The sequence below is a fragment of the Thermobia domestica genome, chromosome 18 (genome assembly GCF_964235325.1).
Source record: "Thermobia domestica chromosome 18, izTheDome1.hap1.1, whole genome shotgun sequence".
NCBI lineage: Eukaryota > Metazoa > Arthropoda > Insecta > Zygentoma > Lepismatidae > Thermobia > Thermobia domestica.
Window position 1 is genome coordinate 171,175,733 of NC_137471.1, and position 72,089 is coordinate 171,247,821.

The 72,089-nt window shown below is 35.6% G+C and overlaps 3 protein-coding genes and 1 long non-coding RNA gene across 4 annotated transcripts; 3 read left to right on the forward strand and 1 right to left on the reverse strand.

The window, feature by feature from the left end:
• Positions 1 to 2,418: 2,418 nt before the first annotated feature.
• On the forward strand, positions 2,419 to 3,483 carry LOC145675383 (uncharacterized). The gene has a single exon (XM_081745785.1). The coding sequence runs from the start codon at positions 2,419 to 2,421 to the stop codon at positions 3,481 to 3,483; it is 1,065 nt and encodes a 354-aa protein (XP_081601911.1).
• Positions 3,484 to 14,281: 10,798 nt separating this feature from the next.
• LOC145676042 (uncharacterized) lies at positions 14,282 to 19,591 on the reverse strand. The gene is made up of 2 exons (XR_014129268.1): positions 19,332 to 19,591; positions 14,282 to 14,643 (listed from the first exon to the last, which is right to left on the reverse strand). It is a non-coding gene; the product is annotated as an uncharacterized LOC145676042 (long non-coding RNA).
• Positions 19,592 to 20,134: 543 nt separating this feature from the next.
• On the forward strand, positions 20,135 to 36,479 carry LOC145676040 (uncharacterized). Its single transcript, XM_081746895.1, has 2 exons — positions 20,135 to 20,670; positions 33,516 to 36,479. Exons 1-2 carry the CDS (start codon positions 20,306 to 20,308, stop codon positions 34,639 to 34,641), a joined length of 1,491 nt encoding a protein of 496 aa, XP_081603021.1. The 5' UTR covers positions 20,135 to 20,305; the 3' UTR covers positions 34,642 to 36,479.
• Positions 35,401 to 44,209, forward strand: LOC145676041 (uncharacterized). The gene is made up of 2 exons (XM_081746896.1): positions 35,401 to 35,533; positions 41,710 to 44,209. Exons 1-2 carry the CDS (start codon positions 35,496 to 35,498, stop codon positions 41,996 to 41,998), a joined length of 327 nt encoding a protein of 108 aa, XP_081603022.1. The 5' UTR covers positions 35,401 to 35,495; the 3' UTR covers positions 41,999 to 44,209.
• The last annotated feature ends 27,880 nt before the right edge of the window (positions 44,210 to 72,089 follow it).

Genomic DNA, 72,089 nt, shown 5'->3' on the forward strand with positions numbered 1-72,089 from the left:
TTAATATAGTTTGAATCTGTCTGTTAACAGTGTTACCAGCTACAGAAAAATTGAATTCCAGATTTTAGGGGGAAATTTTGGGAAATTATCGGTTTTTTCTCTATTATTTCCCTCTTGTTGGCTACATCGGAACAAACGTACCAGTATCTGAAAGTCTCGTTTTTGCCCTACACGGGCACTATAGAAAGTTTCAATAGGATAATTAGGGGAATTACAGTTGAGGTTTATAGTAGACCTGGTTCTCTAAGTGGAAAGATAACTGTTTTTTTTTTTTTTAGGTAGAATGAGATATTTTTTATTGACGTGCTTAGTTTATTAAATATCGTCACAATACTTGTAGGATTATTACAGGGATAACAAAGCTTATTTTAAGATAGTTTCTGTTTGTCTGCTAGCAGTGTGGCCAACTACAGAAAATTTTAATTCCAGATTTTAAGCGAAAATTTAGAAGAAATTCTCTTTTTTCCCTATTATTCCCCTAATGTTTGCTACTTTCGAACAAATGTACCAGTGTCTAAAGGTATCATCCTTAGCCTACACAGTGCATCATAAAAGTTTCACTAGAATAATTAGGGGAAGTACAGTTGATGTTTATAATAAACCATGTTCTGTAAATTGTAAGAAAATAGTGAATTTCTGAGGTAGAATGAGATTTTTTTAAAAATTTCATGCTTGCTTTGTTAGATATCGCGATGATACTCGTAGGATATATCCTTGGCGTATCCAGTACCGGCGGAAGGGCCGGGCGAGCCGGGCAACCGCCCGGGGCGCCAAATTTTAGGGGAGTTTGGGGGGCGCCAAAATCCTTGCTAAACTTATATTATTGTAAACTGTGAACTAAAAATTAACTTTTTCATAAATTGTGTAGCAACATTGGTTACTACCTCATGCCATAGGCCTCACTCTTTATAACAACCCCGGTTTCTTCTTGAATCTCCTATAAAGGAAATCCCTTCATCCCTTCAACTTATTTGTCTATAAAAAAAATCTCCGCTGATAAACCTAAAGGCTATTGTTGAGAGTTTTGAGGAACAATAACACGCTCTGACACTTACAACCGCCGCGGTGCCGACAATTGCACTCCTTGCGACAAAGCTATGTCGGCCGCTCTAACAATACACACAAACAATATTGAGTTATCGGCAACCAAAAAGAAATTAGTCCTGTTTGTACTGTCAAATTCTCGTGAAAGAAAATTATAAATCAGAAGTCATGTACATGTAGTGCAGGCTTCATGGTGTGCGTGTTCTTCTTTTGTCTCCTGAATTTCGACTCTTAGTAGAATAATCGTTGCGTTAATGTGTTCTTTATCAACATGTCGGAAAAAAGAAGCCTTCTGGAAATGTATACAGAAAAAGAAGAGAACAATTAGCGGCTGAAAATGAGAAACAGGCAGCAGCATTAAAGAAATTCTTTCGTACTCCTGAAACAGACAATAATGGAAATGAAAACGTAGAACCAGAGAATGAGGAAACCAGCAAGAAATCAACAAATATTCCAGAAGATAACAACACAGTACAGGTAAGTAGGCCTACATTACGTAACGTATTTTCGTTTTATTGCGTTTAATAAAGAAGAGGTGTTTACACACGTAGCGTCTTAGCAGGCTGGGGTGGGTAGGGTGGCGGCCTCTCAGATAGGCGGCGAACTTCAGGCTCAAAGAAAGTTCTTTCCCCATTGATATAAGTAGCAATAATTACATTCTATACCAACACTGATGCTTGATACATGTACCAAAGCGATAAGACTTTTACTCGTTAGATGTGCATTAACCAACTTTAGCTGTATTTCAAGCATTCATCTATTAATTAAGTAGAGGGCCTCCATAGTCTAGAGGTTAAAGCGTTGGACTCATGTCTACGTGCTCCTGGGTTCAATCCCCGGACTTTCCGCTTTTCAACGGCAGGAAAACTGGGGAGTCACATAAATAAAGATATGACGGTCACTTGGCCTGCAAAGCTCCTAATACGCCTGTTGGCGGGTAGACACGACCGGCTGACCCGCGTTCTGTTACCCAGGTGGATGAATTTTTACCACTCGCTATCAGATGGCGTTGGAGCAGGCCCAGGATCTATTGGTCTGCCGTGCCAGTGATTATTATTATTACTATTATTATTATTATTATTAGTATTGTGGTAGTAATAGTAGTATTATCGTCTACTAACTAGAATTCTGAAGAGTTAAAATGTATGATTGTTATCGTTAACAGATCCCCGTGGACTAACTACCACTATTTTGGAAGAATTAGAAAAACTGAAAATTCCTCTCTCAAACATGCGTGGCCAAGGGTATGATAATGGTGCCAATATGAAAGGAAAGCACTCAGGCGTTCAAAAATGAATATTAGATCTAAGTAGTCGAGCATTTTTTGTCCCTTGTAGCTCCCATTCATTGAATTTGGTTGTAAATGATTCTGCAATGTGCTGTAGTGAGACTGTAATTTTTTTTGCTTTATTGCAAGAAGTATACAATTATTTTTCTAGTTCCACATATCGTTGGTCTGTTCTGCAAAAACATATATCCTATTTCACTTTGAAACCTCTTAGTGATACTAGATGGGAGAGTTATATTGGTGCTGTCAAATCGTTTCGCTACCAGTTTGGAGAAATTTACGATGCTCTTTTCGAAGCATCAAAGGACTCAAAGATAGACGTCATGGGCAAAAATAAGGTTTGTTCCCTGGCTAGGAAGCTCCTGAATTTTAAGTTCGTTTGTGTTGTGGTGTTTTGGTATGAAGTTCTTTCTTGTGTTAATGTGGTTAGCCATGTTTTCCAACAAGAATCAGTGGACATTCAGCAAGCAGTTGATCTGCTTAAGAAAACCAAGTGTCGCCTTGAGAACATGCGAAGTGATGAAGGTTTCCAGAATATTTTGGTTGATGCCAAAGTAATTGCTGAAGAGCTCGACATTCAACCACAATTTGAGAATGAACCAAAACTCCGACCTAGAAAAGTCAATCGACAATTTTTGTATGAATCTGAAGACGAACCGATTAATGATCCATACAGTGCGTTTAAATGTAACTTCTATTTTTGCACATTAGACACAATTATCTGTTCCCTGAATGAAAGATTTCAACAACTGAAGCAGCACAGCGAAATATTTGGGTTTTTGTATGACATCCATCCAATAAAGGACAAAGAGTATTTACTAAAGTGTTGCAAGGACTTACAACTATCTTTAACAGACAAAGATCACTGTGATATTGACGGATTTCAGTTATATCAAGAGCTCTTACTTTTACGTTCATTTCTCGGTTCTGAAAGTAGGAGCAAACCGTTGCAAGTACTTACATATATTTGCAACAACTCCCTTATTGGGTTATTTCCAAATGCAACTATTGCTCTAAGAATCTTACTAACTATTCCTGTAAGTGTAGCTTCAGCAGAAAGAAGTTTTCTCCAAGTTGCAACTTATAAAAAACTACCTACGATCAACGATGACGCAAGAGCGTCTTGTAGGCCTTTCTATGATGTCTATTGAATGTGATGTTCTGTGTGAGCTTGACACTGGTACTTTAATTAAAGACTTTGCAGAGAAAAAGGCACGACAAGTTAACTTTACTTAGCATTGTAAACAAGTCAAAGGACAATTTGCATTAAAACTGTATAAACATATAAAATTATATTACTGGTTGTATTATTTGTATTACGAAATCTTTGTACAATGCTGTTACAAAATATATTTGTATGTTCTTTTGTTCATATGTGTTCTCTTTCGCAGTTAACAAGGTTACTTATGTATATATGTGTAAATAAATGCTGTATCGCATCATCAATCTTAATTTTATATAAATCGTTGTTTCTTGAATCGTTCTGTAAATTTCTAATCAGTGACGTAGAATATTTTGCATGCTCATGTGTAAATAACTGTTTCGTATATCGTTAACCAAAACTTACTCTGTGTATGTAACTGACAAAAGTTAAGATCTTACTCAATTTGATAATTGATTCTTATAGTTATAGTTATAGAGTTCAAGGAGTTATCCTTTAAAAGCAGCTATCTGTAAGGTAGCATAGCAAATTTAAACTCAGTAATACCAATGGGTTGTAGGGGGCGCCATATGGATTCTTTGCCCGGGTGATATTTTCCCCTTCCGCCGGCCCTGGGCGTATCAGGATTTATTTCCAGACAGTTTTCTTCTGTCTGACGGGAGTGTTATCAGCCAAAACAATTAATTCTCGATTTTAGGTGAAAAATTAAAAAAAAAATCCCTTTCCCCTCTATTATTTCCCTCTTTTTGCCTACATTGAAACAAACGTACCATTACCTGAAAGCTTTCTCTTTGGCCTACAGAACACAACATAAAAAGTTTCAATAGGATAATTAGAGATGCTGTAGCCCCGGCATATCTGTTGATTTTTATTTCTGATTCGTAAAAAGTGTAAAAATTTCATGTGTATGATGACAGAGAATTTTTTCTTTCCCTCCTTGAATGGAAGCCAGCTACTTCAGGATTTCGCTGTACTTTGTAAATACACCAGATTAATTTTTTCTGTGACTTGAACCCATATGGCACCAGTAGTGCTAGATACAAAAGATTTTGAAATTCGGTTATGGAATTTTTGTATAACTTTCACCCCTACACCTCCCTCAATAATTTCCTACCCGTTTGCAACAGTACAATGTAATTACACAAAAAAATAGCTAGATCCATTTTCTAGAAAACAAGGCCTTAACTATATCGATCAAATAAATGTTTTTTGAGCAATAAGTCACAAGCTGAAAATGTAGGGAAACGCCAAAAATGACCTGGGTCCGAAAGTAATAATCACACAAGTTTACTCGTATAGGTACAAAGAAACAAAGGATTTGTAAGTTACGAGGGCTTCAACTCAAATTCTGTTGATTATTTCAATAATCTGCAACATGAATCAGTAAATAATAGTTGCCAGAAAAAAAACATGAAAAAGAACGAAGTTTTTGATTAAAAAGATCTCACAGAAAAAAAAAAACGTTGTTTTAAACACTACTTGAGGCCATGAAATCTGAAATGTTCTCAGAATATTGAAATTCAGTTCCATTTGTAAATGCTAGTAAGAATTTAAATGTTCAGCTTAAAACCTCCATTACTGAATAAAAGAATGCAAATTAAAAACACCTAAATGTTAAATCACGCAGTGGAAAATGATACTGAAAGAAACTACTTATTCCTGTCTACCTGTTATGCGACTGTACAATTCGCTAATTCAACATAATGAAGATTCGGAATATCAGGCAATCAATACTCATTGCATTTCTCAACGCATACCACCTTCTATGATTTCTCCATCTGAACTCAAACTAGACCTCAATAAACCTCAAAATAGATTATGTCAAAATTCTTATTTATTGGCTATACCCGTTTCTGATTTATTTTAATATTATTCAGTTCCCATTGCAAGATATTCTTATTTCGTGGATGACGTGAGCATTGTTTTAAAAATGCTGATAAATAAGGATAATGGTCCAGCCGAAGTATATGAATTGGTAAGTGCATCATACAGATATCAGAATACCACCTGCATCATTTCTCATCAACCTTCAATTCTTGCGAAACGTGATCAGGGCATTTCAATTTCAGCTATATATAAATTACAGACGTGGACAAATTATTAGCAATTTAAGGATTTTCAGGTGAAAATTGAAGGAAGTCACAAATTAAAGTAAGCATACGTATGTAAATGTTTTAATATCTCAATAGTTTTGGATCGTTATTAATGACCAATGGCTTCTAATGATATCACCAAATACTTTGTTCAATGTTTGCATAGCAAATAATTACAATTCTTTAATACTGTCTTAGGTTCCCATATGTAAAACTATGTCACACTCATACTACCGCTAATTTCATACAAAGGTAAACGTTTAGATATATTAGGTTATTTATAATTCAAAAGAAGATATCAATAACTACATTTTTCACAGTTTTTATTACTATTAATGAGAGAAAAGGAAGAAAAACAAAAAGATTTTCATTTACAAACGATAATAATAATAATATTATTGTCAGATATTTCATTATATTATATATATAGTTATTTACATTAACAGTTCAAGTCGTCTAAACATATTTCAATTGTCAGAAATGACGCATTGGAATTTCTGTTTTCGAGTTGGCTAACGCCAAATATAGGTATGACATGTAGAAATATGGTACCGAAGGTAACTAAAGATTTAATTTTATGTAACGCATAAAAGAAAACTAATTCTCCTTTGTTCCTCATACATTTAGTGTCTTTATGTGGTCGCATCTCCATTTAAGGAAGGAAAGATTTATCAGTCCCTTACGCTCAGAAATTAATAATTTCAATTAGAGTATATATATATTTCAATTTACACGTTTTAGCATCCATTTCTTATTCATATTCAATAATGCATTTGCACACTTGTTTCGTTTTTCAAGTTGAAGAAAAAATATTACAAAGTTTAGTACGATGCTTAGACACAAATAAAATAGCATAACAGCTTATAGTATAACAAATTAGTTGTTATTTTCTACCTTCCGGGGTTCCAGTTCCGGAATCTTTACATTACTTATTTGATTAAATTACTGATTGATACTTGATGTGTATGCAGTATTTAATCAAGTAATTGTCGAATAATAATCTTGAAGATTATAGTGTATTTTGAAACAAACAATTAATCAATAAAATGCTAGTAGAAACGACTATTATTTAAAGGTGCCTCCAACGGATTAGATAGTCGTGTTTTGTAAAGGAAAAAAATCACTGAAATTTTCCGATGCATTCTTTTTTACCTATAATTCTGTACTCACGAGAATCACAATTTGCAGTTTTACTATTCAGTAAAGAAACGATCGGGTTAAGTTGAATAATTCTTAGAATCAGGATTTTACTGTATGATTCACAAATATATCATGGTAACATGCTAATCTACTTTCTTCCCGTCCATGCTGTTTAATAGTTGTTAGTATGACAGGGTTAAGACACACATTTTTTACACCCAAAAGACACATTCATTAAAATCGACTTTATATATTTTTATGCATGAGACAAAATTTAAGAAATATAAATATGGCTTCAAGTACTTAAGTTAGAGTAGATACTAGAGAAAAATTCATAGCGAAGGACGTCGTTTCGTTGACCGATATGTTGAACAAGAACATCTTAATCATACATAATCACATGTACACCAGTAAAAATATCATCACATTGACAAGTATAATTATATTTAATTGACTTACAGACGAATGCCGAGTTTACACATTTTTTAAAACTACTAACACAATATTAATAACGTAACTCCGGACCAGAAGACAAATAAGCGCGTTAGATCAATACAATGCATGCTTAAAAAACTCTCATATACCAGGTAGTGAATAGCAGAACAACGAATGTAGAGGAAACAAAAAAAGTAAAATTTATTTTTAAAAATTAACACACCTAATAATATATTAGAGTTTTCCAGATCAATTATTATACATTAATACTAAAGTTTGTGCACCCACAATTCACAACAAAAGGAAAGAAAAGAAAGAAAGAAAACATTTCACCTCTGAGTTAAGCTGTCAGAATTAAAGGTTACAAACAATACTATCAGTGAGACGAGAATAACAAAAACTAAAAGTTATTACTTCCAACAAGGGAGACTGTAATCTAGATGTGTCAAGGCTATGGATCCAAATGAAAAGAGGCATGAAACTATCAATTCGGTTATATGTACGCGAATGCTATCGATCGAGAAAGGGAAAAATCACTGACTATGAAAATGAACGTCCCCTAGATATATTGCGAAGGTGTCCGAACCACAGAAATATTAATCTCTATATACAGTATAGAAAAATGATTTTTAATACTTTTCTGAAAATCTAAATAAAAAATGATGAATCTAATTAATCATTTAAAGACTTCAAAAGGAGAAGGATAAGGTAATGACTTAAAAATATTTGAATGAAGTAAGGGTAGAAAAAGGAGGTAGAAAAAAACAAATAGGCACTGAAGAACAAGATAAACGTAAGAAAGATGCTACCGGAAATGGTATTCCGACCTAACAAACAGCTACGACAAGCGTCGATTTTAAGGCCAAAATTTATCTCCATCGGTTGAAACGTTTGGGCATCAAAATATGCGGCCACACAGGGGTCCCTTGGAGCTGAGGATCAAATCTGTGCCCTTAGGTGGGGACCTCACAAAGACAAAGTGCTTCACGAAATTCCCATCATTCACCGTATCTTACCCACTTCGCAAAGATCACAGCCAGTCTTTGTTGCGAGATAGAGAACAGTGCCTTATTTTTGAAATTTCTACAACAAAAAATGTCCAATGCCACACAGCAGTGAGAAAAGAACTCATGTTGAGATAAAACAATAGTTTAAAAAGGGGGAAGAGAGAAAACGATGAAAATGTTGATTGCGGTAGCGAAAATTAATAATGTATATAACTGATAAATTTTGAACTAGTAAGTTGTTATAGACCGGAACCTTGCTAGCACTACTAAACCACAGGAGCGTGACCTTGTGCGCCAGATTCCAGATAATACTACGTTTAGAAACGGAAATAATAACACAAGGGTGACGGCGCCTTGGCACAGAAATGGACTACCAAAATAAAGAAAAGTATGTGTACACTAGTGTCTGTCTTACGCCAATCCCTACCAAACTCAATCTAATCATATATGATTAAACAGAAACGCAAATACTTATTTTTAAAAAATCAGAAGAGATAACGACCGAAAATTCAGGTTTCGTAAATCATTCGTTTCTCGTGCGCAAGTATCCGAAATATGTAACTAATCAACAAGTACAATATTCAAAATTTAATTCATCGAGATCAGAACAACATGTGTCATATCGCTATACATTGTATGCCGTCACACCCTGAAAGTGTTACTGCATGTTCACATTCGAACGCGTAACTTATCTAAACTACATACACACATGCTCAGGACAAAGGAAAGAAAACACTCGGTATTTCTTCAACATAGTCATCACTTCATCTGTATACTTGCCTAATAATTTCATTCGCGAAACTATTTAGTTTTATGCAAGTTCGAAGTATCACCTTTCGGTCTATCAATGTATCCTACTATAAACACTGAATGACAACAAGCTGTCGAGATTTACGAAAAAGTAATGGACAAGTCAGGGAAAATGGAACTGCGAATCAAGGAAAATTTTCAGAAAGTGAAACATTCTTTTAGATTTTGTCTATTTGTTAAGAAAAGCCGATAACTGAAACACGAGAGGGATATTATTAAGAGCTGTGAATCACACGTTAGTTAAAGGTGAGAACTCTGGTTGCTATTTTTCAGTTACTGCACGTTTTTCTCAACTGGCCTTGTGGAGGGGATATTAACAGTAACAACTTTTCTTTGCTTAAAAAAAAAAAAAAAAAAAACTGGAAAATAATATAAATAGACCTGGAGAAAGCCTCGAATTTAAAAACAAACATCTAGTAGACACCCTCTAATATCATACCGAAGGTAAGTAAATGATTCCTATTGTGGGATGTGTGCTAGTAGCTCTCTCCATGGACTACTAAAATGTTGTTGCTTATTTGCATCCCTGCTCTAGTCCCTTATATACAGCCAAGGAAATACCTACCTGCTTTGCTTATTACGTAACAGTCTCCTATTATAATTCAGCTGGGATTGCTCCTCAGAGGAAAATGTTAGCAGTTACGATTAAAATAAATTGTAGGTTTCGTGTCATAGTGAGAATGCCTATCTGTTGCGAGTTCGAATCCAGTTCAACCTTGACCATAATACATTCAGGCCAGGCCAAGATGGCGTCAAGCTCGAAGTCGATGCAAAGTGGTGCTCTTATTGTTTACCTTTTTTTCGTGGTTGTGTGTAGTGTTTATGTGCGTGCTCTACTGTCTTCATGTAGTATCGGTGCTGTGACTTTCCCAAGTGAAGCATTGCCAATGAAACATGGACTGAAGTGTAGTGGAAGATCATTTCATTTTATTGCTGCTGCCTTCATACCAAGAGGACCGCCATGTGCGCTCTCTGGTACTGCTAACAGTGACGGAGGAACTACCAGTGATTTTGTGCCAAGGTATGAGTCAAAAGCAAAAAAACAGTGCCTCATTCTCGTTTGTTTTCTCCTCCTTTGTGGTGATATTCACGTAAACCCTGGCCCACCCTGGCCATATTACACCAGTGCTTTCAATATATATTATCAAAATGTTCGTAGTATTAAAAACAAATTACTTGAGTGCTCATTGAACCTAGTTGAGAAAAGGGAACTGGATTGTTTCGCAGTGACCGAATCGTGGCTGAATGAATCAGTGAACGACAGTGAAATGAGCTTTTCAAATAATTTCACCATTTATCGTAAAGACCGCATAACTCGTGGAGGTGGAGTGATGATTTGTGTAAATAATAAGTGGAAGAGCAAGAGAAGACTGGATCTCGAACGGGATTGTGAACTCATTTGGGTGGAAGTATTTATTCCAAAGCGTCGTTCTGTGTTTATTGGGTGCTTCTATAGGCCGCACAAGAACACCCCCCAGCACATCTTAGAAGCTTGCCATGACTCACTGTTACATGCGTTGTCACACGGTGACGTCATCCTATTGGGTGATTTCAACCTTTCCATCACGTGGCAGGACAGCAAGCATGGCGTCACTAAAGATGGAAACGACAGTTATTTCATGGACAATTTTATTCATGGACTTGGTCTAGGTCAACATAATATGCATAATACCCGCAATAATAGCAATCTTGACTATATTCTCTCTAACTTAGAACCTCGTTGTGTTGTACCATGCAGAAATCTTTTTCCATCGGATCACGATTCCTTGGATGTTTCTTTCGATTTCCTCCCCTCCACTACTACAAACCAGCCCCTCAAAAGTAGGTCACAACTTCTTTGGAAGAAAGCCCCCTGGGGTGACATCTGCCGGGCTATTGAACTGTTTCCTTGGTGTTTGTTAGAGGTAGGAACTGTTGACGACGCTGTGGACTTATTTACATCTGTTGTCCACTCAGCCATAAAGGACTTTGTGCCAGTGAAAGCATCAAAATCGAACAGGTTTCCGGTCTGGTACGACAATGAACTTCGTGAACTTTTTAAAAACAAAAAGCTTGCCTGGACTCTATGGAAATCACATCCGAGTGACTACACATACAAAAACTTTGCTAGAATTAGAAGTCTTGCCAAAAAGGTACAGCGGCGTAAATACTTTGAATACATGGACTCAATTGGTAATTTTACTGTTAGTAACCCTAAAGTCTTTTGGTCTGTAATTAAATCTAGAACAAAATCTCCGGGCATACCGGCAACAGTTCAAGATGAAAATACTGAAGCGAGTGATGATCAAAGACCCGACCTCTTCAATAACTACTTCTGCAAAACATTTACTTCCCTTCCCTCTACAGCCCATCTTCCCCCTCTCCGCTCCATCTGTTCGGACACCTTATCCAATCTCTCTACCACCCCGGGCGAAGTTCTGACTCTCTTGCTATCGTTATCTCCACACAGATCACTTGGACCTGATAAAATTAGTCCTCTCTTTCTCAACAAAACTGCTTCAGTTATTACGGTTCCTCTATCTATCTTATTCAATAGATGCTTCAAGGAAGGGTATTATCCCACCAGTTGGAAACTAGCTCACGTGACCCCAATATATAAATCAGGACTTAAAGATCATGTATCCTCCTATAGGCCAATATCTCTTCTTTCTGTAATATCAATTATCTGCGAAAAAATAATCAAAGACAGGCTACTTAAATTCACCTCACCTTACATCCATAGTTCTCAGCACGGCTTTCTACCGAAAAGCTCAAGTCTCTCAAACTTAAGTACTCTTCTTTCCTGTGCAGTCAAATGTATGAATAACAATACTCAATTAGATGTTATCTATTTTGATCTCTCGAAGGCCTTTGATTCTGTCAGTCACATTCATCTTCTTCATAAACTCTCCAATAGATTTAATGTACATGGCAAATTTCTCTCTCTAATCACAAGCTACTTGAAGGACCGTAAACAGAGAGTTGTTCTTTCAGGGGCGACTTCTAACCCCCAACCCATGATCTCAGGGGTGCCTCAGGGGAGTGTACTTGGGCCTCTGCTGTTTGTCCTGTATATGGATGATCTCTACACGCACTTATCAGCTCAACCTAGTGGCCTTCTGCTTTTTGCTGACGATTGTAAGTTATACAGAGAAATATCGTGTCTCCATGACACAACTGCTCTACAGGAAGACATAAATTACCTTACAGGCTGGTGTGAAATGTGGCACTTGAAACTCAACAGTAAAAAATGTGACAGTATTACTATTACTTTGAAAAAGTCTCCTGTTCCCTCCACATACCATATCAACGATTCCCCTATCACACATTCTGCTAGTCATAATGATCTTGGTGTCATCTTTGATTCAAAACTCACATTCTCTGACCACATCTCCTCAATACTAAAGAATTCAATGCGCATGTTGGGACTTCTTTATCGATTCACCGAACTACGCACTGTTTCTTCACTAGCAACTTTTTATAAGACATTAATAGCGCCCAAGATCGAATACTGCTCTCCCATATGGGCCATGGCAGCACCTACACATCTCTCCAGACTTGATTCCGTTCTCAATTTCTTCATCGCTATAGTCCGTTTTCGTGTTCCTGCACTTCGAATATTATCTAAGAAGGAACTCTTGCGACATCTTAATATTCAGACTCCTGAAGTACGCAGAACTATCTCTGACCTGAAATATCTACATAAAATAGTTAATGGAAACTTAAGATCGGAAATATTACTTCAGGAACTATCCTTACGTGTCCCTTCCCGCATCACCCGGAATACCCACCTATTCCATCTTGCCCGTCCTAGATTGGCTGTTATACAGAGGTCTCTTTTTTATAGAATACCAAACTGTTATAATCAAGTATCAACTGATGTGGACATATTTTCGAGCTACCCAGTGTTTGAAAGAGCAATTAAGCGAGCTTTGACGGAATAGTTTTACTCTTACACTCTTTTTTCTATGTTGTTGTTATTGTTATCTTGTTTTTTTTTTCTTTTGTTAGCATGTCCCTGTGTAAAATGGCAAAGTTATGCTGTATCTGGGAATTTGTTCAATAAATAAATAAATAAATCTCTTGTCTGCTTTGGCCTAATAACTTCACCAATAATAATAATAATGTGCTTTCAACTAATGAATCCAAGTTGTATCACAAACTTCAACTTTGTAGAAAGGCTTCAAAACAATTTACCGATTTGATAAATATACATTTGACGTAGCTTGTATTTATTTATAGAATCTTCATATCATACACGAATGGATCAGTCAAGTAATTTTGTTACTTCTGCTGTCAACAAAACTGCAAGAATTTGGCCTATGATAGATTGTCTTTACTTTCATGCAGATAGATTTCTTTCCCTTCCTTATTTTTGACCCTGTTATCTTTCGAAGACCGCTCTTTTGGATTTTTTCTTTTAACTGATGTAGATATTCTCCCCTTTTGTCATATTGTATGAAGATCAGCGCAAAACTATGCCATTATATCGTTTGCAGTAAATTCCTCTTGAACGTACCGAAAACAAATTAATCTGAATGAAATGGCGGAAATACGTCATACTTGACCCATCCATTAGTCCTGTTTGAGTAATTGTCAAAACAGAACTTTAATTCTGATTCCACGGTTGTTGAATATATGAGTATATTTAGTTAAATCCTTCAACAATACCTGGAACATACACACTTGATCTAGAAATCAATTAGATAATACAGCGCGTTCAGTGCACAAGCGAATCAAATCCATTTTGAAAGTATCTCTTCTTCAGGATCCCCATCGAAACTCCTTATAGAGCGTAAAAGATTCATAGCTTTGTCTCCTTTTGTGTTAACTTTGGTAATTGAACTTGTTTCCCTTGTGCTCTAATCGCCCCGCACTCATGCCTTTGGCGCACTAGGTTCCAGGTTCGATTCGCGGTGAAGAACTTTCGAAGGTTCTATCGCATTACTGTTGTTTATATTCCACGTAAAACTATTGGTTCACGTCTCATATAATCTTGGTAGTGAAAGGGATGCTAAACTCTAATGCAATCAGCAAATAAATAAAGACATTAATAATTGCCACTATTTTTTCCTATAATTACACACAGATATCATAGTTGAAAAACACAAATACGTAATTTCACACTTATGGTAGCAAACGAAACAAATGATCAGCAACAGAAATAATTAGGTTTGAATTTTATTTAGACATTATTAATTAAGAGCTCTTTAGCGCGAGAAATGTTGCATTTAACCAACAATAGAAACGTATGCTACCATAATTGTGCATAAGCTAAAGATTACCCTAAACCAAGACAAGGAAAGAAAATAAAACAATAAAATACAGTAATAATAATTTTATAAGGTCCATTAAGAAAGTACATGGAAATTGCCTACTGATTGCTACTGATAAAATGTGTGTTAATTCCTGTACCTCATTTCTCCTATTTAGAACTTAAACTATTCAAAATGCAGGCTCATGGACAGTAACGAAAGAAAGTTTTTTTTTTTTTTGGTGTGTCTTTTTGGTCTTTTAAGTCATACGAGAGGGACTACATTTCCAATCCTGTTCACGTGAATTAACTCCATTGACAGACATGCTGCTTTCCCATGAAGTCTGCAAACAGACTGCTCTCCTCAGATATACGTCGGAGTTCTCGCCAAAAGATCCGTTCTTGAAATGGCTGTAAGCCACTGCTTGCATCTGTAATACAAATTAATATAATGAACCCAACAAACAAATAAAATAAAAAAAAACTGAACATACAGTACATTTTACTATCGCTACGTATTTCGAAGTTTGAAATATTCTACTTACGAAAATAAGCTTTAAATTTATTATGTGTAGTAAAAATTAGCTTTCCTTCGGAATTAAAACACTACAATACCCTATATAGAAAAAAATATATTTTGAGACCATTAACTCCAAATAAAGCAATGCAGTACATTTTCAAGAAAGTATCTTATACTTCTGAACGTCAAAAACTGAGAATTTATAGGCGAGATAGTACCGTAATATTTCTGCACAAATACACGTGGCTGAAATTTAAATTGTCACTCAAAACTTACAGTAGTTCCCAGAAAGTACTTTGTGACAACTACTACCAAACAAAAGAAATTGAGGTGAATTTTTCTAGTAGTAGTTTGAAGAAATGCCCGTGACAGAAAATTTCCCTTTTTCCTGGAATCACCCATATATATATATATATAGGGATAAAAGTGCATGTCTATAGGGAGCAGACGCGTAAGTGATGGTGAGTATTTGCGTACGCGATGGTAGTGAAATCGTGGGTTTTCGCAGTGATGTGATTACCTATAGCACTTGTAATGATTTTTGAGAAAAGAACAATAGAAAGAAATGCACAGGTCTTATTAAAAGCTAGCAGTGAATTGGGTTCGGAAGTAAACACAAAGAAAAAAAAACTAAATACATGGAAGTGCGTCGGGGCCATAACACGGCAAATCGTGGATGCGTTTATACTTTTGATAAAGTGGATAGTTTCAGATATCTGGGATCAATATTAACAGACGAAAAACATATTCATGAGCAAATTAAGTGTCGACTAAAAGCAGGAAATTCGTGTTATTATTCAGTTCATCCCTGAAACATCCCTATTTATCTTAGGATCATGCTTCGTACGTCACTCTCTTCAGAATAGAACAGCCTTTCAAATGATACCATTCATGTCTCCATCTGAATCGCGGAAAAAGCTATTTTGTTAAAAATATCCTTTTTTTTTTACATTTTCCCCTCTGGACCCCCCTTCCCGGTTTTCACGCAGAGATCTGAAAAATAATAAGGGGTGCAGTGAACGAGTGTGCCAAATTTCAGTCTTTTGAATGCAAAATGTAAGCCTACCAAAAAATAATAATAATAGGCATAACAAAAAATATATTTTTAAATTTATGATGTCATCACACACTATGTCTCGACGCAAAAAGAGGGGGGCGCGGTGGCTCAGTGGTAGAGCGTTCACCTCCGGTGCTTGGGGTCCCTGGTTCGATCCCAGCTCGCGCCGTGTGAACTTTGTGGTGGACAAACACCGTGCTCGTGGGTTTTCTCGGGGTTCTCCCGTTTCCTTCCACTTTCTTCATTCCACCATTTCACTCATTTCTCATTATCACCGTCTCCTTTAGCCTAACCGGCATAACCGTGGGACGTTAAACTTAAAGATTTCATTTCATTTTTTTTTTTCGACGCAAAAAGGCGTGCAAGCGTATGTAGCATGTTCTACAATGCCTTCAGTCTTGGAAAAAAAACGAAGTAAAAAAGTTTATTGGTACTTTTTTAATCGAATAATGAAGATTCGATTTTTAATAGAATGAAAATAGGTAATATAATTTAAAAGGTTAAGCATTAAGGAAAAAGTATAGCAACGTTTATCAAAATGTCACTTTTTTCACAAAAGTTACTGATATTTGGTAGGGGCATATTTTTTTAAAAAATGGAACTAGCTTGAGGCACGAAATACATAAATTTCGCCTAAAGTTATAAATCTTAAAAAAAAAGAAATCGGAGAGGGGATAAGGCCCCCTCTAAATACGCCCTATTATCTGGGAACAAACAAGCAGAGACGCACGCAAAAGAATTTTCGTTTTAAATGTCGATGGTGATTTCCCCGTTGGAACAGTTAATGATTTAAAAACCCAAACCCATTGTTACGAAGAGAAGAAAGCAGTATTGCTCCGTTACCCGTTCAAAACGGAATTTTCCCTAATCACCCTCCACACGACACTTGTTTTCATACTATGCTGTACATACTGTACATTTGAGTCTCATTGTATTATGATTATTATCATTTTAAATTAATTCATTTCGGAATTTGATTTAAATCAAGGATTTTCATTATTAAAAAATCAAGTGATTTAAATCTTGATAAGAATACAAAGTAGAAACTGGATCCAGTTGGCCAAGGACAGAAGTCAATGGAGAGCTTTTGTGAACGCGGCATTGAACCTCCGGGTTCCATAGGCAATGGTGTTAGTTAATCTAAGTAAACATGCAGACTAAGAAAAGTTCTATCAAATTATTGTTTTGACATTTCTTTCTTTAAGTGATTTCACAAGACTTTCTACAGTCTTATTACCCTGACGCATGACCGACATTTGGGTATACATTGATCAAATGCGTGCAACCTGATGTGCCCTGGGAATGAACACGTCCTATTCTATTATATGCAATTACAAAATCATTATTACATGAAGTTCGCTACTAGTTTCCTAGAAATTGTTTCTTAGACCAAGAGTTGCATTTATTGGTGCCTATTTATTTCATTAGGACTCCCCCACATGATATAAATATGCTTTCGGACGTATGCTATAAAAACGACTGTGCGAAAACACAAACCAACCTGTGCTATGTGCCCACTTAAGGACGAAAATGCTGTCTATCTATTCAGAGTAGCAACAAGGAGGTTTGCGCGGAAGCGCGTAGGTAACGAGCAGGCGTATCTGCGAAGGAGGGTATACACATAAATGAAGATATCGAAAAAGCATTTCATATCGCAATCACTCACTTTAACACCACTGTGGCCCTTGTAATGGTTTGACACTAATAACATTATATTTGTAAACATCACCCTGGTTTCCAACATTGTGGATATATGCTTCGATAATAGGAACTAATATTCTACGCAATTCTCTTTGATACGCACTAACTCACTTTCACCATAAAATTACGATACTCTTAGCCAATACCAAATAAGCACTAGAACGTATAACACGCTGGGTCTAGACGCAAAACTCAAATCAAAGTTTATCTAAAGCTTTTCATAGCCATTATTCTGTTAATCCCCGCAAGATTTTCAACATCCTAATGACGACTTATGAATAGGTTAAGTTTTATTTCGTTCACTAAGTACATAGCTTTGGCGCGGCGGAGCGTATCGAAACTTAAACAGCTTCTTCCTTGGAGGAAGTTGAAATTCTGAAGAAACAAAAGAAAATACTCTCCAGTACACCTACAGAATAGTCTGTTAAAAAAAAAAAAAATCTACATATTATTCACTAAGACGGTCTAGACTGGTACCAAGCTGGCACGCCTATTACAATTATTTCGGCATAAGCCAGCTTAGCACCAATCTACAAGTATGCAGATTGATAATAGGCGTGCAAACTCATGTCTTTCCCTTACAAGTACGAACTTGCGTCCTTACGCACGAAAAAAAAAACACTGCGTAAAAACACTAACTTACGTTAGATGGCTAGTAAATGCGAAAATGCTAGCTTTCTGAATCAGAGCAGAAGTACAGTGCACGAGCGCAGGGGTTCGACATGCAAAGACGCGTCAGCGACGGTGGGCATGCCCATAAACGGATAGTAAAAAAACTCTAGGTTAGGTGGCGAAAAAAAGCTAGGCATTTATTCCGAAGTTGGGCGTCCGCTTTGGCCACGTTTTTTCGCTGTTATCTCCTTTCCACACTTTCTGCAATTTGTCAGGCCTATTAGGTTCATTAATCCGTGCTCTTCACAAACTTTTAAAAGATTTTGCTCGTTATCAACGTATTGCTTCACAAATGTTAAAACTGTTTGTTAGTTCATTGCCCTTGTACATTCGCCATGTTGATAACATAAATGCACGTTTCTTTCCCACAATGCAACTGTTCGGTTACCTTGCGCCAAGTAGTTCCTTCCGCTCGCCGTATAGTCCCATGTTTATAACCGCTTATATATAACAAATAAACAGATTTTTCGAGACTCTTGTACATTATCAAGCACACAAACGATCAAATTATCCATATCTTTCCTGTAAATTTTAACAATTTTGCTGGAAACGGACGCCCAACTTTGGAATTTAACCCAAAAGCTATAATGGTATCTAACCGAGTCAGAGCAAAAACACAGCAGGGGCCCTGTACGGCTGTACGTTTGTAAGGAGCAGGACAAACAGGGAATTCGCAATATGGAGAATAGTGAAAAAATTTACATGCGATAAAGTAACAATTTTGAGCACGCAGTGATTTCACCTTAGTAACTCCTTACTTATAACCATAAAATGTATCATGCGGAAATAGTTCACTAGTGGAAAGTAGCATGTTACAGCCATAACATATTCTCGTCTGTTTTATCCCTAGTAAGTAAGCACAAAATACTTGTTCCCTACATTGTACACAAATGCTCCAACAATGGAAATTAGTATTTTATACAATCCGTTTTCATATGCATTCAGTCATATGCCGTAAAATTATAAAAATTAAAATTATAAACTTCCATTACAGACTATTCTGCGGCATGCCCAATCTTTAACAAGTTACAAGTAAGCATTATTTACGTTATGGAAACCTAACATTAGCCTCCAAAGTAAGAAGCTGTAATTTCACTCCTAATCTTATTTGGAAAATGAGTTTTGGCTCCACTTTCCATATATGAAGTGTGTAGTTAAAAGCTACTTACCTTTCGTTGTCTGTAGGAAATCTAAAATACGATACATCGGAGTCCCTTTCATATTTTGCACACACAACGCACTTGCTAGCATTCGGCATTATGAAACTATAAAATGTTACACTTTATATACACAAGAATATATATACAATATATGTATATATATACACAAAGAACCACTTTTTATTTTCGAGAAGAACCACTTTTTATATAACCGACGCTACTCATCTTCGCGTAACGATCTGCACATTGGAGTGATAACAATAGATTTGAAATTTCCGCTTTCACTGGCCGCTTCCGCTCTGAACGGTCAAATAACATAAACGATTAGTTTTTGTTTTCAGTAGTTCATAATTCCCGAACTCCTTTTAGTGGCGGTGCTAGTTGTCTAACCAATTTCAGCGGGAAAGGGGAGTGGAATCGCTTACAATAATCACTCTACGACTATGTACATCTTCGCACAGTAAGCACTATGCACTCGCACACTTGTGAACTTGAACACTAGGTGACGTCACTTCCGGAAGTGAGCGTACTTCGAATGCGAACTTGTATCTTTTGGACACGGCCTGAAATTTGACTTTTTCCTGATTGCGACACTTCTTTTTTTCACGTATTTTCGCTTTATCATACTTAGTACTTTCTATCTGTTTTATGACTTTGTACACATCTTGTTACTTTTTATCATTTTTCAACTATTCTAATTTTTACATTTTACACGTATAATTACCTTTCTAAATTGTCGAGATTCTTGTTCGATAGAGTGATAATACTATGCAAAACTTTTGTGATTCTTACTTCAAACAAACAATCAATTGCCGAGAGAGCAATTGTGGCCGATGAATAAGAATAAGAGGAAGAAGAAGAAGATTGGAAATATAAAGTTGCTTTTGTGAACGTACTTGTAAATGATTTCATTAACACTGGCAACGTAAAATATAAGGGGAGTATAAGAACAGTGTTAAATTCTTATTATATTTCAATTCACAATGGCTGGTAAGGCGTCTGTTAAGTTGGAATTGATGTGCAAAGAAGAAATTGCTTATGACTTACCTCTTGAAGATCCGCTCGAAGGGAAAGGGTGTACATATGAACTAATGAATGACAACAAAGAGATAATATTATCTACAACGGAAGAAGAGGTATCAGTGGACAAGGATACAGCTATATGCTCTTTGGACTTGAAACTAAACGTTGATAGGGTGAAACCAGAATTAGCACTAGAAGAAGATCCTGCATTTGAAAGTAATATAGAAACGCTAAGAAAAATAGTGGTTCAGGAGACTTGCGCGTCGTATTCTAATGACTCCCAACAATTAACAATAAAAAGTTTAAATTCAGTTCGGCCAGAAAGGTAATGTTCAATTTTTCATTAACTAATTGGCTCAGATTGACAATACGGTTATATGGTTTCGGAAATTTTGTTGGTTAAAAGCAATACTTCACGATAAATATTTAGGTATGAGAGATATCATGAACGTGAGTTAGTAGCCTACAATTTGGAAATGACATGGCACACATAGACTAGCTGTATACCAAATAAAAATAATAATAAGATTGATACCATCCATGCCATTCTTATGTAGTTCATATCTTGATAAAATAATTGTTTCTTTATTATTGGTTACACATTTCTCACTAATTGTTGCATATATTTAAAATATGGGTGCTCGACGATATTGTTTTATTTATATAGAGACTTATGTGAAATAACAAATAATGAGAATTTTAATTATCCTAAAATTAAACCTGTAATGTATTATATTCGAACATAAACTATGGACGTTTGTGATTTTATTTAGGATTTAGCTCAAATGGGTCTAGCGTGATTTTTCCGGCGGGCTTCGAAAGACATAAGTAAAATACAAGATAAAGAATATTTTAACCAACAATAGATGTTCATTATTTGTAAAGGTTCATACATCAGTCCATTTCATAGTTGCACTCATTTTTTCAAGGAAGTCGACTTTTCACATTCCAAGGAATCTTTTCTAGTGTATGGGCCTGCATTTCTCAATATGGGATCACTTTAGGGGCTTGTCGAACGTACATGATATATGAATTATTGTAAAAACTACGCTAACCAGCATGTGCTAGATGGCCGGTAAAAATAAGATTGCTATGCAGATTAGGGCATTACGCAAAATGTGGGTAAACAAGGATAGCGCAAAATTCTGTATTTAGGATGTCTTACGTGTTGAATGTGTTCTTGTACGTTCCTAAGTATTTTATAGGTAACATCCTGAAAGGTAAGTATTTTATAGGTAATGCTTTCTTTGCTTGTATATTAGTGTTCCAATGTAACACAAGACATTAGGGACGTAACCTCTTAATTATATGGATCCCTTCATTCCCAATCATTTTCATAGTTCCGTGTTATGATTTGCCACACTGAATTTTGATACTTCATGTCGCTTATAGTGGTTACTAGCTACTTTAACAAGGGGTTACTTTGGACATCGGGCATTTCTTCCCACAAAATATGAAAAGAGTTTCACAGTCATCTGTAGGTAAAACCATGAACTGTATACACGAAGTTTTAACTACACTCTACGATAGAACATGTAACTTTATTTTGGCGTTAATGTTGGGGGTCAGCATCAGTTCTAATTACAGGGATGGTTTGTTGTAGCCGTATAGAAAGCAGTCACTGTAGAGACCGCCAAATTTGAAAAGAATTTCCGTCAATGTTAAGTCAGTTTCGTTTATTATACAACGTAACTTGCATTATACAACTTAACTAATAACCGCTTGAACAATTTAATACAAATAAATGAGTTTAACGGCGGTGAAGCCTTACGGAGCGCCATTCTGTGCGTCATTAGTTGACAACACAGGTTGTAAGTCATTCATCAAAAATACAGATTAATGAATTGGTTCCTAAAACCAACGGTGGTGACGATCTCTTACAGTTGAAGCTTGCAGGGTCGCTTCTACCCTAAGACATTACATTCCAACCCGGTTGCATGCCTTCGTCATTCAAGTCATGACACATAAGGGTTAATTTCCCAACCGCAATTGGGCTGTCAACATTCAGGCCTTGAGGAGGCATTTTAAGAAAATAAATATAATGAAAAGGACGACAAGAAATACACCCTGGGAGGAGACTTAATGCTACAGCCCCGCATTTCATCAATTTTTTAATCATTAGTATTACTTCAGGCCCGCTCGTACCTACAAAATTGGTAGGTTTACAAATGTAACGTTTTAAAGAGTTCTACCTAATACTTATGTGTGGCTTACTAGCAATTGCACTTATCTTTATCGAGAATAAAGTCACATCCGAGAGCATTTGTCACATTACTGAAACACAAGATAACAGTAATATTAACTTGTTCATTAAACATTAATGTTGTTCAGGGCTTACTCGTACGTAGCAATCTTAATATGTTCTCATAACATAAACCTGAATTTTACCATATACTGTCTAACTAACGTAGACACTCCGTACTATCGATACATCGTAGTATCCTGTGTTTATCGTAGTAAAGGGTACCGTGGAATCTTAAACGGTCTTCCCTTTTTCTTTTCCTCGAGACCGGTTTATGTTTCCCGGCACAACAAAACAAAAGTTATTTTCAAACATCAAAAAGAATAACATTTAATTTACTTTCTCTAAATCCAAATCAAAACTCTAATTATTTTCTATAAATCCAAATCAAAACTAAGTATTATATCAAAATCTAATATCCGAACATCAATTTTATTACCGTCAAATGGGGCGACTTGAGACGATTTTTGAATATTTGTATGTGTCACGACACATTGTATGGTTGGAAAGATTCGGTTTGCTACGGAATTGTGGAGGTATTTACCACACTTGTCATTCATGGTATTGCCAAGCCTTCACCTCTTCTTAATTATCTATTTTTAAATATAGACTGTCTCATGTCACCCCATGCAGTTAAGTGACATGAGACATACGTAATTGTCTTTGTACGTCTCAAGTAATTCTAACATCAGGATAAGGTGAGATTTAGTTTTCGTTTTTAAAATTATATTTTTAACACTACAATACAACATTACGGGTAGGACAAAAAAAAAAAAAAAAAAGACTACAGCCTGAAATGCAACAAATAAAAATACACTTTCTTAGAAATACACTTGATAAACTATTTGCTAAAAGAGAGAGACATCAAACAGACGCGTCTACGTCTCATAACTTTAACAGGTTCTATTTTACATACAATATCTTGTACATTAAACGATTATGTATCTTTTTTTTGTGGATAAATGAAAACTCCTCTTTCTTTTGTGCTCTCCTTCAGAAAAGTGGCTGTAATAGTTTCTCCGTCTATAGTACAAATTATTCCGATGAATTTTAAACATCGACCCCTTTCAGACTGAAATGTAACAATTACAAAATCTCCAATTTTAACATTCCCTTTCGTACCAGAAGCTGAAAAATTTTCTTCCTTGCTATTAAGCTGGTTGGGCATATTTTCGCTTTCCTTGTCTCTTCCATCTTCAACTGCCTCCATACAGACATCAACACGTAAGTCATTATAGTTCTTTCCTGTGTCATTGGTTTCTTTATCCATCGAGCCCAAAGTAACACTTTTTCCAGGTTGAATATCAATACGCCTTTTACGTTCCCTTTTAGTTTTATCTTCAAATCTGGCTGATTGCGGTGCATCTATAAAAGCACCAGATCAATTAGTGGAAGAAGGGCCGACCTCTGGTTTTATCTGGAATTCGCTTTAAAACCTGATTTCTGTCCAAAGCAAAAATGCCTGTAGCTCCAAATCCGGCCTGAAGGTTTTGAGCAGAATTTTCTTCTATTTTCATTAAAGTACTATTCATAAGGGAAGGAAAGAAGTCTTTGGTCAGATAACCGCGATGTTTTTTCTTCCACGCAGAAAGAATCCCACGCCAAGTTCTCTTGAGAGGTCCAAAAAACGCTACGTCTAAAATGGTTGGCACAAATGCGTACTGTTCGGAATCAGCAACACAAATTATATTCCCTCTTTGGGAAGCTCTTGAATCACAAGATCGGAGAGATGGCTGGAGACATTATCACCTATCAGTACTTTTCTAAGGTTGGAGTTTTGCCTTTTGAAGTACGGGAGTGCAGTAGTCATAAACCAGTCTTCAAACACATGCTGATCGAACCAACCAGATTTTGTTCGATTATAACGTGTTCCTGTTGGTCCATTTTGACACCATGATTCCCAAAGATGATCGGCTTTGTAGCACACATAGGCGGTAGTAGTGTGCCATCGGCAGTACCAGCAAACATCACAGATTTAGATGCCTTTGATGAATTTACAATTTGTTCAGGATGTTTTCCTCCCCGCTTGGTTATAATTTTAGATTTACCAGGATCGTCAACAAAGTTCGTTTCGTCAAAGTTAACAATATTTTAAGGTGGAACGTCTTTCAAAGTTTCTTGTAAGTTGTTAAAGTATGCACTGATTGTTTCCACACTAACTCCTGCCCTGGCACGAGTAATGTTTTGGCTTAATCTCTGTGTTACAACAGCCGAGTGCCGACGAAGAAAAAAAATTGTCCACTCCAATCCAGGCAGTTTATTGTTGAATCTTCTTTCTCTTCTTTCTGATCGGTCAAGATATCCTTTAACTATCAAACGTACTTCCATTTTAGTGAATTTAAACCCCCATTCTGCTGCGTGAACATTACCATTTACTAATTTGTATTCTTCGTCAACGGTTAGAACAGGTTGACGACCTGGGGTTCCTGAGTATGTACCTCTTAGTCGGCGGTGTAACGCAAACTTATTAACACTAAACTTGCTCGAAACAGTCTTTAGTGATTGGCAGGGATGTTTTTCCGAATACTCTGCTGCTTCTTGTAGTTGAGTTGCATTGTAGTTGCGATAGGACCTACTTCCCGCCTTTTTCTTATATACTCTTGGCATGTCTCAGTCACCACAGCAACACACCTTTCGTCAGAAAACGCCCTCTACAAGGCAAAATATGACCAACAGAAACGGAAAAGTGTTAAGAAGCTTCCACAACTTGTAATAGTAAAACACAAGTCGATTAGATATTCAACCATAATATTTGAAGTATGCACACATGGAAGTTGAAACGCCGTCAGAAAATGCATACGTTTATACTCTAAGCTTAAGCTTCCCGCCACTTATTCATGCACATGATCTTTACACGACACACACGTACAAGTCTACTAGATCTCCAAGAACAAAATATCGTACACTGCGCCCGAAAAATCTTTACAGTGTAGCAAACTCCGAATACAGAAGATACGCAACTGTCTCAGTCTCAATTAACCCCATCTGACGGTACTATGACACTTTTCTCTAATTATGCCAAACATTAAAAGTTAGAACAAAATTTTGAAATTTTAGAAAATAAGGAATCTGCACATTAGCTGGGACCCAACCAGGCCTCGCACTGGTTTCATCACTTTAATTTTATAACGAAAGTAGTGATGTCCCTAGGGGATGAATTATATTTTAACTTTCAACTCTTCTTAACTTATAATATCGCTTTCTCTGAAGTCAATTAACTTCAGGTATCATTAGTCACATTGAATGCACATTGACTTTTCATAGTAGACAGCATATATATATATATATATATATATATATATATATATCGAACGACGAACAAATCAACGAACAACTTTATAAAATTCAAGGTTATTGTCAATTACTTTCAATATTATACTAAATTGTGTTTAATTTACAGTATTTTTACAGCGACTTAATCTTACATTACAAATTTCGCATATTTTCTTATTATACAATCACAACGTTAGATGAAAAAATCACTATCTGAAGAGCACATTTTTTAATTACCCAAAATTTTAATTTTATGATTTATTGTAGTTATTACTAGTACTTCTCTAATTATGTTCGTAATTATGTCTAGTTACCTAACATGTCTCTAAATGCTTGATTGTATGAGAACAGCTAAATGTTAATTTAAACATAAAGAAGAATGAATAAAAACTCAAAACAAGATTTGATAATAAAATTTTATTATGAAGTATGGTTCCCAAAACTGGAAACACCTGAAAAGAAAAAAAAAATACAAAACTTAAACTTCCTAACAGGAATTCGGTACTGGAAGTCCGCATCCAAAACGGGATAGCCATACTTTTCAAAAGTAGTGTGGTATTATTACAATTTCAAAGTCCGAAATAGCGTTCTAAATCAATTACCTGTTTAAAATTTCCAATGCTGTACTTCCTCTCCTTTCAACATTCATCTTTCATCTCCAAAAGCTGTAAGGAAACCATAAAACATGACATTTGGGTGAATGTACCTGATTGTAGAGCGATATTGATGGTTTTCTGGGCTCGTGCGTCAGTGGCGGTGGGCACACACTTTGATTATGAAAAGTAACCTTCGAAATTTGGGAGAATAAACAGTAATCCTTTTTTACTCTTTAAAAGTTTAAAAGGTCAAATTCGGTATTTCCGATTTCTCATCTCTTCCGGGGTTTATTCCGAGTTTGGTTGAAGTTCACGGGCTAAGATTTTAATTTTCCATCTGTGCCGGTTACTCTTGTAAGCTGTAATTTAGCACGTTTACGTGTACTTTTCCAGTTAGTTTGATTAATTTGCGTAACTTTTCACCTTTATACAGCGCATTTACTAAATTTCCACGTAATGACACGCCTTCCTTTACGACAATTGAATTTACATTGCATTGCGATGCGTGTCATAAATTTCTTTTTATGTTTGCGCATATTGTTACTATATTTTGCCATGTAGTTTACTATATTTGGTCTAGGAATTAATTCGTGCGGGTGGACAAGAAATGGCGCAACGAACGGAGCGTCCCACAGTTCCGTGTATCCACACATATGTTGCAAACCCCTGTCATCGCGTATCGTTTGTAGTATAGGGCAGTGGATTAAAGCGTCAACAACACCAGTTTGTAGTTAAGTGAACATGGCGCAATTTGTGCCTGATAAAGTGTTTTTGCGGGGTGTCCTGCTGCATTACTTTAACATGCAGAAAAGTGCGACTGAAAGTCATCGTATTTTTGTGGAAGTGTATGGTGACCATGCTCTAGCTGAGCGAACGTGTCAGAAGTGGTTTGCACGGTTTACAAGTGGTGATTTCGGCTTGGCAGACCAAGAGCGAGCTGGACAGCCAAAAAATTTCAAGACAAAGAATTGACAGCATTGCTCGAGCAGGATTCGTGTCAAACGCAGGAACAACTTGCAGCAGCATTAGGCGTTGATCAAACAACAGTCTCCAAACGCTTGAAAGCCATGGGAATGATTCAAAAGATGTCACATTGGGTTCCACATGAATTGAAAGACAGAGACGTTGAAAGACGAAAAACCATTTGCGAATTGCTGCTTCAACGACAGAGCAGAAAGCGGTTTCTGCATCGAATTATTACGGGTGATGAGAAGTGGATCCATTACGAGAACCCTAAACGAAAAAAGGCCTGGGTGAAACCAGGTGAACCAGGTCCATCACAACCAAAACGAGATATTCACTGTGCAAAGGTTATGCTGTGCATATGGTGGGATATGAAAGGTGTGGTGTACTATGAGCTGCTGCAACCGGGTGAAACTATGAATGGAGAACGTTATCGACGACAAGTAATGCGTTTGAAGCAAGCTCTGGCCAGAACACGACCAGAATTGGGAGAACAGACATGATAAACTTATTGTTCAACATGATAACGCTCGCCCACATGTCGCAAAACCGGTCAAAACCTATTTAGAAAATGTCGGATGGGAAGTTTTACCCCACCCGCCGTATTCACCAGACGTTGCTCCTTCGGACTACTACTTGTTCGATTGCATGAACAACGATTTGATTGGACAGTGGTTTACTTCTTCAGAAGATATCGAAACATGGGTCTCTGACTGGATCGCTTCCAAGGATGAGGACTTCTTTCGCCACGGAATCCGTACATTGCCTGACAGATGGGCGAAAGTGGTGGCTAGCGATGGACAAGATTTTTCTTAAGGTATTTATGTATTTTGTGTTTGTACTACAGCTTCAATGTGTGCGTACCAACCGCACGAATTAATTCCTAGACCAAATACAATGTTTGTACGTGATTTCGCTTAAGCTATTTAGTATTCTTCGAGGTCGTTGTATACTTCTTCCGCATGTTTGACTCGAAATAACCTCGCCTACAGCTCGACTTTAATTTCCATGTAGTTCGTCTTTGACCGAGTTTAATTTGTTCCGAATTACGCTTACCAAAGCACTTTCCTTTTATTCTCAACTTATTTCCTACTGCACGCCTAATTCGTGGTTGTGCGCGCTGAGAATACGCTGTACGTGGAGGTCGACGGACATTGTTATCGTTACGAGCAATCAACTGGTCTACATTTTGAGTAGCACTACACTTAAATTTTCGCTCTTAAAATTTCGCAAAAGTGAAGTACTAGATTGAAAATTCAAACATTTCGGCAACTGAAATCTATAAATGTTGCATCTGATGTACTGATATTATGATCACGATTGCTCATTTTAACTCTGCTGATTATGCTCCTCGAAATCGAGTTTACGTTAATAATTTATTACGAAAACTCAACTGGGTATCATTTGCCATCTTATTTTTCTTCTTAAACTTAGTGTTACATTTGGGTTCTATAACGGAAATATACTTTCAACTGCGTGTGGTTTTTTGGAAGTGTTACTTTTACGCTTGTTTACGGTAAACATTTCCGACCGATATATTATGTACGAGACGTTCACTACGTAAAACACAATTCGCTTTGCCGGTCTACACTCTAAACTGTGAATTTGAAATCGTTTCCTTCTACAATATTCAAGGCTGATAAAGTTGGAATGGATTTACAGCACTAAAATCCAACTTACGTTAGATATACACGGTTACAAAGACAAATTTGAATTTGTGAAATCGCGCAAAACCATTTGCCTGCGACACAAAAGCGACAAAACTGTAACTTCTTTATCACACAAAATCATCAATTGAACTCTCAAGCCTTCCCTGGCTTCTTCAAGAGGGCGGATACGCGCAACCTCAACGCTCCCGCTTATCATGTGTGAAACATCGGTATCCCTTGCCGGCAAAATAATTACATTAGAAACAATTGTCTACAGGTACACGTAACGATTCTTCCTTTTTCGCTATCTCTACACTGCATATTTCCTTTTCCTGATTGTAATCGACTTTTCGGTTTATTTGGCACATATCTTTCACAACGTGGGCCGGCTTGAATTCAAGAGTATTTACGGTTTCTTTTCCGCCTTGCACTTCTCTGCAGTGTTGTATTTTGTTGGTTTGCCTACACTCAACCTATGCCGTTCGCATGTATTCATAGAACACAGTGATACCTTTCTTTCATTCCGCTTCACTATTTTTAAACTCAGCAGTAACTGAATCAACATGATTGGCTGCATTAACTAATTCGGAGCGTACCTCAGTTAAGGAGTTCTTGGCTACTTTGATATTATTACGTAAACTGTCTGCTTTGGCATTCAATTTGTTCTTTTCTACGCTCCCAAATCGCTTCTGTTATAGACTTTTGGAGTTCACCTACTTACTGATTCATCTATCTTTTGCCCTAGACGTCCAATATTCATTACCATTTTTGAGCAATGGTTTCTAATTGTTTCTCTAATTCGTCTGTCGACATTGCTTGAAATTGTTCTAAAACACTATCCTCCATATTGAAATGAATTACGAGCAACTAATTGATAGTACAAAAATATAAATAATTCAGTTTAATACGAAAATATGAAACATGCACTTAAAATATGAGACAGTAAAAATTTTGATATTACGATCATTAACAACAAATCCTTCTTTTCACAACTTAGGTTTCACTTTGCGAAATGCTTCAATATAAAATTAACACAAATATAAACTAGTACCACATACAAAACATTTTCTATAACTATTCTATCAAGCCTTGTTTCCATTTTGTACTAATACACAATAACACACTGAGCAAGGCCATGTCATAATATGTAAAAAACAGTATGACGTGACAGTTTCAACACAAGAACTGGGTCTTCATCAGAGTGCCACTCCTTCTGGCTGCTGGGAGTTAGTCATCACACATATACTGTCCGGAGATCAACTTTTAATTAGGCTCCGCACCTTCATTAAAGAGTAACACTTGTGCGGCTTTCACTTTCACTTTTTAGCTGCACACATGTTCAATTAAAAGTTTACTTTTTTTCTGCTAGATGCGTTCTGTCCTCTAATTATCATTATTTTCCTTGTTATTTTGTTTCTCTTTCTTTCTTTTTCCTTTTCATTTCTTCTTCTTTAAGCAGAATCTTCTCCCACTCCTTATTTCTCGAGAATCCTGCATTCCAGTTCATCACCTTGCCTCCTACCTTCATAATCACCCTGGCTTCCTTCCATTTTCTCACCAAAGTTCTCTTTTCTACATCTATGACCTCTGCTCCTTCCCACCCTATCCTGTGGTTTGTATCTTTCTGATGCTTGTATATCGCATTGTTGTCCATTTTCAATTTTACATCATACTTGAGCAGTTTAATCCTTTTCTGCATTTTTTTTTGTTTCTCCTATGTAATTTTTTTTACACTCCGCGCATTCTACTCTATATATTACTCCCCCTTGATCATTTTTCGCTATTGCTTTTCTCATTGTTCTTCTGACTAGTTCAATTAATCTGCTTCCTCCTTTCCAGTACGTCCTAATTCCTGCTTTCCGAAGCATTCTCTATATGTTCTCTGTTTCTTTGCACAGTTATTGTGTTGAAACTGTCACGTTATACTGTTATTTACATATTATCACATAGCTTTGCTCAGTGTGTTATTGTGTATTAGTATTAAAGCATTTTCTGTTATTCATAAATGCACATGAAGGTGCATGGTGTAAAACATGTATGTGTGTTCGTATACTCAATCAGCTGTTTGCTATCCTCTCACACCTACATAGCATTAAATATCAACAAGAAAATTTTTTTATGAGCTACATTAATATCTCTGTCGCTCTCAAGGTCAAAACATATTTACTTAACTTACATGAAAAATTTACATTACTTATTTCTTGTTTTTATCTATCTTTCTGCTTAATTTTTAATTATTTGTGTCCGCGCAGGAGCTGATGGAAATTTACTGCCGACACTAGGCTAATCAGATGCAAAACTCAACACGTTATCCGTATAACTAATGGTATTGTTAAGGCAGTTGTAGGAAGACTATTATAATTTAATCCGGAAAACGGTCGCCGTGTGGTTGAAATCGTCTTTTTTGGTAGTTTTTAGATCCTTGTAAATATATTCGTAACCTTCACATTGATTTTCGTCTTTTTCCTAAGATTTGTCACTTTTTTTTTTGCGTTTATCCCAGCTTTGCTAGGGAAGTAGAACGTAATATTGAGGTCTCAAATATTCAGTAATAATAATAATAATAATAATAATATTGGTAATAAATTCGTATGAGAACACATTGTATTAAAGCCTGTAAAATCGCCCGTAGCGTAAGCCATAAGTTACAAAATAGTCGGGATTGGAGAAAAGTGTCAGGACCAACAGCACACACCTTCTCGATACGTTCCTACAACTAGCTACATGTTATAACGGAAAGTTTCCCTGCAACGAGCTAAATGTTATAAAGGAAAGTTTCCCTACAACTAGTCAAATGTTATAACGGAAAGTTTCAAGCTATATTTCGTGTAGAAAGTAAGGTTTATGAACTCACAAGAGCCGTAAGAAACTTTGTTTTTAAGTGATGGTTATGCCGGCTAAGCTACAGAAGATGTCGAAAGGGGTCTCGGGAAAGCGGTTCCGTACCTTCATGAGACACCACTACAGCTACTCAAATTTAAACGAAAAATTTCCGCTAATATTTCGTGCAGAATATATTCTACTGTACGTTTTCAGGAAAATAACCAAAAAACAGAACTGAATATAATTGAACACTAAAGCTTGTAATAAACTAACTTCTCATGCTTCCAGATGTAATTAAAAAAGCTTTGCTATAAAAATATATATACAGACCATAATTCAGTGAGCTCTGAAATACAAACTAACAAAATGATGTATAAGATTCAGTCTACAGAGGAATTGTTGCTTAAAGAGTGGCATACACTATTTCGAGAATCGAGATTAAATGAGAAATATTTACAATAGCTTTCTTCTCTTCTCGATTCTAATCTCCAAAGCATGACGATAGTGTGAGCTGACCTTGTCCCGTCTCGAATTAAAATGTTTCATCACGATTTGTTTGGTTTGTTTTAGAATTGAGATGAGAAATTCGTCTTTCCATTGGCAACATTACACAAAACCGAAATTTTTTTTGTGCGCCTAATATCACTTTTCTGCTTGTAATGGTACGAAGTGATAATAAGTTTTTAATTTTTAAATATTCTTCGAGATAATTGTTATTATTACTAGTAGTATTCCTGAAAATTTGATAGTTCAAGTGTTTAAACAAACGAGTATCAAATATTTGAATGTAATGAAGCGTGTGTTATCGCCGATCTATCTCCATTAAATTCCTAAAGAGCTCCTCCGTGGCTAAGCTGTTAGCGTATGTGCCTTTGGCGTGGGAGACCCGGGTTCGATTCCCGGCGGGAGCTCATGTGGTTAGGATTCCACGTTAATCAGTAGGTCCACGTCTCATATAGCCTCGCTGCTGAAAGGGACGCTAAACTAAAATCAACTCAAAATTCCTGAAGTAAAAAAAAAAATGCTTGACTTGTATTCGATCGAAGAACTTCGAGATTACTCGCCAAGCGCCTAGACGACTGAACCGCGATCACTACGCTGCAAATGATTCGTCTTTAGTCTTGTTACTTTAAGTTTTTCTGCCTTAGCTTGGAAAGTTGTATGTAATTTTTTAATTCGTTTCAAAACGCCTTTCGTGTTCCTCTTATGATGAGATAAGTAAATTATCTTCGGTTCAGTTTCTACTAATACGTTGAGTTGGTCTTAATCCTTTGGATCGGAAGTTTGTTTTTTCTCCCCACGAAACTACAGATAAGACAGATGTAAATCTCCTACTGTGCATTCGTGTCAAGGCAGCCGACAATACCTGTTCATAGACTTATGACCGCCACGATACAAATGACAGGTCAGTTTGATATAGTGAAACAAACTACAGCCACTTATTTTAGACAATATTGATATGTTGACTTTTCAGTGGTACTCCATTTCATATTTCTACAATATTTAATGTAATAAAACAAATGAAGCATAAGTTTATCATGTAATATAGCGAATGATTACATTTTTTGTTGCTACTTAATCATTATCTCCATTCACATTTCCTTGTTTGTTGAATTTGTTACAGGCGCGATAACATATTTGCTTTCCACGGAGAAGGGGATACGTTTACTACATTAAATGACGCCATTTCTCATTCTTATGAGGAATCTGATACTTCGACGCTGTTTGGCAGAGGATTTCATCGATCACGTTGGACAAGAAATATGGTGGCACAGGAAAGTGAAAAGCGTCATACGTACGAAAAGAGTGATGAACGCTTTAGTCAAAGTTCAACTATGTCAAGTGGTGAGTTAGTGCATACAGATGAAAAATCTCACATATGTGGAGTATGTGGAAAGGAATTTAGAGTATGTTCAAGTTTGGCTACGCACATGGTAATTCATACAGGAGGAAAACTACACACATGCCAAGAGTGTGGTAAAGCATTTAAAAAACGTTCAAATTTAACTAAACACATGTTAATCCACACAGGAGAAAAGCCTCACACGTGCCAAGAGTGCGGTAAGGCATTTAATCATGGTTCAAATTTGACTAAACACACGTTAATCCACACAGGGGAAAAAACACACACCTGCCAAGAGTGTGGTGAAGCATTTAACCAACGTTCAACTTTAGCTACACACATGTTAATCCACACAGGAGAAAAAACTCATATTTGCGAAGAGTGTGGTAAGTCATTTAATCATCGTTCAAATTTGACTAAACACATGTTAATCCACACAGGAGAAAAGCATCACACGTGCGAAGACTGTGGTATGGCATTTAATCTACGTTCAACTTTGGCTACACACATGTTAATCCACACAGGTCAAAAACCACACACTTGCAAAGAGTGTGGTAAGGCATTTAACCAACGTTCAACTTTAGCTACACACATGTTAATCCACACAGGAGAAAAAACTCATATGTGCGAAGAGTGTGGTAAGTCATTTAATCGTCGTTCAAATTTGACTAAACACATGTTAATCCACACAGGAGAAAAGCCTCACACGTGCCAAGAGTGTGGTAAGGCGTTTAAACGACGTTCACATTTGGTTTCACACATGATAATCCACACAGGAGAAAAACCTTACACGTGCGGGGAGTGTGCTAAGGCATTTAATCGACGATCAGCTTTGGCTACGCATATGTTAATCCACACAGGAGAAAAAACACACAGCAGCCAGGAGTGTGGTAAAGCATTTAACTAACGTTCAAGTTTGGCTAACCACGTTAATCCACACAGTAGAAAAAGATTACACATGCCAAGAGTTTGGAAAGGCATTTAATCAACGTTCAAATTTAGCTAGATATATGTTAACAAATACAGGAGGAAAACCTTACACGTGCCAGGAATGTGGTAAGGCTTTTAATCGACGTTCAAATTTGGCTACACACATTTTAATCCACACATGACAAAAACCTTACACGTGCCAAAAACGTGGTTATGCATTTCAACTTTGAAGTTCGGCTACACGCTTGTTAGTCCACACAGGAAAAAGTTTACACATGCTTAGAATGTAGTAAAGCATTTAATCGACGTTAAAGTTTGGCTGCACATATGATAATCCACACAGGAGAAAAACCTTAAAAGTGCCAAGTGTGTGGTCAGGTATTTAATCAAAGTTCATATTTGGCTGCACACATGATAATCCACAAAGGAGCAAAATATCACACATGTTAAGAGTGTGATAATGGTTTTAACTGTCGTTCAAATTTGATTACAAACATGTTAATCAACAAAGGAGAAAAACCCTACACATTCCAAAAGTGTGGTGAGGCATTTAATCAACGTTCAAGTTTAGCTACACAGGAGAAAAATTTGATACGTGCCAAGAATGTAGTAAGGCATTTAATCGACGTTAAAGTTTAGCTGCGCAGAGGAGAAAAATGTCACCCATGTCAAGAGTATGAATGGGCATTTAATAGACGTTCAAGTTTGGCTACACACATGTTAATCCACACAGAAGCAAAACCTCTCACATGACAAGAGTGGGGTTGTGGATAAACGTCGTCCAAATTTGATTACACACACGTTAATCCAAAAACGAAAGAAATATCACACATGCCAAGAGTGTGGTTGTTATATAATCTACGTTCAAGGTTGGTTGAACATGTTAATCTACACAGTAAAAAAGAATTACACTTGCCAAGATTGTGGTCAGCCTTTTGAAATTGTAGTCAATTGCCGAATCTACACATTAGCTGGAACCCAATCAGGCGTCGCACTCGGTTCATCGCTTCAATTTTATAACCAAAGTATTGATGACCCTAGGGGATGAATTATATTTTAACTTTCAAATCTTCCTAACTTATAATATTGCTTTCTCTGAAGTCAATTAACTTGAGGTTAGTCACAGTGAATGCAGATTGACTTTTAAGAGTAGACGGCATATATATATCGAACGATGAGCAAATCAACGAACAACTTTATAAAATTCAAGGTTATTTTCAATTACTTTCAATATTATTCTAAATTGTGTTTAACTTACAGTATTATGACAGCGACTTAATCTTACATTACAAATATCGCATATTTTCTTATTATATAATCACAACATTACATGAAAAATATCACTATCTGAAGAGTACATTTTTTTAATTGCCCAAAATTTTAGTTTTATTAATTGTAGTTATTACTAGTATTTCTCTAATTATGTTCGTAATTATCTCTAAACGCTTGATTTTATATTGAACAGCTAAATGTTAATATAAACATAAAGGAGAATGAAAAAAAACTCAAAAAAAGATTTGATAATAAAATTTTATTAAAAATTATTGTTCCCAAAACTAGAACCACCTGAAAAGAAAAAAAAAATACAAAACTTTAGCATCATACCAGGAATTCGATACTGAAAGTCCGCATCCAAAACGGGATAGCCATACTTTTCAAAAGTGGTGTGGTATTTTTACAATTTCAAAGTCCGAAATCGCGTTCTAAATCAATTACCTGTTCAAAATTTCCAATGCTGTACTTCCTCTCCTTTCAGCATTCATCTTCATCTTCAAAAGCTGTAAAAAAACCATAAAACATGACATCTAAGTGAACGTACCTGATTGTAGAGCGATATTGATGGTTTCCTGGACTGGTGCGTCAGTGGCGGTGGGCACACACTTTGATTATGAAAAGTAACCTTCGAAATTTGAGAGAATAATCAAATAAATAAACAATAATCCTTTTTTCATTCTCTAAAAATTTAAAAGGTCAATTCGGTATTTCTGATTTCTCATCTCTTCCGGGGTTTATTCTGAGTTCGGGTGAAGTTCACGTTTTTCTTGGGCAAAGATTTTAATTTTCCATCTGTGCCGGTTACGCTTGTAAGCTGTAATTTAGCACGTGTATATGTACTTTTCCACCTAGTTTGTTTAATTTGCGGAATTTTTATCCTTTCTACAGCGCATTTACTAAATCTCCAAGTAATGACACGCCTTCCTTTCCGACGATTGGATTTACGCTGCATTGGGTACGTGTCATAAATTTCTTTTTATGTTTCCGTTTACTGCTATTATATTTTGCCATGTAGTTTACTATAGAATGTTCGTACGTGTTTTCGCTTAAACTTTCTAGTACTCTTCAGAGTCGATGTATACTTCTTCCGCATGTTTCTCTCGAAATAACCTCGCCTACAGCTCGACTTTAATTTGCATGTAGTTCGTTATTGACCGAGTTTAGTTCGTTCCGAATTAGGCTTACCAAAGCAATTTCTTTTTATGCTCAACTTATTTCCTACTGCACGCCTAATGCGTGGTTGTGCGCGCTGAGAATACGCTGTACTTTGAGGTTGACGAACATTGTCGTCGTTACGAGCAATCAACTGGTCTACATTTTGAGTAGCACTACACTTTAATTTTCTCTCTTAAAATTTCGCAAAAGTGAAGTACTAGCTTAAAAATTCAAACACTTCGGTAACTGAAAATTAATAAATGTTGCATCTGATGTACTGATATTATGATCACGTCTGCTCATTTTAACTCTGCTGATTATGCTCCTCGAAATCGAGTTTACGTTAATAATGTATTACAAAAACTCAACTGGGTATCATTTGCCATCTTATTTTTCTTCTTAAACGTAGTGTTACATTTGGGTTCTATAACGGAAATATACTTTCAACTGCGTGTGGTTTTTTGGAAGTGTTACTTTTACGCTTGTTTACGGTAAACATTTCCGACCGATATATTATGTACGAGACGTTCACTACGTAAAACACAATTCGCTTGGCCGGTCTACACCCTAAACTGTGAATTTGAAGTCGTTTCCTTCTACAATACTCAAAGCTGATAAAGTTGGAATGGATTTACAGCACTAAAATGCAACTTACGTTAGATATACACGGTTACAAAGACAAATTTGAATTTGTGAAATCGCGCAAAACCATTTGCCTGCGACACAAAAGCGACAACACTGTAACTTCGTTATCACACAAAATCACCAATTAAACACTCAAGCCTTCCCTGGCTTCTTCAAGAGGGCGGATACGCGCAACCTCAACGCTACCGCTTATCATGTGTGAAACATCGGTATCCCTTGCCGGCAAAACAATTACATTAGAAACAATTGTCTACAGGTACACGTAACGATTCTTCCTTTTTCGCTATCTCTACACTGCATATTTCCTTTTCCTGATTGTAATCGACTTTCTGGTTTATTTGGGACATATCTTTCACAACGTAGGCCGCCTCGAATTCAAGAGTATTTACGGTTTCTTCTCCGCCTTGCACTTCTTTGCAGTGTTGTATTTTGTTGGTTTGCCTACACTCAACCTATGCCGTTCGCATGTATTCATAGAACACAGTGAGACCTCTCTTTCATTCCGCTACACTATTTTTAAAATCAGCAGCAACTGAATCAACATGATTGGCCGCGTTAACTAATTCAGAGCGTACCTCAGTTAAGGAGTTATTGGCTACTTTGATATTATTACTTAAACTGTCTGCTTTGGCATTCAATTTGCTTTTTCCTACGCTTCCAAATCGCTTCTGTTACAGTCTGTTGGAGTTCACCTTCTGATGCATCTATTTTTTGCCCTATACGTCCAATATTCTACCATTTTTGAGCAATGGTTTCTAATTGTTTCTCTAATTCCTCTGTCAACATTGATTGACATTGTTCTAAAACACTAGCTTCCATATTGATATGAATTACGTGCAACTAATTGAAAGTACAAAAATATAAATAACTGAGTTTAATACGAAAATAAGAAACATGCACTTAAAATATGAGACACTAAGAATTTTGATATTACGATCATTAACAACAAATCCTTCTTTTCACAACTCAGGTTTTACTTGCGAAGTGCTTCAATATAAAATTAACACAAATATAAACTAATACCATATACAAAACATTTTCTATAACTATTCTATCAAGCCTTGTTTCCATTTTGTACTAATACACAATAACACACTGAGCAAGGCCATGTCATAATATGTAAAAAAAAAAACAATATGACGTGACAGTTTCAACACAATAACTGTGTCTCCATCAAACTTCCGCTCCTTCTGGCTGCTGGGATTTCGTCATCACTTGTATATACTGTCCGGAGATCAACTCTTTAATTATACGCCGCCCCTTCATTAAAAAGTAACACTTGTGTGGCTTTCACTTTTTAGCTGCACACATGTTGAATTAAAAGTTTACATTTTTTTCCGCTGGATGCGTTCTGTTCTCCAATAATCCTTATTTTCCTTGTTATTTTGTTTCTCTTTCTTTCATCTTCCTTTTCATTTCTTCTTCTTTAAGCAGAATCTCCCACTCCTTATTTATCGAGAATCCTGCATTCCAGTTTTTCTCCTTGCCTCCTGCCTTCATAATCACCCTGGCTTCATTCCATTTTCTCGCGAAGTTCTGTTTTCTACTTCTATGACCTCTGCTCCTACCCACCCTATCCTGTCATTTGTATCTTTCTGGTGCTTGTATATCGCAATGTTGTCCATTTTCAAACTTACATCATCCTGGTGCTGTTTAATCCTTTTACTGCATTTTTTTGTTTCTCCTATGTAATTTTTTTTACACTCCGCGCATCCTACTCTATATATTACTACCCGTTGATCATTGTTTGCTATTGGTTTTCTCATTGTCTTTTGACTAGTTCAATTATTCTGCTTCGTCCTTTCCAGTACGTCCTAATTCCTGTTTTCCGAAACATTCTCTATATGTTCTCTGTTTCTTTGCACAGTTATAGTGTTGAAACTGTCACGTGATACTGTCTTTTTACATTATCACATAGCTTTGCTCAGTGTGTTATTGTGTATTAGTATTAAAACATTTTCTGTTATTCATAAATGCACATGAAGGTACATGGTGTAAAACATGTATGTGTGTTCGTATACTCAATCAGCTGTTTGCCATCCTCTCACATCTACATAGCATTAAAAATCTACATGAAAATTTTTTTATGAGCTACATTAATATCTCTGTCGCTCTCAAGGTCAAAACATATTTACTTAACTTACATGAAAAATCTACATTACTTATTTCTTGTTTTTATCTATCCCTCTGCTTTATTTTTAATTATTTGTGTCCGCGCAGGAGCCGATGCAAATTGACTGTCGACACTAGGCTAATCAGATTCAAAACTGAACACGTTATCTGTATAAACAGTTGTAGGAAGGTCTCAAATATTCAGTAATAATAATAAGAAGAAGAATATAGGTAACAAATTCCGTATGAGGACACATTGTATTAAAGCCTGTAAAATCGCCCGTAGCGTAAGCCATAAGTTACAAAATAGTCGGGATTGGAGAGAAGTGTCAGGACCAACAGCACATACCTTCTCGATACGTTCCTACAACTAGCTACATGTTATAACGGAAAGTTTCCCTACAACGAGCTAAATGTTATAAAGGAAAGTTTCCCTACAGCTAGTTAAATGTTATAACGGAAATTTTGAAGGTATATTTCGTGTAGAAAGTAGGGATTCTGAACTCGCAAGAGCCGTAAGAAACTTTGTTTTTAAGTAATGCTTATGCCGGCTAAGCTACAGTAGATGTCGAAGGAGTATCGGGAAAGGGGGTCCGTACCTTCATGAGACACCTTTACAGGTACTCAAATTTAAATGAAAGATTTCCGTTAATATTTCGTGTAGAATATATTCTACTGTACGTTTTCAAGAAAAGAACCGTAAAAAAAGACCTGAATATAATTGAACACTAAAGCTTTTAATAAACTACCTTCCGAAATTTCCAGGTGTAATTATAAAAGCTTTCCTAAAAAAATATATAAACAGACCATAATTCAGTGAGCTCTGAAATACAAACTAACAAAATAATGTATAAGATTCAGTCTACAGAGCAATTGTTGCTTAAAGAGTGGCATACACTATTTCGAGAATCGAAATAAGATGAAAAATATTTACAATAGATTTCGTCTCGCGTCGATTCTCATCTCCAAAGCATGACGATAGTGTAAGTTAACCTTGTCCCGTCTCGAATTAAAATTGTTTGGTTTGTTTTAAAATCGAGATGAGAAATTCGTCTTTTCATTAACAACATTACAAAAAACCGATATATATATATATATATATATATATTTTCCCTAATACCACGTTTTTGCTTGTAATGGTACGACCTGAGCGATAATAAGTTTTTAATTTTTAAATATTCTTGGAGATAATTATTATTACTAGTATTATTCCTGAAACTTTGATAGTTCAAGTGTTTAAAGAAACGAGTATTCAAATGTTTGAATGTAATGAAGCGTGTGTTATCGCCGATCTATCTCCATAAAAATTCCTAAAGTAAAAAAAATGCTTGAAGTATATTCGATCGAAGAACCTTGAATTTACTGGTCAAGCGCCTAGACCAATGAACCGCGATCACTACGCTGTAAATGATTCGTCTTTAGTCTTGTTACTTTAAGTTTCTCTGCCTTAGCTTGGAAAGTTGTATGTAATTTTTTAATTCGTTTCAAAACGCCTTTCGTGTTCCTCTTATGATGATATAAGTAAATGATCTTCGGTACAGTATCTATTAATACGTTGAGTTGTTCTTAAACCTTTAGATCGCAAGTTTGTTTTTTCTCCACAGGATAGACTTATGACCGCCACGATATAAATGTTAGGTCAGTTTGATATAGTGAAACAAACTACAGCCACTTATTTTGATACATTATTAATATGTTGACTTTTCAGTGGTACTCCATTTCATATTTCTACAATATTTAATGTAATAAAACAAATGAAGCGCAACTTTATCATGTAATATAGCGAATGATTACATTTTTTGTTGCTACATAATCATTATCTCCATTCACATTTCCCTGTTTGTTGAATTTGTTACAGACGCGATAACATATTTGTTCTCCACGGAGAAGGGGATACGTTTACTACAATAAATGAAGCCATCTCTCATTCTTATGAGGAATCTGATACTTCGACGCAGTTTGGCAGAGGATTTCATCGATCACGTTGGACAGGAAATATGGTGACACAGGAAAGTGAAAAGCGTCATACGTACCAAAAGAGTGATAAACGCTTTAGTCAAGGCTCAACTATGTCAAGTGGTGAGTTAGTGCATACAGATGAAAAATCTCAGATATGTGGAGTATGTGGAAAGGAATTTAGAGTATAATTAAGTTTGGCTACACACATGGTAATTCATACAGGAGGAAACTACACACATGCCAATGGTGTGGTAAAGCATTAAACCAACGTTCAACTTTGGCTACACACATGTTAATCCACACAGGAGGAAAATCTCACACATAGTGATGGGTAAATTCCCGGGCAGATAATTTTGGGAATATTCCCGGGAAGATTCCCAAAATGGGAATTTATACGGGAGTTCAATCAGAAAGATAATTGATTTCTAATACTATATTATGATTTCAAAGTTGAATTAATTTTTATATCACAGCATATTATTACTGATGTCCACAGAGTATTCTTTAAAATATATATTCTGAACGGTAATATGTTACTTTATTAACACTTTATTATATTTAGAGTACACATAAAGGTATATTTATTTACAATATGTTCTATCAATTAATTATGTTTGAAAAAATTGTATAGTAAGACCTAATACTTTTAAAGCACTAAACAGTTTAAATTTATATGTGTGGATTTGCTCAACTTGACATTATTACTGATATTATAAACACATTAAATTTATAAATATTATAAATCAATTAGATTGGATAAATGCTAGAAGCTACATTTCTAATCAATTTATCAACATTTGCGCATTCGGATTTATGTTCACAAAATTTTCCAGATACTAACTTATCTTTATATTTTAGCACGTAACATTGCCATACACGACCTTTCATTCTACCTATTTATCGAAATTCCATACGTTAATTCACATGTAAAAGAAGTCCGAGTACCTCTTCAGAAATTCGAGCCAGAGAGAGGAGACAGACCGACGTCTATTACTAATGGTAGTTCAGGGTTTATTAATAGTACTTCATTTCTATTTCCCAATAATTCTAAATTACTTTACAAAATGGTTCCTTTTCGTCATTTCTAAATTAGTACTTTGATAATTTTGGCTGTTTTTTAGCATTGGGGGTCAGTTTTGCACCTACCTTTTGCGATATTTTATTCCAATGCGATTGTTTTGTGGTTTCATACGTTAAATTACGTTACCAACATTAAATTCAGACAGCATTGCAGAGCGAGTGTTAGCGAATGAACGCGGGTTAGAGCCCCGCATGGCACGTTGTTTTCTATCTTCGTTACCACCAATTCACTTTCTTTTCTCACATAAATCACTTCCACTTACCTTTCCGTTTAGTATAAATCCCCTACTGCCCTAAAACAAATTGTGTTCGACACTTTCTTGACTACTGGAACATCACTATCAACCCATTTCTTCCGTAAATCATCCTACTATTTGCTAGTTTTTGCCTCCCAATACTAAACAATTACCTTACTTTTTATTGCAAATGGAAATGGAACTTAAAAACTCATATTATTAGTTATATAAAATACCGTCAAATAATTTTAAATTTTTTAACCTCCAAATTTTTAAAACCTAGAAGTAAATCATAATATATTAAAATAAAGTAATTAGTAATATGGTTCTGATAATTTGGAAGATAAAGTAGAGAAATGAAAATAAATTCCTTTTCGGGAATTTATAGGCCAGGGAAAAAACCCGGGAATATTCCCATTTTCAAATTCCTTCCCACCGGGAATATTCGCACTGCCCATCACTAGATAAGCATATGAGTCTTTAAATTACCTTTCAAAGAAAATGCTTTTCCACACTGGACGCAATGATGTGATTTTTCACCTGTATGAGTAAGCATGTAATTACTTAAATGATGTTTTTTTACCAAACTTTAGACCACAATGAGTGCAAGAATGTGGTCTTTCACGTGTATGGGTAAATGTGTGCTTTATTAAACAGTTTCTGTCTCTAAACGCTTTTCCGCACTCAGGACAAGTAAGTCCTCTGTTATTTTCATATGTATGTTTTACATCCGTATTTACTGCACTAGGTTTTGACACGTCGAAATTTTAGGAGCGTCGGAGCGTCTTATTACAATTATAAGAACAGGTGATTTGTGACCTGAAAAATGTTAAATGTAAGTGTTTTGTATTTTCGAAACAACTTAAAAAAACAAACAAACAAAAAAAAGAGATACACATGGGAGGCCAGTCTTTCTCACTAGAGATAATAATTACCATTCGAGAGAAGTACAGAAATTATAAATCAAAACATATGAGGTTAATTTAAGACGAATGCACTAAACGTATAAAAAGAAAGTATAGTTCAATATTAAAATGCTGTCTTTAGTCTTGCAATCAATACGAACTGAAAAAAAATCACTCTGTCTGACAGCATAGAAAGGTACTGTTAGGATATAAGTTTATTAATTGAATATTCATAATGCATAGACTCCTTTTCCATCTCGTCAACTACACATTTTTAAGAATATACCCACTTTCATAAAGAATTTAGTTAAACTACCATATAACAAATACTTATGATTTGCTCAAGAACACTTTTGGTAAAGAGGGTAGATTATTTAGTTTCGGATCACGAATGTTCTATTCTAGTATCGTGGTTAAGCAAGTTATTCCACATACGATATATATTGTAGCATGAATATATAGTATGAATAGACATCAGCGTACGATGTTGTCTATAGCACTCTTTAAAACTGAAAGAAACGTTATCCTTTCTTAATTAACTATCAGTTTAGATTGATTCTCTATTGTTGCGATCTCGGAACCGTTAGGAAAAATAATGATTTATTGAGTGTTTGGGTAAAGTAGGGTCTTGTCTCGTAATAATGATTTTATATGTATATAGCACTATAAATAAATAGAAAAATATAAATAAATCTGTTATAGAAAAATATAAATAAAGTCTGTATTTAGAGCTATCTGCCACTAGGAATTGCCACAGGATAGGTGATTATGATCTCTGTACGAAACGAATTTCCATATAGATTATACTACTTTTTGTGGAAAGTTAGTCTGATAGATGACTACCCTCTACTATTCTATTAGTTTCTAACCAAACCTAAGAGAAATGTATGAATGACTGAGTAGTTTTCCGTGGTAGAATAAAGTCTTGGTCCGATAACTAACATGTTCTTAGTCTGAAACCTGTCTCGGAAGCTGAAGTTTTTTTTTTTTTTTTTTAATTCAAATTTCCCCAGAACCTACCCAAGTCGGAATCATTTGACGGATTAAAAGGAGTTCTGCACCCTATTTAGACAACTGCCTAATGCGATCCTCACAGTTCGGAAACTTTTATTCTTCTTTTTCACAAAATCATAATTTTCGTCATAACACGTAAACTGAATCTCTGTTAATGTCGTCCGCTATGAACTTGCATAGCTTGGGATCAATCCTTCGACTGTGGAAGCTAAAAATAAGTGCTCTAGTAATGTGCTATCATAAGTATATAGGCTTGTTGTTAAAAGAGCCTCATTTTAAATTTCCCTCGGGTTAGGGAAGGAATATATTTTCGTTCAACATAAGAGTGTCACTCTGTTTTATTAGTGTATTATTATCCATTTCATCAAAAAATGTATTTCTCAAAAATGTGGGGGAGAATTACACCCTACTATCCTGCACAAAATGACGCTCATGGAACATTTGCTTCCAATTACTAGGAAACAAATGAAATTACTCATTGAATAACACTAATTTCTCTTAGTAGTTTTTTGAGCTCTGCGTTTGCATTAAAAACTTTAGGAAACACAAACAATACTGCCGAGAATGACGATTTTCCTAGGTTTCGGAAGAAGCATCTTCCAAGCTTGATGTTATATGTAGTCTTTCAAGAAGGGAAAGAACACAGAAAATACCCTTTTATAAAGTTAAGAAAATATTTTGTGTGATTCTTTTCTTCAGGCTTTAAAAAGGCATCTCAGATCAAACGAAAAGAATGGTTTTTAAGCTATAAAGCCTGTAACCATGGTTTCTCCTTTTCCCGTCTGAGTAAAAAGAGTACATTTCGTCACACATACTGCTTTAGACAAGGAGAGGAGGGAGAAGAGGGCGCGTTGGATTGAATACCAGGACCAGTTAGTCGACCCCGACCAGTGTTTCTGAATGCATAATTACAAGACGCACGAATTTGTTGGTAATTTGGACAAATTCTTTTGTAAACCTTTAAATGATTCAAACTGTACCTGAGGGGCGAACTCTCTAAAAGAAGCCTAAACAAAACACTATGAACTGGACGCCTCGGCGCATAAACATGCAATAGAGAATACGATTGTTGCGTCTTCAGTGGTTTCATGTTTTGCAATTAAATATCCTACTAGTTCAAATGAATAAAGGCTAAAATTCTTTAACATACAAAATATTTACTTAACTGCAGATTAAATAAAATACACTAAAAAACTCTTTAAAAATATGCATTGCTGCATTAAATACTCAATGGAATGCAGATACTGATATTATATATATATATATAGGTTTCCATTACTTAGTAGATAATACAATTCCACAATCATAGATTAGCTCAGCATTAATTTTGTTTTGAGATGTTCTAAACAAGAACAAGAAGGAGATTAAGCCGTTGTAATGTTGGATATGATTCGACCTTTAAAGTTTATCTTTTGGGATATTCCTACGGTGAGACACTCCCAATGTTACAATTTAACATCGTTTGCACGTACATTTCTAATATGAGTCGACGTGTTGTCGATTTACATGTAATTATTTATTTTCCGATAATAGTTGGCAAGAGAGTATACAACGTTGTACTAAAGTAGGTGCTGATTCATCTTACAGTGGAAAGGAAATTAACAAGTTACTTCTGGTCTATTGTAAGATGGGTTTTCAAACTCAGTCGAAGGTTGATGAGATAGATCATTTAACTATTATTGGTTCTTGAAACTACTTTAGTGGGGAGAGTGATCAACAGGAAGTTAAGGCAACGAATAGAAAAGTTAATAGATTATATATAAAAAAATATTAGCAAAGTGAAAAAATGAATTAATGAACAGAAGCATTAGTGAAGTATTGTTACTAACTAATGATAAACGCTACATTTAGCGAGAGATCCCGAAAATCGTAAATATGCTTTTAGTGATCCAAATTCAGGCTAGAAATGTGATGTTGGGATAATGGAGCTAAAAAAAAGTTTAAAGTTATTCTTGTGTTCTCGCCAGTGTACTGTTCGCTTTTGGAGGACTTTGAAGCCCAAATTCCAGAAAATAATAATTCAGCATTATTTCTGTTCCATAAAAGTTGAATGAAAAAACATTAACTCCTTACCGCATGCCGTGCCATATATGGCACATACCCTTTATTCACTTTAGCTTTTGCCTGATTTTTCAAAGGATCCAAATGACTGTTTTGTCTGCTGTGTGAGATATTGACATGTATGAATAAGATATTTTGGTGTCAACTGGCATGATCTTTGAGAGTTGTGTGTATGTCATACATGACACGTATTTCTCTTCGGAATTAGGTGAAAAATTTAAAATTCAAGTTTTAATTCATTTTTCAAGTTTCCATATGAGCATTTCCAATAGATTTTTTTTCGAAAAAAAAAGAAAATCATGCAGATAGGGGGTATAGTATCAGACGTTACTCCCACGTTGTTGGATACTAGTAGGAAATTAGATGACTAGCTTATGAGTAAGACTCCGATAGTTTCAGTTTGCTCCCCGAAACTTTGTGGGCTAGGCAGTATCGTCTGTAACTGACCCTACATTTATACTTTTCAGCTTTGTTTTATGTGTCTGCAGTCAAAGCGCAAGACCACATCTCATAATGCAATGGCTGCCATTAACAAAAATTGATATAAGTAATGATCCACAGCAATTTAGAGTGATCATGACAGCTTGTACAACTATCTTTTTTCGTCATTCTAGTTGGACTACAGATTATTTCTTTTTCAAAGCGACTCTAAACGTGGCCTAAATAAAAGTACGCAAACTTCATTACCAGTTACGATTTCCTCCGCGTCAAATATTTATTCGAAAATTGGAAAGTCAAGAAATTTGATGTTTGTATGAAACCAAAATCTCTATATTCATTCATTCATTCATTCTTTCTATTCATCCAAGTCGTACATTATTGGTCATAGACGAGTACTTGTCAAATAATAAGACATTTCAATATAATTGATATTACATTATTTTACAAACTAATAATAAGACATTTCAATATAATTGATATTACATTATTTTACAAACTATCACCCAAGTATTCATTAATATGATAATACATTTTGTTTCACAAAAAATTAAATAGTTCATTTTTGAAGTCCCGTATGTTTTTGATATCCTTCAAATAACTTGGGAGCTTACTAAACAACTTAGCGGACATAGGAAGAACACTTTTTTTAGTACACGCATAGTTTTGGTATGCTGTGAATATGTTATTCTTTTGTCGTGTGTTGTATGAATGTACATCGTCAACATGAAGAAAACTACTTTCATTTCTCTTTACATATATGATACTTTTGTATATGTACAGACAAGGCACAGATAAAATTTTATTTGACTGAAAGATCCTTTTGCATGAGGACCTTAGTGATAGATTAAAAATAGATCTTATTGCCTTTTTCTGTAGACGAAAAGTAGTAAAACTGAAATTGGAGGCTCTCCAGAAAATTATTCCATAATTTAACAAGGATTGAAACTTACCATAGTACAACAACAGCAAAGTTTCTTTGACACTGAACCACGTAGTCACGTTGCATTATTTAACGTTAAACCACATTTGTTTATGAAATTGTCACCAGCTAATACCACTTCATTTAAACACTTCACCGTTGTTGAACATTCCTCTATTTTAATCATAGAAAGTTGAAATATCTATCAGTTCACAAACCAAAATTGAATTTGCTGAAATTTTGCGCATGCAAAACGAATTAATGGAAGGTAGGGAACGGACATTGGTTCACCAGGTTCAGTTTGTTTTAAATCTTAACATTTCAAACACGCTGACTCTCCTGCGCAATATTAACGGATGTAGATCTTACCTACAGAAACTGAACCAACAGCCTACACTTACAATCTAATACTTCTATTCTGGAAGCTCATTTATCTGTTGCAGGAAATTTTACTTTGTGCTTCCTGTGCAAATATGTTTCAACAATCACAATTCACTGTAAAAGACTTTCCTGAAAACGATGCTTTACATTTCACATAAATTTAATTCAGCGATATTGATTTCCAAAGATCTGTATTCGGACCACACTTTATGGGATTCCATTCGCATGAACGATAGTTTATATTAGCTAACTTACTTCCTGAGTTGAATAAGATGCTCATTGTTAACGAAGACGGTATTTCTGACTTTTCAGTGTGCAAAGCACAGCTCAAGTACTGATCTATATATGCACAATATGAACGTCTCTCGCTTATTTACAAGTGATTATAGACAAAGGGATTTGATGAGTATAGAAAATTTTTAGGTCGAGAAGGAGCCTTTGTGATAAGAGTCAGGTAAACGACAGCGATCTTGCTATCCGAAATAACGAATTAGGCTCAAAAAGTTTAAATGGCATGGGTTCATGCGATAATGGAAATTTATCGGTGTTAATCAGATTTAACTCTAATAATTATGCAATTATAATAACGTGAATATCACTCAGATTATCTCTTACAAAAAAAAAATGTTTAATGTGCTGGCCGTGTTGCTTTACGCATGTTTGTAGACGTGTCTCCCAAGCTGAATGAACACGGAGCAATATCTCAGGTGTGATTTATGCACAAGCATCCTGTATCTTTCACTTGCTGACGTCGACCAGGAAATTCGCCTCGGAATATTGACGAACTTGCAGACAATATTGAGGTGGCGCCCTATCATGTTGGTAAAATAGGAGAAAACTGCTGCATCGAGGACGCGCTGAGGGTAGAATGAGTTTTTTGTAACGTTTCCCAGTAACGCTCTGCAGTTAAGATGGCAGTGGGATACCAAATGTGCTAATAATAAGTACATCTTACATCCGTGGCCACAACGCAATTTTCCTCACAACAGCCATTTTACACGGACCTGTCCAGTTTGGGTTATCTGGAGACCAGAACTGTAGATTTAGTTTGTTTACCACTCCTGTACACGAAAATCGATGTGTAAAATTAGTATTGCCAAATTGGGTCCCTTTCGCAATTGTAACACTACCCACTCACAAAATTACACCCCCTGATCTCAGTCATCCTCTGAAAGACTTACAGGTGAAGCCTGTAAAACTGCCACTTATGCGTCAGTAACACCTTGCAAATGGGAGTTTGACTTACGTAGCATTCCAGTGATAATTTACGTGTGCTGCCGTATGGAAATTTAACAAACGATGCGATGTGTCTTCGGCAGTTGCTCTTTTGGGCCGACTGAATCGTGGATGAAAATGAAATAAAATCTGTGAATTCTACGTCCCATAAATATCCGGAATGGACTCAAAGAGAAAGCTGATCGCGCCTGTCGGTTGCTATACGTATCTCTTCGAATTTGTTCAGTAACTGTGTTACTAGAACGTACGGAACTACAGCATGTCCAATGCCTTTTGCAATCACGAGCCACAGCACGGGTACTTCTTTCGGCTCACACTTAGATGGGTTCATGTTTGGCTAATAGTGTAGTTCAGCACCTGGATAAAAATGTGAGTTGCACGTGATTATAATCTTAAAGTTATTAGTTATATAAAATATGATTATACAATTTGCTTTCTCTTTATAAAATTTTATTCCTTTCATATATCTCATGAAAAATTTCAAAATTTTTAGCGACATTCAAAATGGACAGCAAAATAGTAGCCGTTTACTTTACAAGCACCACAAAAATTTCATCTTAGCCTAATGTGTCACTACACTAATAAATTCTGCGTATCTAAACAAGCGCTCATTTTGTAACGGATGGTATGGGACTTTAGAATAACTCTGTATACAGAGTATATTTCGAAACCTTACGAGCCAAGAATTCAGAAAAATTTCAATTATTGTATTACTAAGTTACCAAATATTGGTCCCTTTCTTCCTTTTAAATTCGTCGGAACGAAGGCTGCTTGTAAAATGGAATATATGGAACTACAATCGGGCATGTATGATGTAGTGCGGATTATGTAGATAATAGAATAGCACAAGCTTCGCCTATAAGAGTCCCTCTTCTTCTCTTTATAAATAATATCGACGGAACTAGGCGTTGAAATGTGTCACTAATAAAATTAAATTCTTAAAACAGTAAAAAGCTTGTACGATAACTACCTGATGTAGCAAGAATATAATATATGTGAAATAATACTAAAAGTATAGGATAACAAAATGTAGAGACATACGCGTACTAAAGACTACACTTAATTAGTAAATATGGAGTTAATCATGAGAAATTTAAAAAAAGCAGTATTACCAAGGATTTTCGAAGCGCATTTTATAGATAGTTAAAATTTTTTCAACATGTAAATCGTATTACAAAAGAAGAAAGGTAACCAAAAATTTTATTTTTATGCATTGAACTGTATTTTGAATACATCGCACATGTATTTATAAAATTTAATCATAAGATATAGATCTATAATATGAGGTAGCATTTCTATTACTTAGACAAAGAAAAAAGATATGTACAAAAAGGTATCGTTAAATTATCCTGTTTCGCATTGGAAAATGATTATTATTCAAATAAATACTAGCATTGCAAGAAGTAGTGAGAATCAGTAAGCCTAAGTATTAGAAAGATTTTATTTATTCTTAAAAAGTTTTAAATAATATATATTATAGTAAATACCGTTTAAATTAAACAGGATACAAACTGTAAATTATGGAATTAAGAGTTTAATAGCTTTTTCTTCAAGCGAAAAATTTTCAATCGAGAATATTTTCGTGAGAATCTATTACGTGCAGTAAGAGGACTCCTTTCTTTTATCTTTTTGTTTTGTTTGTTTGTTTTTGGTAGCAAGAGCATTACGAAAGCTATTTCTTGCCGCTGAAAACGCGTCACTTTTTTGTAGAGTGTCCACAATACTCATCAATTAGACAACGTTTACGAGTACCTATTAATATTAATCTGGGTTTAGGGGTAAGATTTTATCTTTCATCAAATTTTCACAGTTGTTAGTGTGATTGACATTTTTAATGCAATGCGAATTTCAGTATAAATATTTGAACTATTGTCTTTAATTATCATATTAATTTTGATTTTGTTCTGTATTTTTTATTCTTTGCTTCTTTCTTGTTTACTGCTTTAGCTTTTTCAAGACCAGCATAATTTCCATACGAAAATTTTCATTTCATTATTTTGCTATTATTATTTTCAATTTACGCTATTTGGAGGGCTTATTACGGTTAATTTATATTAATATTGTTAGTACTATTTAAGCATCGTGACTGAAACGCATAGAAGGGTAACACATGCTCCTATTAAATGTCAATCAAATAATTACGAGGGATAATCCAAAAATCAATATAAAATTATGAAAAAATTATTTTACTGTTACACTCTCCCTGCGGTTATATTTCTCCTATATAGACTGCACGTTTACATTATAATGGAATAGTATTACTGGAAACTTAGTGGCTCTGCATCAGTGCATTCTAAATTAGCGAAAATCGAATGGCGAGTTTCTGCAATATAGAACCTTGTATCTGAACGACCATGCTTATAAATTACCCAAAAATTAGAAAGAAAAACCTTTTTTTTTTCAAAATACGATCCACAACATACAGAACGAAAGAGGAGAAAAACCTTACCTTTCAAGTTCAGATGTATCTTTTTCACGTTCTATCAAGTTACTTAAAAAAGAAAAAGGCGATTTTACAGTTGTGGTGGAACCTTCATTTTTCGCTTCATCAATGGAAACAGTTAAATTTGTATCATTGTCTTTGATTTTAGGCTCAGACTTTATTTCAGTAAGTAGTTCTGTGGTCCGGGAACATGTAACACTTTGACCTAATATCGGATTCTCTCTCCGGATTACTGTGAACTTAGTTTCTTCATTATTCCCAAATCTCACAAGAATTTCTTCACCTGAATTTTCATCAGGAGATTTGCTTTTCTCCGCTTCGTTGACTACCTCAGACAACATAGAAATTAATTCAGTAATTTTATATTCGTCTTCCATCATAATAGTTGTCACAGGTACTTTATCACAATGTATCTAATTATCTTCAACTCCGTAATTAGTAGAGTGTAAGCCATGTGATGTTTCCAAAAATAAATCGAACCTTTCCCTTCAAAAACCTTTAAAAAACACAAAAGAAGATGACAACATCAATAGTTTGTATACAATAATGGCTAAAGAAAACAGAATAATAAATTGAAGGTAAAATATACGTAATTATTGGCATTACGAAATACGCATATGGATTCATTTAAAAATTGATAATTCAATAATACATAATATATTAAGATACGTATTTATTCGAACATAAGTAGCGAGAACAAATTTCTGTACATCGCCGGGAGACATTTAATAACTACAAGAAATGCTTAAGTTTCTAACTCTTTCTGCTTAATTATAATGCCAGGCCCGTTGATTTAACGTATATAACCGGTATGAAATAATGCAATGTTTAAGAGTGATTACCTAATATATTTCATGCAGTTTGGTGTTAAGAGATACCATATGGAAATTAATTAAATAATAAGCATGTCAATTTTTAATCATATATAAAATAAAAATAAAATGTAGAAATTGAAACACTAGCCATAAAAGCTCGATATACGGTAAGTAGCAGTTGTTAAAAAAATCACAGATTTCAGCTAATAGTGCGAAAACATTTTGAATGTAATTTCGAGACAATATAACAGGTTGTATTAAACAAAATTACAAATTTCCAGAGATATGTTTTGAAAATTAGTAAGTTGAGAATAATCCAATATCATATTTTTTAATAAGCTACATGCAGGAACGAAACGAACTATGGTGCGTTGAAAATTATTTACTGAAGTAAGTAAAGATAAATATTTCTTTGTAATCCAGGATGAGACAAAAAAATGGAGGTAGGAAATCTCAGTACGTGTTACTTGAGCGTGTGTTGGACGTGATATTACCTCCACAAATTTTTAGGCACCTTAACTGTTTAGATTTCCACATAAGCCCGTTTTGTAGACGAACTTAGGTAATATCGTCACCGGAATTTTCATCGGGGCAATTTTCTCACAAAAATTAGTATGTAGAAAATTTTGTCATGGTCATTTTTTCACCTTCGTTGAACTATGTAGATACAAAGTAAACGACCAAAACATCTATTATTATCTTAACTAAAGTTGGGAAACAACTTAGTTTGTGTTCGACTCTTGAAAATCGAAGTTAAGGATACTCGACATAAGAACAAATAGCAGTAAAAGAACATAATGTCAGCTTCAGCAAATTTTAAAAGCACAGGCAAAATGGTCCGCTAATGGATTTATATATATATATATATATATATATATATATATATATATATATCACTATTCACAAATATTAAGTTTTGCCAATATCAAAATTTCAAAACAGAAAATAGCAAACAAAATATAACTTATTATAATTCAATAACGATGCAAATTTTCGTCTAGTTTCGGGAAAATCAAGGGAATGGCACAGACCCAAAATCAGCTACAGAGGCTAGGGAGGCCATGAATAAGTTAGGGGGGGGGGGCATTCATTACAAAACTCTTACAAACATCTAAATCGTGCTTTCTGTATTGATGATAGCAATTTGTATTGAGGTGTGAAGGGGCCACGAAAACTTTAGGGTTCCAGGCCCCTCTAGTTCTTTCTAGTTGCGGGCCCGGATAGGCATATCTACCCATATTTGTTTGTTATTTTCTATTTTGGAATGTTGATATTGGCGGAACTTAATATTTGTAAATAGTGATATATAAACCTATTAGTTTTCCATGTTGACTATGCTTTTAACATATGCTGAAGCTGGAACTATTTTCTTCTACTGGTGCTGAAGCTGGAACTATTTTCTCCTGCGTCGAGTGCCCGAAACTTCGACTTTAGAGTGGTCAATACCAACCGAATTGTTTTCCAAGTTTGATTAAAATAACGTAAGCTGTTTTGGTCATTTATTTTGCCTCTATTTAGTTCAACAAAGCAGAAAAAATAACCGTGAAAAAATTTACTATATGATAATATTTCTGTGATATAATTACAGGAAACTTGTCTCAAATATATCTAAAATATTTAACTATCTATTTAATACTAATATTACTACTACTAATAATAATACATTTTGATTGTGCAGCGTAGTTTTGGTTCAGCTGAAGATTAAGGAAAGCCATTTCAAAACCTATTTCGAGAGCATTCATTGTACTTGTATTATATTCTAAAAGACACTGCTGATGAAATTATCGTGACAAAATTTTCAGTGAGGAAATTACGTATATAGTAATATTTTTGTGACAAAATTGCCGGTGACGAATTTCCCGAGGACGAAATTGCCACCGCCATTTGTAGACATCTCCTGAATAATTATGCTGCCTGGGAATGAGATTAAAACAGAAAACCAACACTACCCTACTAGAAGTATCAACGAAGGAGCGAATCTAAAGTTCTGAAGTATGAATGTCGCATATCCGATGTTGGTAGCGTAAGTAACATTTCCCGTCACAAATTATTTCTCGATTTTGGGGCTTCTACGATGTTTTACTTCGAAAGCATTCTATAAATTGTAATATTTTTTTTTTTTGCAAAAATTAAAGTAAAAACTATTATTACGTAATCATATATCGAGAATATGTCTTACACACATAATTACGTCATTCTAAATACTTTACACTGGAAGAATATTAGTTACTCAAAACGTGAAAAGCGATTGATATTGCCAACCCTACTCAACCCATTCTTTCCATTAAATTTTCTCAATAAAAATTCAAAATCAAATATTTATATAAAATCAAAATTTTGTTTTATCCCACGGTAGTCGTCTTTAGACTAGCAGGGACGGATCAGTTAATACAAGTACATCCTGAAATAATCGATGGAACAAGAATCTGGAAAGAAAGGAGAAAGTACGCAGAAAACCCAAGAAACTCGCGTAGAGGGGTCAGAAAAGCAAGGAACCCTCTCATAGCAAACGAACCATCTAAAATTGGGACACAATGTTCCCAGCGCGACACTTCAATCTATTCTGTAAAATCAGTCGCTTATATATCAATTTAACGTACATACTTGAGAATGTAATTCAAAACGGACACAAATACTCTATAAGATTATAACTGCTCCTTGTTTGTTTATAATATTTATAACTTCTTAAATAGTGACACTCTAACCGAAATATTTTTTTACGTTTGATTGCTTCTAAAGCAAAGTAATTTATGCGATTATTCTTTTTCAGCACCAGGAAATAGAATAACTGTAAATCCTAGACTTACAATCATGTGGCTATCGAGGAACGAACCCTGGAACAGAAGATGTTCTAGAACGTCATTTATCAAATTGGAAATTTTAAAGTGTCCATAAAGTTCCGCAAGTCCACTGATTTTACTGATCCCTGTCAGAGTTGTTCGCTTTAAGCCTTTGGAGACTTTTGATAAACATCTCTACCATGGCGTCATCTTTGGAATTTGCTTTATAAATCTCTAGTAAAGCAATTCACACTTGGTTTTTCCAGAAATTCAAGCTTGGAAGCATCAAAAAACATGTTTCACGGTCATTTTGCAGTCATGTGTGCGATGCTTGAGGGTAGTGACGTCACATTGAAGGAAAAACTGGTAAATTTTAGAGCATTTTTTTAAAAAATCCTGACACATCCCTACTAGTTTTAGGATAACGGTCTGTAATGCGGTTATGTTCCTAATAAAGCAAGGTTTAGAATTGTACTATTCAAAATTCGCTATTGTGTACCAGATGTGAGATAATCGCGTCGTAATTGAAAAAAAAAATATTTTTCTTCTCCAAATTTTTCCCTTGTGTACACAATAGGAACATGCGAGTGCTACCATTTGAAAGCCTTAACATTCCAAAGAGAACTGGTTGCGATTCATTTTAGGATAGAGGTGTCAAAAAATTTTCGAATTTTTGAATGTTTCCCAAATTTACACATTTTCAGACAATTAGTTTAGTAAAGTATATAAAGTATTATCACTATTTATCCTAGAATCATGAATAGTATCTCGTTGTCTTTGGAATCAATGTCCCTGTCTAACGATACTACTCCCATACTGGTGTCATGTGCCTGAGGAGAGAAACTTCCCTCCAAATTGGAATTTTGTAACAAAAATCACTATTTTGCAAGTTTGGGCCTCTCCGAGCCCAACACTCCCTCCACCGCCCTCATGTCAATGCTCGTATCTCTAAATCACCTAAAATATACTACATAGTGTGTGTAATATCTGTGCAAAACACCGATCTAATATCTTGAAAACTAAGGGCGAGAAAAATTATTAACTCATATGGAAAGAATATCCCATTCTACCCTACATCATAAAATATAACAAGTTATTATATAAAAAAAATTCCCGACAGATCGCTTTTTATCCGAGGATTATGAATCGTACTTCTTTCTCTGGAATGAATGACCCTTTCTAACGGTACAACTTCCATATATGTACCTGAGGAGAGTATCATGTACCTGAAAAGAGAAAGTTTCCTCCAAAAAGGAAGTTTATAAGAAAAAAAGTCACTATTTCCAAGTTTGGGTTCCTCTGAGCAAAACTGTTTTAACACTCTTATCTCAAAATCATTTAAAACGTACTACCTAGTATATAACAATACCTAGGTAATGAGGTACGATTCATGACTATCGGATAAAATGCGATGTCAGGAAATTTTTATATAATATCATGTCTCATTTTATAACGTAAGGTAGAGTGAGATATTCTTTCCGTATGGGTTAATATTTTTTCCATCCCTCAGTTTTCAAGAAGAGATTGATATTTTGCAGATATTACATAAACTATGCAGTATGTTTTAGGTGGTTTTGACATACGAGCGTTAACACAGGGGGCGGTGAGAGAAGCCGAAACTAAGAACAATCTGCAAAAACCACTTTTTTTGGCAGGGGAAATTTTCTCGTTTCACGTACATGGTAACGACATGCGAGTGTTACCGCTCGAAAGACTGATTCATTTCGAAGATGTGGTACGATTCATGTTCCTACAATGAGTAGTCTTTATGCTGAAGCTGACTAAATAAATAAATAGAGACTGAAAAGTATTATCCGAGGAAAATTGGTAAATCAGCTAGAGCATCAAGACTTATTCTTCGGTGCATTTTTAGTACGTCATTCTCTCCACAATGAAACAAACTTTTTGGTACCATTCCCCTGTACGTGTCGTGTACCTCAGGGAAGATATTCGTGATAAACGAGGCAACTCTTTTTCATTTCCATTTTTTTTTTCCATTTGGCGAGAATTTCCTGCCTTGCGTACACAATAAGGAAATTTAACTATACAGTTGGAAACTCTGCCTCATTTCGAACAAAACACAGTAGGAATCATGATCCTACGATAAATAGTCTTAACGCAATAGCTGGTTGACTGAAACTCTAAAATTTAGCTTAAAAAGTGAGTCTCAAAGCGTTAAATCTAACATGAAAAAAAAATCATTGTTAGGTTTCATCCCGGCATTTGCCTAGTGCGAATGAGGTGAAACCTCATTCAAGATGGCTGGCCTCATAAAATTGTTACATTTTTTTACCGAGTTTCCTGAACGGGAATCGAACCCGAGACCTCTCGCACCAAAGGCAAGAACGTTAGCGACTACGCCACGAGTCATGCTTTTGTTTGAGTGTGTTTGCGAGAAATGCAAGAAATCCGTCACACTTGAGTCGTATCGGGCGCATCAATAGCCAGGAGCTTATCTTTTGTCCTGTTCACTCTTTCCCGATGGTCCAGCTTCCGATCAAAATGGTCTCCTTTTCCCAGTCACAAGGAATTGTGACTGCATTGTTGGAAAGAGCAGAATTTAAAGGGTGTATGTGTGAGTTAGCTGATCGCTGGAAAAAGCAAGTAAGAACACGTCAACAAAAAATAACATCTAAGACCATCTTGCAAAATCTCTCTAAATATCAATCAAGACTTCTGATCCCATATTACAATATCTACTTTTTGTTAGATGTTTCCTCATTCATATACAGAAATAAATGTCAGTCTAACTTAATTATTTCCCTTCGTATTTTTTCAGAAGGGACACGACTGTGATTTATCACACAGCCGCCTTGTTTGTACAGTTCCTATGCTTCCCTTAATACGCACAGAGCATACAGATTCACTACTCCGAGCTTCTATTAAAGTAAATCCAAGAGAAGACAAATGTACTGAACACAGTAATTGACCAGGAATCATTAAAGAAAAAAAAATAAAAATGTAAGACTATGGATAAACACCGGAACGCTATTAAAACTAAATTAGGAAATACAAAAGCAGTTATTCATGTTTGATGGAAATTTGTTCTGAGAAACCAAATTTAAAAAGAAAATGCACGAATATAACTTCTACAAGCGTTTAAACTAATATAATTTATAGGTTTAATATGAGTGTTGGAGTTTTCCATTCCAACGCAATCTTCAGTATTCGGCGATTTTTTTCTTTCTTCGCTTTATGAGAATAATAGTTCTACAGCCCTCATATTTCTCTGTGTTCCATTTGTTAGCCTTTGGTAAAGAGAATACCATATTTCTTTGCACTTGTACAATGTGATAGGTTGTAATATACCAATGAACATACATTCAGCATATTTGACAGTTGAACAAAAGTTAAATTCATGTCAAAAATTTATTTCAATTTATTTATAAAGATTTTAACAAATTCCAGCTAATACATTCTGTATAATTACATTATAACTATTATGAATTGATTACGAACGAGTAATTCCTTCTGTGTAACTGAACAGTGAGTCATTACATAAAATACACACTGATATTTTTCTTAACATCGGCTCTTTAGTTTACATAAAATCCTTATATTAGCAGTTTTTTTAGTTATGATCTCACATGGACGTTAGGATTTGTTTCAAAACTGAATAACTATATTCGCAGCGGAGATAATGAGGGACAGAAGATAAGTATAAACTAAGAGAGTTAGATGTCGAATTCGCAGTAGTACATTTTACTGCTGTGACTTACAATATTATAGTGCGGTCCATGTAGTATTGTAGTGTGTGTATATATAGCGCACGGGACGCACGCTTAAGGACGTTTATCTAATAGTAATCTTACACTTTTTTGTTATTATTACCATGTAAGAGTTATCCAGCTTTCATATATGTGATTCTGACAGACTAGTATTTTTGTGTAACGTAATAAATTTTGCAATTTTGGTTCAGCTTTCATATATGTGATTCTGACAGACTAGTATTTTTGTGTAACGTAATACATTTTGCAATTTTGGTCCTCGTTTTGTTAAACTGTACCAAGTTTTTCGTTATCATTCCTGTAGGTGTTAACTTTAGGTGCACATAATAATTCATTCATTCATTCATTGTTTATTCATCCATGTCGTACATTGTTGGTCAGAGACCAGTACATAGGACTTGTCAAATAATAAGAAAACATTTCAATATAATTGATTTACATTATTTTACAAACTATCACCCAAGTATTCATTAATATGATAATACATTTTGTTACACAAAAAATTAAATAGTTCATTTTTGAAATTTCGTATGTTTTTAATATTCTTCAAATAACTTGGGAGCTTATTAAACAACTTAGCGGACATAGGAAGAACACTTCTTTTGGTACACGCATAGTTTTGGTATGCTGTGAATATGTTATTCTTTTGTCATGTGTTGTATGAATGTACATCGTCAACATGAAGAAAACTACTTTCATTTCTCTTTACATATATGATACTTTTGTATATGTACAGACAAGGCACAGTTAAAATTTTATTTGACTGAAAGACCCTTTTGCATGAGGACCTTGGTGATAGATTAAAAATAGATCTTATTGCCTTTTTCTGTAGACGAAATGTAGTAACACTGGAATAGGAGGCTCCCCAGAAAATTATTCCATAATTTAACAATGATTGAAACTTACCATAGTACAATAACAGCAAAGTTTCTTTTGACACTGAACCACGTAATCTATAAATGACAAAACATATACGGCTTAATTTGCTGTTTAGCTCTGTAATATGTGCATCCCATGTAAGACTGTTGCTTATTGTTACACCTAAAAATTTAGTGGATTTTGAATAATCTACATCAGTTGAATTTATCACAATGGGTGGTACTGTTCGAGGTGTACATGAGTAATGAAAATTTAGTGCTTTTGTTTTCTTTGCATTTATCAGCAGTTGATTCTGAGATGTTCATTTTATCAAACGCTCCACAGTTTGTTTTAATTTACTTTCTAGTTCAACTGTATTGTCCGCTGTTACAAGGACATTTACATCGTCAGCATATAGTACAATATGTTGGGGATACATATATTGAACAAGATCATTTATGTAAAATAAAAAAAGTATTGGCCCAAGAATTGAGCCTTGAGGAACACCAACAGAGATAATAGCAGTTTTGGATGAAAATGCATAACAGTACTGGGTTCGATTCTACTCCCTTCCTATTGGGGTAACCCTTTTATTACTGTAAGTAGTTCGTGTCCTACGGTCCCAATGTGGGCTTACGTATTTACTATGGTCTGGGATTCGATTCTCCACCGTTCGTATGTCTTCTTTAGATTTTAACAACAGGTTGGATCGACTACCAAAGCGGACCATATAGCCGCTGGACAACACGGTTCGAAGTTCGGTCAGAACATTCTGGGAAACCGGCACAAAGCTAACTCTAATTATATTCTTAGCGCTAATGCAATTTAATAATGTAAAAATTATTACGTTGCATAGGCGCAGTTTATTTGTGCTGAAAAGAAAATTGTATTAGATTATTTTTTAAAATTAACAAATAAAAATATGAACCATAATTGTCATTTTGAAAGGATACTCAAGATTTTAACTTTTTGCTTTAATTAACAACACTAAAACTTTACGAACAAATATTACATTATTTTATGCACTTTAATTTGGATAACTGATGATGATAAAGATATTTTAATTTACGCCCATTTATTATTAAAAACGCGGGTGACGCGGTTGCCACGAATTATTCACTATATTTCGTTACATTGTTGATTCCCACAATTCACTGTCACTGTTCACCCACTTTGGCACTTGAAGGGAAACTATTTTGGTGATTCTTGGGGGGACGTCCTAAAGGTTGCAAATTACAGAACAGGTTGGTTTTCCTGTTTATCTACTCCATGTCGCTGAGACGACTTTTAGATTAACGTCTGTAGACGAACATTTTAAAGTTGTTGATAATCTTCAGTAGTAGTGGTCCGCGTATGGCTAGCCGAGTCAGCAAAAATTTTCTCGATTCTGATTGGCTGAGAGAGGTCACGTGACGTTAGGCCCCGCCCACGCAGGAAATTCAAATTTTCAGGTCACGTGGTATGACGTCATGAGTCACCCCGCGGGGAAATCCCTCACTAATTTGTTCCCTTTTATGGGTAAAATGTGTGATTCTGATTGGTTGATAGCTGTCACGTGATTTTAGACCCTGCGATATTTGAAATTCGTTCCCTTTTACGGGTAAGATGAATCATTTGGTACCACGATGCTGATTGGCTGATAGAGGTCACGTGATCTTAGGCTCAGGGATTTTTTAAAATTCGTTCCCTTTTATGGGTAAGATGAGTGGTTTGGTACCTTGAATTTGATTGGTTGATAGCGGTCACATGATCTTAGACCCTGGGTTTTGAAATTTGGGTATCCTCTTTGATGAGTACTTTGGTACTACGATACTGATTGGCTGATAGAGGTTACATGATCTTAGACCCGCTACACGCTGAACAGGTCACATGGTATGACGTCATGTTTTACCCTTGCGGGGAAATCCATCACTAATTCGTTTCCTTTTACGGGTAAGATGAGTGCTTTGGTACCTTGATTCTGATTGGATGATAGAGATCACGTGATTTTAGATCCTAGGATTTTTGAAATTAGGGTGTCCTTTCTGATGTATACTTTGGTATCTCGATTCTGATTGGTTGATAGAGGTCACATGATTTTAGACCCGCCACACGGTGAACAGATTACATGGGAATACCCCTCACTCATTTGTTTCCTTTTACAGGTAAGATGATTGCTTTGGTACCACGATGTTGATTGGTTGATAGAAGTCGCATAATCTTACACCCCACTCCAATGCTAGACATTCAGAGTGCTATGACGGCGATCCACCCTAGACCTGGATTTTAGAATTTTGTTCCCTTTTTTTGGTACCTTAAAGTTCCCATGAAGGGTTCAACCTCCTCCTTAAATAACCTTTTTTTCGTATCATGATATTGTATTGAAGTTTACATTAAATATTATCGTTCTCTTTGACAGATAAGATGATTCTTACCTTGATGGAGATCCTGTCCTTGAATTAGTAGCCTATGTCTCTGGAAGTAACAATGGTGAAAGAGGGGTGTCGCTTGTAGATTTCTTATAACACATTGTTGTGAGTTTAAGCGATTTATTGCTCAGTAAGCGCTTCATTAATGGAAACAGCGTTGCCAGATTTTTCTTACCTAAACTGCTCCGATTCTTTTCGAAACGGTTCCGCAGAGTGCAAGAAATTTTAAACTAAAAATTTCGAAACAAAAATTACAAATAAATTTCAAACTAAAAAAAATAAACAAAAATTTTTCGAACGAAAAAATTTAAACAAAAAATTTTCGAACCAATTTTTAAAAACAAGTTTCGAACTAAAGTTGTAAACCACATTTGAAAGTTTTCAAATCAATTTTTGAACTAAATTAAAAACCAAATTTTGGACACTAAAAAATTCTTTAATTAATTTTTCGAACAAAATCATGTAAACCAAATCTTGGATATATTTTCCACCTTAAATTTTCAAGATTACCATTTATTTGAAAACAAGTGTTCAGGGTTTCAAAAAATAATAAAACATATTTTTTTCAACTTGTTGTATTTTAACGAAAGGTATGTGCTCTTCTCATACAAGTTTATTAACATAATAAATACAGGATCTAGTTTAATGAATATGTTGGACGTATCATCATCTTCGAATGTTGTAGACGTATCCTGTAAAGAAAAAGAAGAAACGACGGATTAGTATGAATTCTCTTTTTTTTCCTGAAACAATAAAAAATGAGTAAATATTGATAAGAGAGAAATAAAACTTACTCGTAAATGATCGATCTGTTTAGGCTCATCTTCCTCCTCGGGTACGAGATAACACCATTTCATCCACTGATGGATGTTTACGAACTTTTTCTGGGTACTGCATTTTTCTAGCTGTTGCACCTTTATGGTCAAGGTTCCCCCTTGGGTACGAGATTCTGCATTTCTTCCACTGATGGTGTTGTTGATGATTTATGAACTCTTGTGGGTACTTCATTTTCTTCTTGGTGTTGCTGCTTTGTGGTTAAGGAAGGGAAAGAAGAAAAGGAAAAAAAGAAATGGCGGCCTTATTGGGTATTTACAGTTTTTTCTTCTTCATCTTCTTTTTCCAGTTCCATCTTCTGTTTTTTAACATACCCGTACGGAACCGTATCGTAGGAATTGAGTTCTTTAAATCGACGTTTTGTGTATCGGATACTGTACATTTTTTCTTCCTTTCGTGTGACGATGGTATGGTCTTTAGTCCTGCATATCTTATGGGGGATAGTGATGGTGACTTGTCCACGGCATTGATTTGTAATCATTTCTTTTAGCGTATTGAAATTTAATTGTTGTCCTGCATTGTAGTTTAATGTAAATCCTCTAATTTTACATATGTAGCTGGTGACGTTGGTATCCGGATTGTATATTTCTAGGCTGTAATTTTTTGGTCCTCCACTGACAAATGTCTTGATGTATGCTCGTGGTCCGTAAGACTCCATCTCATCCGATAAGCATCCCAAGTACGTAGAAGGTTCAATGGTTGGCTCCCCGGGCTTTTCTGTAAATATCACAGAATCCGTGTCGAAATATAAAACACGTTCCTGCAACATTTCCAGGTACTTATACAGTTCCAGACGTGCCTGACATGTTGTAAATGCACCTAACACGACATTGGTGTTTCGGTTTTGAACAGGCACATGTTCATTGTACTCCCAGAACGCATACAACATCGTATCATTGATGGGTACAATTTGATGGAGTTTAATGTCGGGGGAAGTGAGTTTTTCATAAAATTCTTCCGGCCGATCAATAATTGTGGTCTGGCTAAAGTTTGTACGCTGGCAAAGCTTTCCCCATAATGAGTTCCCACAAAGCTTAGATAAACTTCTTCGTGCAGGATTATTTTCAATTTTGGTCGGATCCAATGCAATACCTTCACGCTCCAGGACGGTTTGTATGAATTTTGATTTGTCTTCTTCGGTCACACAGGAACTAGGCCAGCCAGACGCTTCCATTTTTGATTTCAAAAATGTATTGATATATTCCGTGAACAAGCCACCTGTTTTCGTGATGGGATCATATTGTTCAATGTCATAATCCCAAATTTCAAAAATTTCCACTGGTTGATATCCTAATTCTACTGCTTTCTGTATTTCATATGATACCCATGTTCCAGTGAGGCACCGCTCCTGGTCGTTGTGTGTACACGTTGCTGTAGGGTCTGGGTTCATTTCTTCGGCACACGCAGCACACAGTGGAAAGAGTAGTTTCTTGTTACATCGGTAAGGCAGGAGACCATGATAAAGATGGCGACTTGGTAATATCGTCATTTTGATTAGACCATTGACTTTATTTATTGGTGGTATATTTTCATCACCCTGTAGATAAATTCGTGGATGGCCTACAGGGTATTTAGCACACTTATTTATGTAAGGATAAAGCGAGACAATATCGAAATATTTTATTACTTCTCCTGCTTTTTCATCGACTTGGTGGTACAATTTCACGCAATTGGTCCTTCCTCCAAAAAAGCTATCTCTTGGATTTAATGGTCTGCGGTTCATGTACGGGTGATTCTTCAGATACGTCGCCATTGCAGGATTTTGTTTTAAGAACTGATTAAATTCACACTCCCACATTTCATGTACAATGTACCCCAATTCACGCAGTCTTGCATTTTTTCTTTGCGTTCGTTCATAACGGAATTCCATGGTGTCTTCTGGATTGCTGTAGATGGGCTGATTACGGCCTGTAGTAAAACATACTTTACACCCGTGATAAAAGCAGCCGGCATGCTCGTAGACGTGCTCCTCTAACGTCTCAGGATCTTGGTAGTAGCCATCAACATGGAATCCCGCAATAAACACTTCTTTTTGTCGGGCCGCATGTAAGATTTGTTTTTCTTCGGTTTTTTCAATGTAGGCCAGCCATTGCATTGCAGCGATCGATTGGGTACTTCTCCATCGATAGCCATGTGCCGGTAGAATTCCAATGGTATTGGGTTTAAGGAAATTCCGGCGGAATACTAAATTGGAAGTACTTGCAATCGTGATCGTCTCCAAGAAGGGATTCACTTTGGTTTCTGTTTCAAATGACGTCATAAACGAAACGCATGCTTGTCGCAGTACATTGACATCTTGAATACAATACTTGAGAATTTCTTTCTGGAAATCAAACGTGTCATTACGATGATCGTTGTACCACTGCATGAACTTGTTCCTGTCTTCGACGGCCATTTCATCTGCACCATAATACTTTGTTTCTGGAAGTGGTCCAATATACGATTGATTCTCCTTGGTGTTGAAGAAATGCGGGAAGTAGCCTTTGGTTGCGGGTAAATTGAACGCTTTTGACAATTTACTTAATGCCATAGGTAGGAAGTTCAACGAGTCAATGAACGTCAGATTATTCAACGTTAAACTCAGTATCTTGGTCCCATTTAATATGACGTCAGGTCTCCATTGGCATTGTTCTACCATGGTCTTTAGGATAAAATGCCCATCGTATCCCTTAGCGTTGTGCGCGACACAGAAAATCCTATTTATATTGGGACGACGTTCCCGCAAGTACTGGAGAAAATTATAAACTGGATCCTCTCCTTGGAAAATATGCTGGCGCTGACCACACGTACTGCAAGACTGCTGGATATTATCGTTTTCAACACATGCATAACATACTTGTTGTGCAACCAATAAATTTGGAATGTGTACATACGTATTATCGCCAATATTCGTGTCCTGCATAGATTCTATATCATAGAATATCAACAAGGCTTTCTTTGCGTGCATGAGTGAAGGAACACCAGGTTTCAAGCATTGGCGATCAGGAAGCATAAAACATTGATGGGATCCTGGAACAATATTCTTACAAACATTGCAAAAGATCTCATTGCAATCATGAAGTCGTTGTCCTGTATGCACAAAAGAATATACTCTGTAGCATCTAGTACATTGCTTCACCATTTTGCATACAGGTTCCCCTTGATGATATACAATATTACGATGATTGTTAAAACATTCTTCGCCGTAAAATTGACGATTGCAGTCGTTGCATAATATCGGCGTTTGGTTCTTTTCGTATAGAGGTCTCTGTAAACATTTGGAGCATGTTACAGGACAATTTTTCACATGTCTGTTACGTTCATTATACTTTTTATGGCACGCTTCACAGTAGAACTTGGTTGCAAAACAAGCAGTTAAAGATTGGATGATGTCAAAATGGCCAGCCAAACAAATTAAATTTATGGGAGTGCGATTTTCATCGTTCGGTCCCTCGTACATGATGTCACGGCCTGTGAAACTGGTATACACAGTAATTTTATATTCTTTGAGGTATGCCTGGAATTGTCGTATTTCATTTACACTGGCACCATGATCCAAATTGACTCCTGCATTTGAACATAACGCATCGACTTCATCGTCCACAATACATTTCGATTGATTTTTATATTGCTTATGTCGTTTCATATCTGTATTCTTGTATTTTTTCAGGCCAATAGCAATAACAAGGGCGTACGCCAAACACCTTGAATCTTGATTTTTTACACGTACAATCCCTTTTTTGCAACGTAATAATTCTTCATTTTGAAGTACTCCTTGCCGCAAACCACCGCCGTAGCCACGTGGAATATCCACACGATGAAAATGCACGGTGAATGGCTCGTGCAGGAGAAATGCATTGTTACTTTGTAACACTCTTTCGAACGAGGCCCACATCGTTTCCAGTGTCAAGTTTCGTGCTTGGCGAAAACTCACCCAAAATGGTTTATTGGTATTGCGTGGCGATATTACCGATAAACCAACCATCGCCTCATCGTCAACATTGGCTAATAAATGGTCTAGCATTGCTTGGAAACTATTATGCACATACTGTATGATATCGGTTCCTACGGGTGGTGCGTTGAATTGAATTTCGAGCATTCTACCCTCAATGTTAAATCGTCTATAATGACGAGTGATTTCATTGCGAACAGTAAAACCCGATTCGGCCATGATTAATAAAAGGAGAAAACAAACAAACAGGTACAATTGCGATAAATGTGATATGGAAAAAAGGAATTGAGCAGCGTGAATTTACTACAAAAGAAAAGAAGAAAGAAAAATCTTAATCACCTGATAAACAGGAAATCATAACATTCATGATAAATTCTTAACTAAGCAATTCATGTAAAGGTCCTGAGTTTGATTCCCTGGCGGTGACGTTCAGAATCTCATTATGAAAGCATATGTACTAGAAATCAAAGTTTTTTTTTAAAAATAATTATGTTACTGAAATGAGTGTTTTATTGCTGTCAAACTCGAGACCATTACATTAGCATGTAACTGACCTACCATTCTATAGTGATAAAAAGAATGCATGAAATGAATGAATGTTTTAACAGTGCTGAGATGTGACAAAGTACGCGTAAGCATTTTTTTTTCCACTCACAACGACCTTTAAATGATGCGTTTGCAAGTTGAAGAGATTCATAAAACATTAACGATACACATACGTAATTGTCGAAACAAAACCTGTATAGCGTATTTTTTTTATTATTGTGACTAAGCGGTTAGCGTACATGCTTCGGGCGTGGAAGGCCCTGGTTCAATCCTCGGTGGGTTTGCTTTTCCACGTCGGGGGCATGTCAAGCCTTTTCTGAAATTTAATATTCTCACGCGTTATCATACATTCTTTTCAAAACTAAGCTAAATGACTGACGTACACACCTCATAATACATAAACGTACATAAATCGTCTATAATGTCGAGTGATTTCATTGCGAACAGTAAAACCCGATTCGGCCATGATTAAAAAATGAAAACAACAAACAGGTACGGTAAAACAAATATGTAATGGGAAAAAAGGAATTGAGCAGCGTGAATTTGAGTTGATTTTTTGATTTTTTAGTTTAGCGTCCCTTTCAGCAGCGAGGCTATATGAGACGTGGACCTACTGATTAACGTGGAATCCGAACCACATGAGCTCCCCGCCGGGAATCGAACCCTGGTCTCCCACGCCAAAGGTACGTATGCTAACCGCTTAGTCCAGGAAATCATAACATTCATGATAAATTCTTAACTAAGCAATTCATGTAAAGGTCCTGAGTTTGATTCCTGGCGGTGACGTTTAGAATCTCATTATGAAAGCACATGTACTAGAAATCAAAGTTTTTTTTAAATAATTATGTTACTGAAATGTGTGTTTTATTGCTGTCAAACTCGAGACCATTACATCAGCATGTAACTGACCTACCATTCTATAGTGATAAAAAAAAGAATGCATGAAATGAATGAATGTTTCAACAGTACTGAGATGTGATAAAGAACACGTAAGAATTTTTTCTACTCACAACGACCTTTAAATGATGCGTTTGCAAGTTGAAGAGATTCACCAACCATTAACGTTACACATACGTAATTGTCAAAACAAAATCTGTATAGCGTAAATCTTTTAACCAAATATTCATGCACTCTTTTTTATTTAAGCGGTTAGCGTACATGCTTTCTAACGTGGAAGGCTCTGGTTCAATCCTCGGTGGGGTTTGCTTTCACACATCGGATCGCTGTCAAGCCTTTTCTGAAATTTAATATTCTCATGCGTTATCATACATTCTTTTCAAAACTAAGCTAAATGATTGACGTACACGCCTCTGGCCTTGGTTCAATCCCTGGTGATTGTTCGAATATCACGTTAAGCTGAAGGGGACGCTAATGGTTTCAAAGGGAATCGAACCATATTATTCTCAGGCATAGTTTTAGAAATTTTGTAATGCATTCTTTTCAAAACTAAGCGTACACATTTTTCTGGCCATGGTTCAATTCCCGACGGGTGCTCGCTAAAGGGACGCTAAACCATATCATTTTCTCGTGCTTACTTTTAATGTGTGGGGGTTCCTGATTCGTACTCCCACTTTCCCATTCCACTAATTCCTTCATAGTCTAAATATTTCGTACTAAAAGTAAAACAGTGTATTCGTGATCCGCCCACAAATATAAAATAAAAATGATTTTCGAATCTTGTGTGAAAAATAAAATCTCACTGAACTTACCTCAAATTCAATGAACAAAAAGTCGGTGCAGCAAAGCTTCTTAAATGAAGACACTTTTCAAGAACAGAACTTCTCACTCGATAGTTGAGAGCGGTGTAGGATTTGAAAAATGAAATTTAGATTTTTATTTAGGTCGCTGCGAAAACGATGTCACCGTCAGCCAATCAGAAACGAGGAAATTTATAAAATGACATCACAACGAACCAATCAAAACGCTCGCTGCTTTTGTCATGAATCACGAACCAAAACGATGTGTAACAATCGATCGTGACGTCATTCACGTTTCTCAATAGTATCGCAATTCCGATCCCAAATGATTTCTACATGTCACTACTTGTCGTAACTGTGACGACATTTCATTTTCCTCATATTCCATACGAGAATGTCAATGTTTGCTTTTTTTCCATGAATCATGCTGACACGTTCGTAGTAAAACAAAAAGTAATGCGATCCGCTGACGTTTGCATTTTTTCAATCATATGTGCTTCTATGTCGTCACACAAAGAAGTCTATCAGCATTTTATTTTAATCCACGAACGGAAGCGTTACACTGTCAGATTTATTTTCTTAAAGTATAAGTGTATCCTTTTCAAGGACCATGGTTCGAAACCCACCAAGCATGATTAAATCCGAATTCATTCATAGCTAAGCGGTTAGGATACACATCTTTGGTTTGAAAGACCTGAGTTCGATTCCTGGAGAAACATTTCTTAGGATTTTTCTAAAACTTGGTTTAAATTTCTAGTTCGAAAATTTTAAAAGTTTAGTTCGATAAAAAGTTTGATTTGAAAAATTTTTAGATGTGATTTACATCTTTAGTTCGAAACTTTTGTTTTTAAAAATGTTTTAGTTCGACAAAATTTTGTTTCAATTTTTTAGTTCGAAATTTTTTTTGAGTTCGAAAATTTTTTAAATTTTTTTAGTTACAATTTTTTTTTAGTTCGAGAAAATTTTAGTTTAAAATTTCTTGCACTCTGCGGAACCGTTTCGAAAAGAATCGGAGCAGTTTAGGTAAGAAAAAATCTGGCAACACTGTTTCCATTAATGAAGCGCTTACTGAGCAATAAATCGCTTAAACTCACAACAATGTGTTATAAGAAATCTACATGCGACACCCCTCTTTCACCATTGTTACTTCCAGAGACATAGGCTACTAATTCAAGGACAGGATCTCCATCAAGGTAAGAATCATCTTATCTGTCAAAGAGAACGATAATATTTAATGTAAACTTCAATACAATATCATGATACGAAGAAAGGGTTATTTAAGCGGTTAGAGGTCACATGATGGCGGGTCTAAAATCATGTGACCTCTATCAACCAATCAGAATCGAGATACCAAAGTATACATCAGAAAGGACACCCTAATTTCAAAAATCCTAGGATCTAAAATCACGTGATCTCTATCATCCAATCAGAATCAAGGTACCTAAGCACTCATCTTACCCGTAAAAGGAAACGAATTAGTGATGGATTTCCCCGCAAGGATAAAACATGACGTCATACCATGTGACCTGTTCAGCGTGTAGCGGGTCTAAGATCATGTAACCTCTATCAGCCAATCAGTATCGTAGTACCAAAGTACTCATCAAAGAGGATACCCAAATTTCAAAACCCAGGGTCTAAGATCATGTGACCGCTATCAACCAATCAAATTCAAGGTACCAAACCACTCATCTTACCCATAAAAGGGAACGAATTTTAAAAAATCCCTGAGCCTAAGATCACGTGACCTCTATCAGCCAATCAGCATCGTGGTACCAAATGATTCATCTTACCCGTAAAAGGGAACGAATTTCAAATATCGCAGGGTCTAAAATCACGTGACAGCTATCAACCAATCAGAATCACACATTTTACCCATGAAAGGGAACAAATTAGTGAGGGATTTCCCCGCGGGGTGACTCATGACGTCATACCACGTGACCTGAAAATTTGAATTTCCCGCGTGGGC

Excerpts from the sequence above, each read along its gene's own strand:
- LOC145675383 (XM_081745785.1), top strand. The coding sequence starts at position 2,419 with ATGTGCTGTAGTGAGACTGTAATTTTTTTTGCTTTATTGCAAGAAGTA.
- LOC145676040 (XM_081746895.1), top strand. The coding sequence starts at position 20,306 with ATGGCTGGTAAGGCGTCTGTTAAGTTGGAATTGATGTGCAAAGAAGAA. Across the intron at positions 20,671-33,515 it reads AATTCAGTTCGGCCAGAAAG|GCGCGATAACATATTTGCTT; the intron begins GTAATGTTCAAT and ends AATTTGTTACAG.
- LOC145676041 (XM_081746896.1), top strand. The coding sequence starts at position 35,496 with ATGCCAAGAGTGTGGTTGTTATATAATCTACGTTCAAG. Across the intron at positions 35,534-41,709 it reads TTATATAATCTACGTTCAAG|ACGCGATAACATATTTGTTC; the intron begins GTTGGTTGAACA and ends AATTTGTTACAG.